This window comes from Lynx canadensis, chromosome C1 (genome assembly GCF_007474595.2).
Source record: "Lynx canadensis isolate LIC74 chromosome C1, mLynCan4.pri.v2, whole genome shotgun sequence".
Classification (NCBI taxonomy): domain Eukaryota; kingdom Metazoa; phylum Chordata; class Mammalia; order Carnivora; family Felidae; genus Lynx; species Lynx canadensis.
In genome coordinates, this window is record NC_044310.1 from 189,416,120 (window position 1) to 189,488,208 (window position 72,089).

At 39.0% G+C, this 72,089-nt stretch overlaps 1 protein-coding gene across 2 annotated transcripts; it reads left to right on the forward strand.

Annotated features, from left to right (window-relative positions):
* The first annotated feature begins 15,946 nt into the window (after window positions 1-15,946).
* On the forward strand, window positions 15,947-37,539 carry ICOS (inducible T cell costimulator). 2 transcript variants are annotated; one of them, XM_030325793.2, is made up of 5 exons: window positions 15,947-16,072; window positions 32,010-32,348; window positions 33,413-33,519; window positions 34,479-34,563; window positions 36,777-37,539. In XM_030325793.2, the coding sequence occupies exons 1-5, from the start codon at window positions 16,015-16,017 to the stop codon at window positions 36,815-36,817; spliced, it is 630 nt and encodes a 209-aa protein (XP_030181653.1). In that variant the 5' UTR covers window positions 15,947-16,014; the 3' UTR covers window positions 36,818-37,539. The 2 variants fall into 2 exon arrangements, with proteins under 2 accessions (XP_030181653.1, XP_030181654.1); XM_030325794.1 differs by lacking the exon at window positions 15,947-16,072 and adding an exon at window positions 19,469-20,037.
* Window positions 37,540-72,089: the final 34,550 nt, after the last annotated feature.

Below are 72,089 nucleotides of genomic sequence, written 5' to 3' on the forward strand. Positions count from 1 at the left end.
TGGCAGGAGGTAAGCCCAGAGTTCTTTAAGGTCAGGATGAAGCCAATACAGAAAAGAGCAGAAAGGAGATACAATGAAGACAGAGCCCTGGATCTAGCTGTACCCGAAGTTCTCTTAAACTTACTTTTAATTTCATGAACCGTTATTCCTTTTCTTTCCTTAGGCCAATTTGGGTTTCTGTCACTTGTAATAGAAATGCCTGACTAATACCTTCTCCGTGATCTTAAAAATCAATATTGCTTTATGTTGGTTTCTATACATATTGTTTATCATCCAATGGTCTGGGTTTAGTCCTGTGCTTCACTGTTATATTACAGGGATCGTGGATAAGCACTGTTGAAAGTACTTCCAGCAGCAGAAAAGTAAAATGCTGTGCAAGCTGTCAGCTGGCATGTTTTGTGGGAATAGAGCCACCTACCCATTGTGAAGAATATCACTTGTTTGATGAAATACTGCAAAATGAAGACATGGGCCATCCACAGGAATATGTAACATTAATTTTTAGTTTTTTAAAAAAAATTTTTAATGTTTTTATTTAATTTTGGGAGAGAGAGAGAGAGAGACAGAGACAGAGACAGAGCATGAGCAGAAGAGGGGCAGAGAGAGAGGGAGACACAGAATCTGAAGCAGGGTCCAGGCTCTCAGGTATCAGCACAGAGCCCGACGTGGGGCTCGAACTCACAAACTGTGAGATCATGACCTGAGTTCAAGTCGGATGCTTAACCGACTGAGCCACTCAGGCACCCCAATTTTCAGTTTTTTTTAATACGATAGCAACCAGTCTACTGAAGCAATGAACATATAGCACATTTAGAAGTTGCTTATTTCTTGTTGATCTTCAAGTTACATTAACCTTATTCCAAAGCCTCCTTCCCTCAGTCTGGGAAGGAGCAGAATAGTTCCTATTATGCTTTCTATTTGTTTGATATTATTTTCTTTCTGACCATACATATGTTTCAGCTATTTCCAGAGCAAGTTTTCTTTTTCTGTTCTTTCTTTCTTTTTTTTAGAGAGAGAGCGCAAGTGGGGTAGATGGGCAGAGGGAGAGAGAGACAGAATCTCAAGCAGGTTCCACACTCAGCGTGGAGCCGGCTGCAGGGCTTGATCCTACGACCCTGGATCATGACCTGAGACAAAATCAAGAGTTGGATGCTCAACCACCTGAGCCACCCAGGCGTCCCTCCGGGGCAAGTTTTCAAAGCTGAATAGGTATGTACTCTGTCTGTACTCCTCACATTACTGTTTAGGCTTTATCTGTTCAACACTAAACAATTAAAATAACAAAATCCAATCTTTCGTATGATTCTAATGGCTATAAAGAAGATAAAACAACATCTAGATGGTTGGAGTTTGTGTAGACATAGCTTCCCTGATAATGGTGGATACACATCTGCGTATGGGTTTGGGGTCTACTGGAGCTTCAACAGGGGCCCTGGTCTGTTTGGAAATATCTGAAAAAAGTGGAGCAGGAGCAGGCTTCCTGGGAAGATACCACTTGATTGGGAGACTGTGTGATGTGCTGTAAGAGTTCTGGTATTTATTATCAAATTGCCCTGATACTGATACAGTGAATACTGTATCACAGTGAATACTGTATCAGTATTCACTCCTACCAGCTGTGGATAACAGTGCCCGTTACTTATTTCCTGCACTAAAGCTGAATATTAGGTTCTGTTTAAAATCTTTTAGATATCATTTAATATCCTTTATTTTTATTTATTTATGTTTTAATTATTGAACGTTTATTTATTTTTGAGACAGAGAGAGACAGAGCATGAATGGGGGAGGGTCAGAGAGAGAGGGAGATGCAGAATCCGAAACAGGCTCCAGGCTCTGAGCAGTCAGCACAGAGCCCGACGCGGGGCTCGAACTCACGGACCGCGAGACCATGACCTGAGCTGAAGTCGGACGCTTAACCAACTGAGCCACCCAGGCGCCCCCATTTAATATCCTTTAAATATCACTTAAATATCTTTGCCAACTTGGTAGGACAAAAATGAATGTCATGCTTTCCGTTTCATTTCTGTCTGCTTACTAGTAAGCTTGAACTTTTTCTTTCTTTTTAAAAAATTTTTTTTAAGTTTATTTTTGAGAGAGAGAGAGAGAGAGAGCGAGCGCATGAGCAGGAGAGGGGCAGAGAGAGAGAGGGAGACAAAGAATCTGAAGCAGGCTCCAGGCTCTGAGCTGTCAGCACAGAGCCCAATGCAGGGCTGAAACTCACAAACTGTCAGGTCATGACCTGAGCCAAAGTCGGACACTTAATCAATTGAGCACCCCTTGAACTTTTTTTTCTTAATGTGGGTTTGAACTTTTGACTTTCTTCTTTTGTGAATTGCCTACTCGGGCCCTTTATCTACTTTTTAAAGTTAGAGTGTTCTTATAACGACATGTAAGAAGTTTTATATATTGATCATATTGGCCATTTGCTGTCAGAGTTACAAATATCTTTTCTGCTTTCACCATTTGATCTTTATTTTTAGATTTTTGATGCATGAAAATTTGTGAATTTTTATAAATTGTATTTATCAAGGTTTTTCCTTTATGTCATTTTCCCTTTGTTTTTAGGCTTAAAATACTTTCTTCACCCTGAGATTAAGCACATAATCATGTATATATGTTTCCAAAAATATCTTTGTTTTTTTTCTAACACAGTTGTTGATTTAAAAAAAAGATATAAAAGATAATACACATGAGGACAATATCCAAGAAATAACCATGAAGGAATTTATTCTTCTATCTAAGCAGTTAAAATATACTTTTCTCATCCAAATTTTCTCCAAATTCTTTTTATGATTTTTTAAAATTTAATTTTGACTCAGGAATTTTGCCATTTTATATGAGGTTAGAGCCCTGCTCTAATTTTTAAAAATAGTTGGCTAATTATTCCTATGTAATAAAAATACATATTTCCTCCACTGCCTTGAAATTTATGTGTCTATCATTTTTTAAATTCCTGTGTTGTGTGGATTTGCTTCTGGATTTTATATTCAGTTTAGCTAATTCTTATACCCGTTTTTGGGGCTCAACCACTTTGACACTTCACATTATAGTCCGTTAATTGTTTTGGTTATTTTCAACTTTTTTCCCCCCAAAAGAATTCTAAAATCATTTGGTAAAAAATTTGAAACTTGAAAAATCCAGTGGGTTTTTTTGTTGGAAAAACATTATAAATTTATTTAGAGAAACGGATACTTTAAATCAGATGGAGTCTTCCCAATCAGAAACATTGTGTGCCTCTCCATGTGTTCACACCTTTTGTTATGTCCCTTGGTAAGTTTCATAGCTTTGATATAGACATATATACTTGTTATTTTCCCCTTATAGTTTTCTAACTACTCATTTTTTCCCTGTCATAGAGAAAGTTACTGGCTTTTCTTGGATTTATTTTGTTTGTTGTACCTGACTAAACTTATTAATCATAAGACCTTTTCGGTTCATTCTCTTGGATTTTCTTGGTAATCAACTACATAAAAACAAATATCTGATAACTGTTTCTCCTCTTGTAAAAAAATGTATAGCACTTGCTTCTTTTAAATATCTTTCTGAATAATGAAAAACAGTGGGGGTAGTACCTTCCTCCAACCCTTAGAGGATCCCTTCATAATTAAGCATGATTCTGTCTAGTGATATGAGGTAGAAACTTTATCAGGTTAAGAAGTACCCTTCTAGTTATGATACATTAGTAGAGTTTTTAAAATCATGCACGGATTCTGCATTTATTGAAGGTCTTTTCAGCATCCATTGAGATGATTGTATATTTTTTCCCTTCAAGTTTGTGAGAGATAGATTTCTTAATATTATGCAATTCTTGCATTTTTGGGAGTAAATCCTATTTGGTACATTATTCCCTTAATAAGCCATTGAATTGGATCTAAAAAATGTTTTATTTATTTTTGAAGGAGGGAGGGAGAGAGAGAGGGAGAGAGAGAAAGGGAAAGAGAAAGAGGGAGAGGGAGAGAGAGAAAGGGAGTGAGGGAGAAGGAGAGCGAGAGAGGGAGAGGGATAGAGAGAGAGAGATGGAGAGAGAGATAAAGAATGGGGAGGGGCAGGAGGAGAGGGAGATACAGAATCTGAAACAGGCTCCAGGCTATGAGCTGTCAGCACATGAGCAGGGAGATCATGACCGGAGCCAAAGTCAGACGCCTAACCTACTGAGCCACCCAGGCATCCCCAAATTAGATTTTTTAGCTTAATTAATATATTCATAAATGAGACTGGTCTGTGGATCTTCTTTGGGTTAACTTTATTATTTTTTAGCATTGTCAGTTTTGCAAAATAAGCTAACATGTTTTCAGTCTTTACTTCTAGTGGTCCAGATTGAAGCACTCACTTGTAGAATATTTTGGGTTTAGCCCTTTTGTATGGGCTAGTTTCTTGGTTCCATTTTTATTTTCTTCCAAGGTTATTAGTCTGTTCAGTTTCCTATTTGTTTCAATTTTCTAGATCTCAGAAAATTAGCAATTACAACCATATTGTGAAAACGGTACATGGTACTGGATGTTCTATTTTCTTTAAAATTAAAAAAAAAAATCTTGGTGTTTGGGTGGCTCAGTCTGTTAAGTGTCTGACTCTTGATCTTGGCTCAGGTCATGATCTCATGGTTTGTCAGTATGAACCCCATGTCAGGCCCTGTGCTGGCAGCGTGGGGCCTGCTTGGGATATTGTCTCTCCCTCTCTCTGCCCCTTGCTGTGCTCGTGCGTGGTCACATTCTCTCTCTCCCAAAATAAATAAAGAAACTTAAAAAAATCTCATCAGGATCTGTGTTTTCTTCGAACATTGTGCTTATATACTATCTTTCCCTCAAAGATAGTCTTTCTCCAGTTAATGATTTTTAAAATAAAAACATATCTTTTATTATGTATAATTTGTTTCCTAATTCAGTATTTTTTGTTTGTAAATATATATTAATTCTATGTCTCTACTTTTTAAAGGCTTAGTTTTTCTTTTGTATCTCTTGATCTAAATGATTAACTCATTAGTATTATTTCATTTTTACTTAATAAAATACTAAAGTTATATGATTATATTTTTGTCAGGTATAGCTTTGGTCATATCTAATATGTTTTGGCAAGTTGTGTTTTGTCATGTTTCCTAAGTTGTCTACAATTGCATTTTACTATTTACTCTTTGACCAAAGAGTTATTGTAGAGAGTGATTTTTGAAATTTTTAAGCAGACATCGTTTTAACACTTAAACTTTTCTTACTAATTTTTAATTTCATAGTGATCAAAGAAAGTGTACATCTTCTGCCTTTGAATTATATTGAGGGTTTCTTTGAGTGAATCAATAACAATAATTTTTTGTAAATATTCCAGATGTGTTGGAAAAGCAGATATATTCTCTAATAGACTAAAAGTTTAATATATATCTAATAAAACAACCTTTATAATTTGTTACTCAACTTTTGTCTTTAAACTTTTTGCTTATTTGAGCTCTCAAAGACTAAGAATAATCTCTTAGCTATTCTGTTTCTATTAATTTTCCATATATTTCTGGCAGTTTTCATTTCTATATTTCAATGATAAGTCTTTATATTTGTATAAGAGTACTAAAGCTTTATTGTGATTTTACTTTTTAATAAATATAAAACAACTTCTTTGTCCTGAGTTTTTCTTTGATGATATTTTGACTCCATTTTTTATTTGTTACTGTTTATCATACTTAGACACATCTTTTTACATTTTCCCTCATTTGTCAATTTTATATTCAAGTGCTTTGCCTAACCTATCTGTGGCGGCTTAGTGTTTTCCTGCCAATTTGCATGAGCATTTTACATATGAAAAATATTAATTCTTTGCCTCTTTCTTATGGATATTGTTTCTAATCTGTTTGAATTATAATCCTTAATTTCTATGTGGAGAATTCTTTTTGAATCCAATCTATTAGTGTTTATGCGATTTCTTTTGTTGCTTTTATCCTTAGAATATACTTCTCCATAGTTTTTGTTTTTTATGTAAATTTTATAACTTCGCGATTTATATGCAGTTTATTTTGATGTATGCTAAGCTATAGATCTAAACAGATTTTTTCCAACTAGGTATCTAAATATTTTGGTGGCATCATTTATTAAATAACTGTTTCCTTTGAGCTGATATGAAATGCTGTTTTTGGTGAATACTAAGGATTGGCTTGCTCAAATCCCAGTCCATCCTCCAAGTGTGCTTTCCTATAATGCAGAAGTGGGAAATCTGGGCTTTCTTGGGCTTTCTGGGCTTTCTTGCAGCTAAGGTTCAGATGTGCCATCACAGGACTTGTGGAATTGCATCAATAGAAAGACATCTGTTTTGCTAGCACAAATTATGGCAGAGGCAGGATAGGCTTAAGTGAGTAGATTCCTGAGCTGATAGCCTCCAACAGTGTCCATGGAAGCTTTTATGATCATGATTGGAACTGTGTAAGGTAGGGTCAGGGAATTGTTTTTAGAAGTCAAAATCTGCTTCTCCAACCCTTCTAAAGATTTTGTAATACCTGGTGACAAATCATTTTCTGGTCAAACTAGAGAGAATGGTTTCTGTTATCTGCAGCTGAACCCTACCTAGTATATTGATTTTATCAAACATTAAATTTTTATATATCCAAGGGCCTCATTCTAGATACATATTCCTTTCCACTGAATTTTTTATCTTTGGACTGGTATAAAATGATCTAATTATTTTAACCTTATAATATGTTTTAATATATGGCAGGTCTAGTATAAAAAATATTTATTCTTCTGGATGAACTTTTGTATCACTGACAATTTCCTCATAGTCCTCAGCCCTGTTCCTTGGGGATATTGATTCAATAAGCCGTTTGAAGAAACTGCTCATCTTCTGGTCTGAGGTTCCGGGCTGGGCTCACAGTTTCTTGATAACTCTACTATAATGGTTACAAAATAATTCTAAGATTTAAGGTGAAGATTTTGATAATAAAGTGGAACTTAATTTTCTTTTGGGGGGCATTAACTTTCATTAGTTTATAACTGCACCCAACAAAACTTTGTTTATATTTTTATATCAAATAACTTATGAAAAGCTAACATCAAAGAGTTATGGGGGCACCTGGGTGGCTCAGTTAGTTAAGTGTCCAACTTCAGCTCAGGTCATGATCTCGCAGTTCTGTGAGTTCGAGCCTCACATTGGGCTGTGGGCTGTCAGCGAATAGCCCGCTTCAGATCCTCTGTTCACCCCTCTCTTTCTGCCCCTCTCCCGCTGGTTCTCTCTCTCTCTGAAAATAAATAAACTTAAAAAAAAAAGTCTCAACACTTCAACACATCTATAATCCGGAAAATGATCAAAGATTATGTGAGGAGAGGCTGGGTCTAAGATTCTTTGTAATTGCAATCTTTAGGCATAGGAAAATGTAAACTCTCAGAGAATGACATAAAACAAAGCCTCCAAGATAATTTTCTACAAGCCTTTGTTCGTTTGTTTCTTTCTAGACACTTATAAGAGCACTAATCTAGAAGCATATATGAGTTCTGATTTTGACTCTGGCATAGCTACTTTGAACAAAATACTCCACTTCTCTGGGACTTACTTAGGTTTCCATCCCTAAAATATGAGAATGATAACTCTTCTGGGCAAATCATTGGTTTTCAACCTACCATGTAGGCATAGGCATCGTCTAACCTGTACCGTGCCGTACAAATGTGAATTAACACATTATCTGTCTTTTACCTACCTTAGTTATCAAGACCTTCTGCTCTTCTTCATCTAACTTTTCAGCCATCTCTGATTTTTCTTGACCTATCATGAATCTAAAACAGTCACTCATTTGCCTTAGTTATCATCACTCATTTAATTTCCTGGTGAACACCACTAACCTTTGCAAGATCATTGCCCTTCTTTTCTTAAGTGGTTCAGCACTCAAGACTGGGGAAAACTCCTGTTATATGTAAATTTTCTGTAGCCATTAAAGTCTCCTCAGGATACAACATAGTGATTAAGAAATAAAAATGGACACTGATTAAAAAATATGAGATTAATTTTATATGTCTTAAACTTTCACTGGACTTTTAAAATAAAATGGTTAATGAAAGCTATGAATTACTAGGCTGTCAAATGCTCCTGGGATTAGAAGTATTAACAGAGGTCTGGGCACTCAATACTGTATTGACTCCAAATCCCAGTGGAATTTGAGGCATGGGGATGTTGAACAGAAAGAACTTGTGAAAATTTGACAATGATTCTCAGGTTCATTTGGAAAAACAATTAGGTACCAATGGATATTTTTTAAAAAGAAAAACAAATCAGAAGCATTGCCTGGCCAAAATTTCAAGTTTATTATTAAACTATTTAATCACTTTTGTCCTTTGTGCTTTAGGTATTTTGCTTCGTCATGCATAAGATAATTTCATAAAACCTTTGCTAAAGAAAAAATGTATTTTACATGCGCGCGCGCACACACACACACACACACACACACACACAGTATTTAGTTATTCCAGTGAGGAGAATGATACATGGTCATAGGAAGAGACTTCAAAAGTGCAGAAAAATACAAAGGAAAACAATGCATCCTTTTAATTTTTTAGATATAGTTTTATATATATATATATAAAACTATTTTTATTTATTTATTTATTTATTTATTTATTTATTTATTTATTTATTTCAAGAGAGGGAGAGGGTGATCGGGGTAGGAACAGGGAGATAGGGGAGAGAGAATCCCAAGCAGGCTCTGCACTTGTCAGCGCAGAGCCCAGTGCAGGGCTTGAACCCACAAACTGTGAGATCATGACCTGAGCGGAGAGAACAAGAGTTGGGCGCTTAACTGACTGAGCCACCCAGTGGCCCCAAAGTTTCTATATATTTTTTATTTATACATTAAAAAATTTTTTATGTTTATTTATTTGAGAGAGAGAGAGAGAGAGAGAGAGAGAGAGAGAGAAAATCCAAAGCAGGCTCCAGGCTCTGAGCTGTCAGCACAGAGCCCGATGAGGGGCTCAAACCCACCAACTGTGATATCATGACCTGACCTGAAGTTGGGTGCTTAACTGACTGAGTCACCCAGGTGCCCCTTATACATTTTTATATAAATATTTAAACATTAATCTCATATACGTGTAATACATATAACTTGCCTTTTGCACTAATTATATCCTAAACATTTTCTCGTGATTCCATAGAATCTTTGACTTGTACCTCTAGCAATTGCACTTTGATAGTGCTAGGCTCTACTAGAAGTGGTTTTTTTTTTTTTTTTTTTTTTTTTTTTTTTTTTTTTTGGCTTAAAAGATGAACATTTATTTTTCTTCTTAAAAACAAAACGCAGATTTTTGTTTTATGCCAGTAGGTGTCATCCGTTCACACAAAGCACAACCCAAGAAACCTAATATAATCTGACTTAACCTCCATAATTTCTAGCAAATTCCAGTGTTGTGTTTTAGCTTATCTGAGCCTTTTGCATGAAAGGCATTAGGTTCTAAATAGAAACTGGAGAAGACGCTACCTTTGCCCTTAGGGTGCTTGCAGAAAAGGAAAGAAGGAAAGAAAGAACAGTTTTAAAATGGAATAAATTTCATAAGCTTGAAGTTATTTTACATCCTAAAAAATATATCAATTACTGGGAGACGGGATTAAAACCTTACTCTGAGTAGCCGCCCAAAAAAGGTCAATGATATTGTCATGTTTTTCTGAAAGAGGGTCACCAATCTTGATCCCGTGTGTAAAATTTGAGATGTGTCAAATATAATGAACTATTTTTAAAATATCAGAAATTTATGGAAAATGTTGTGAAATTTAAACATTATAATTACTAGATTTTTTGGCAACATGTAATAATTTTTAAGCGCTTTCGTATCCATTAGATTTTGGTCCTCACACAAATCCTCTGAGGTTATAAATAAGTAAACTTCTGTTCAGAGAAGGTAAACATCTTGCTTAGGGCCACACAGCTGGTAAACAATGAAGTGAGGTCTAGAACAAGAGTCTTCTGACTTTATATGGATATTTATATGTATTTATTGCCAAGTAAAAGTTGTCCTTTAAAGCAGAGGTTAAAAATTGATAGCCCCTGGGCCAAACTAGATCTTTAAGTGTTTTGTCTGCCTCCTATAGTACAGGATGAAAAAACTTAAGTTTTTAAAATAAGTTGAAAAATTTAAAAATTGGAATATTTTTCATCCAGATGGAGCTTTAAATCTATCTGGAGAAATTCAGAAGATATTGTTCAATTGGACTCCTATTCCATTGTAGCACTGTACAGCTGGATCTAGTCAGCTGCTTCTCCTGTGTGCTGTCCAGTTTGTCCCAGTTTCCACGACTCCCTGTTGCCTTATACCAGGTCCGCTTCATTCATTTGTTCCATCTGCCGGGCCCCTGTATGCATATGGGCTTGAGAGTCTTTTGAGTTTCAGTCTTTTGGGAAAGATTATGTACTCATTACAGCAGTGCTATTATGCTTCAAACATTTGTTTTGATAGCTTTCACAATCAGGTTAAGAGTCACATAAGAGAAATTGGGGTGGGTATTTCAACCCACATAATATTTTAATTGACTGGGTATTATCTGCTTTATCATTTGGGTAGTAGAGTGTATAGAATGAGGGAAGCAAGAGACTGAAGCTTCAATTCTGGGGAGTATCAACATCAACATTTAGGAGGAGAGAGACATGAGAAGAACTGGCAAAGAAGCCCAAGCTGGAAGGGGTCTGAGAGATGGGTGTTAAGAAGAAGATAGCAATGTTTCTGACCATATATGGGGACCGTAGAGGGGCCTTGATGAAATGTTTGAATTAGGAGGCTAAATGTTTCCTTCTGAGAGTTAGACTTTATTCAAGACAGAATAGATCAGAGTAAAGGTATACAAAGTTGTAGCCTAAAAGAACATAATGGCCCTTGGTTCCGATAACTTAATCAGGAATGGGTGGTACTGTTTCAAGATAACATATGTATAATATCAACATAAAATACTGTAGCACCAAATGATTCAGAGAGGTCACAGAAGGGAAGGATAGAGCATGTTGGTTGGAGTGGCATTGTGGAGCTCATAGGTGGGAAAAACAGTTTCAATGGAATGATAAAGACAGAAATCAATCTACAGTAGATTCAAGAAGATCTGGAAAGAAGTGAAGGGTAGAGACTGAGTGTGGACATCTCCTTCCTAAGCAAGAGAGTAAGAGATGGCAGAGGTTACAGGGTCTGAGGAAATGTGTTTGTATTTGTGAATGAAGAGATCCTAGCATGTTTATCAACCATAGGCGCCATAGGAAGGTGGTCCAGGGGCAAAGGATGGGACTGGGGACTGGAACCCTGGAAAGACTGAAAGGAAGGAGATACAGGGAGGTGCTTTATGGATGTTTTGAGCAATTACACCATCATCAGAATGAAGGCCTTGTTTGCCAAGGTGACTAAGTTGGGGTATTTTTGTTAAAAATATCAATAATAACACTTTATAGTCACATCTCACACTGACTGTTTTCACCCTTCCTGGAAATGTGCAGTTAGTTTGCTGGGCTTCATGAATTAGTAACTCTTAAATGAGAAATTATTTGGCTGTTAAAATGGAATGTTCTTTTGTTTGCTAGTTAGAGATGGACAAATGATTGGATGAGAGATATATCAGGATAATTATTATATGTATTGAATCAATTTCAGGGTGAAATACAAACATCTTGATACTTTTCTGCCCTCAAATTATGACTCAAAGAGCAAAGTGTTAATTGATGATTCTTCCTGAGGTCATATTATCCCTTCAAAAGTCCAGAACTATTCACTCATTCATTCAACAAATAGTAATGGAGCTTCTACTATGCCCCAGGCAATCTGTTCAACATTGCAGATATGGATGCAAAGAAGACATCTTCTTTGGAATCTATTTATGGAACTGGTTGGTAGCGAATGGATCAGGAAAGGCTTCTTTGATGAACTGATGAGTGTGTAAGCAAAGGCCTGAAGAATGGTAGGATGATTTCTTCAGGAGAAGGGAGGTTGGGGTGGTGGGGAGGGGAAGTAGAGACGTGAAAAGAGCTCCTGGCAGTTGAAGGAAGAGTAGCTTGAGAAATTTGAGAAACACCATGTTATTCAATAAGGCTGAAGTGTTCAATGCAGAAGGAAGAAAGAGCAAATATGGCATGAGAGGAGGCTGAACTGGTGCCCTATTGCAACGGGTCTTGTAAGGAGTTTGGGCCGGATCTCAGACTAACAGGAAGCCAGTGGAGAGTGCCAAGCAGAGGAGCAAGATGAATTAGATTTACATTTTACAAAGATTATTTAGCGCTTGTAATGTGGAGACAGATTGATGTGGGGCCAGTGTGGGGACAGGAAGGTGCAGAGAGAGATGCTGGAGGCCTGACCTAAGGCAGTGACCCTGGCAAGAAAAGAAGAAAAACAACACGGCAGACAGCCAGGAAGTAGAACGTGGGGCTCATTGGTGAATTCACGAGGAGCAGAGGGGGCTGACACACAGGCTTCTGGCTAAATAAGTGCCAGGATGGTGGTGCCACTCGGAGGAGAAACCATCTTGATTAGGGACAACACTTCTCTTTCACTGCTTTTCTACTTTAGATTGGCACACCCAGTTTAGGTGTAGCACAGATAACCTTGCAGGTGCTTTTTAACCCCGTTGTTTGAACTCAAAGGTTCTGGTGTGTGGGCTCCTGTGCACATGCAAATTTTGCCTTCAGTAAGTTTCAAGCAAAGCAAAAGAAAGACATTCACCTGTGGAACTTCAAAAAAGTAAGCACACAGACAGCATTACCAACCCTGGTGCCCACAAGTTGAGTAATAATAAACATTCCACTTTTAATGCAACAGACTTTCCACTCCCCACCCTCACTGCTGGCATCTGCACACACAAATCAAAACCGTCTTAAGTCATGGAATAAAAAATGAAAAAAAAAAAAAAAGCAAACAAAAAGTGCTTCCTGTGGGGTGAAGGGAAATTTTTGCCCAGTTTATTTCCAGGCACATGAAAAGTAGTTCTGTATATTTAAAACCACAAGTAATTGTATTCTTAACTGAGATTTTTGAGAAGAGGCAGCACGGACAGGATCTCTCACAGCGGTCTCTGACATAAGGCACATTTACATCGAGGCAAGGCCTGCTCACCTTTAACGTCAGTTACCTCCAAGTGTCTTACAGAGATTGTGTTGGTTGGGAAAAAGCAGATTTAGAATAAAAGTGTGCATATCCAGTTGAAATGAGCTGAGCCACACCATGACGTGTTAACTTTTCTCCCCTTGAGCTATAGAAACATTGCACCTGATTTTTTTTTTTTTTTTTTTTAGGAAACCTCTTTTGCGTTAAAATATTTTCGAACTTCATCTAGGACCTAAGCACCCTACTCCTGCCAAAATATGAGGCCCCCAAATCATGTTATCAGTGATTTATGGGCAGATAAATGAAGACTGGCATGTGATTAGGGTGTGGTAATTAAGAGTGTGGGATTCAGTTTCGTTGGCTGGGTTTGATTGGACTCCATTACTTACTGGCTGTGTGAGCCTGCACTAATTACTTACTAACCCTCAGTTTCCTCATCTGAGAAATGGGAATAATAATGAGATCTACGTCACAAAGAGGCTGTGAGCACTGAATGAGATCATTCATGTGAAGTGCAATGTCTGGCACATGGGTAGGTACTCAGTTAAGGTTCATTATTAGATTTCTGCCCTGCTTCCCTCTGCGTAACTGCAGCTGAGTGCTAGAATTTGTGACAGCTTTCATCAGATGAAGCAAGAGCTTTCCAAACTCAGTTCCAGAGCTAGGCCACAACAAGGTTAGAAAAAGTCAATTATTCTCCACTGCCTCCTTTTTGCTGGAAAAGGACTCCAGTACAATGACGGCGGGTCTGGAGGCATTTCCACTTGATGCGTCAGGGAGCACATGGAAGGGAAAGGAAGGAAATCAGGGTAACAGGTTCCCAGTTGCCCAGTGTTTCCCGCTCAGGCTGGCTCAACACCTCAAATAGCCTCTTTCACACCCGCTACTGAAGCTGAGGAGCCCTAGAAAAAAGTCTCTCGGGAAATCAGAGATTTAGGTGTGTCACTGTAGGATCAGCCTCGTACCTTACCCTTGGAATCCCTTGGGTCTGGCTGGGTATCCCTAGTTGCTCCTCTGTAGCACCAAACCTGGGTTCTGCTTCAAAGCCTGGACATTGGACTGAAATCTTGGTTGCCCTGACCTACTGACTTCAGCCTCTCACCTGGCTGTCACCTCTGCAGGCTGAGAGTGGATCCTGCCCCGTTACTCCCCAGAAACCCAGCCTGGATCCAGCATCTTGGAAGCTGATTCAGACTTCTGGATGGTTCAGCAGGCTGTGGCCTGGATGGCTCTACCTGCACTGGTTAAGAGTGAGGAGTCTGGAGCCAGACTCTCCGAATCCTAGCACTGCCACTTCCTACCTGACTTGTGCCGGTACTTTGTAACTCTGTGCCTCAGTTTTTCTCATCTGTAAAATGGCAGATTAGTAGTCCCCATCTCACAGAAGGATTAGGAGAATTAAATGAACTAATACACGTATAAAACATAATATAGGGGCGCCTGGGTGGCTCAGTTAGTTAAGCACCTAACTCTTGATTTCAGCTCAGGTCTTGATCTCATGGTTCGTGAAATCAAGCCCTGCATCAGGCTCTGCGCTGTTGGGATAGTCTCTTTCTCCCTCTGCCCCTTCCCCCTGCTTGTGCTTTCTCTCTCTCTCAAAATAAACAAACATTAAAAACACATAATATAGGGGCGCCTGGGTGGCGCAGTCGGTTAAGCGTCCGACTTCAGCCAGGTCACGATCTCGCGGTCCGTGAGTTCGAGCCCCGCGTCAGGCTCTGGACTGATGGCTCGGAGCCTGGAGCCTGTTTCCGATTCTGTGTCTCCCTCTCTCTCTGCCCCTCGCCCGTTCGTGCTCTGTCTCTCTCTGTCCCAAAAATAAATAAAAACATTGAAAAAAAAATTTTCAAAAAAAAACCCACATAATATAAACACACATACATAAATAATCCAGATTAATGTAATGTTAGCTATATTCTATGTTTTATACATATTACATCTGTATTATTTTACATTTAGTTTTGTACACGTTTTGTGTTAAGAGGAGTATTCCATATAAACACTTACATACATAAAAATCTCCTTATTTATATAATAATAATTGTTGTTGTTATTATCTGTTCTATCTCCCCACAGGGATGGAGAGACTATGGGTGGGCTTTTCAACTTTCTTGCTTTCATTTGGGGCTATCGATACAGAATTTCTGGTTTCTACAGATTGCTGTAATACGCAGAGCAGGGTTTAAGTTGGATTAACATGTGATCCATCATTTGGGGAATTACACTCTACAGTGAATGTGATATAAGTATTTGTCAGACCCTTCTGTCGCTCCTCTTCCAGATATATCTTCTATTTCAATTTCTGTAATAATTTCCTTTATTGTTTGTCGTGTTTCAAAGGCTTTCTATCTCTGGAGCAAATAACACAAGACAGAAAGGTGTCAAAAAATAGGCTATTTATCATGTGGCTATTTTCACATCCTGTTATCCCTAATAACTATTTAAAAAAAAATTTTTTTTAACGTTTATTTATTTTTGAGACAGAGAGAGACAGAGCATGAACAGGGGAGGGGCAGAGAGAGAGGGAGACACAGAATCCGAAACAGGCTCCAGGCTCTGAGCAGTCAGCACAGAGCCCGACGCGGGGCTCGAACTCACGGACTGCGGGATCACGACCTGAGCGGAAGTGGGACGCTTAACCGACCGAGCCACCCAGGCGCCCCGCCTAATAACTATTGATCAGTGGAGTAGGGTGGTTCTGAGAATAAGCATGGTCTCTGTCTCTGGTTTTATTGGAGCCAGGATGAGGGGAAAGTCTGTTCTCAAAATTATCAGCAATCCATGGATTAAGCTGAACCCCATAAGCAGTAATGCCTCTCAAATAGCCATTGACATCAATCGAGAGAGACACCTCCTTGCCTTGATGGTAAGTGTGACACTACATAAACCCTCACCAAACCCACTTCCTTTCCAGCAAATAGAAAACAGTTGAGAACATGAATTCACTGTCAGCTTTGAACACCGGGGAGGATTGTATCTGTTTCTGGCAAACATGAAGTTAGACCTCTGCTATTTCCTTCTCTTCTGCTTTCAAGTTGAAGTCCTAACAGGTAAGTGGCCCATTTAATATTTCTCACTAAGTTATGATTCAAATGAACATGAAGAGAAACCAAAGGTAGGAAAAGTCAGGCGCCAAATAGAAGGGGTTTCTGTTTGTTTTTTGTGTTTTTGTGTTGTGTTGTGTTGTTTTTGTTTTGAAAGCAGCAACAATTACAGAAGAGCCCCAAGCACTTGGGCTCAGGGTGTCTGTGGCGGTGCAGCTGCTGAGAGCGTGGAGTTTGTACCGCTTCCTTTGATACTGTGTTTTAAGATGAAGAAAAAGGTTTCATCCGACCATTAAAATTTTAAATTACCTGCTTGGAGTTACCTGTGAGTGGATCAAGTCGAAGAGTGGCTTACTGTTCTCAGAGAAACATGAAAGGCAAAATGACTTGTGTCAACTGAATGAAAATAAAATAGTCTTGGCATTTGGACTGGGAATTCTTTTTGAAGGAGAAAATAAAATGGAAGGGCTTTGAAAAAAAAAAAAAAAGGATTTTGATTTTCATCTTATCTGGGTGATCTTGTGTCAGATATGCCACAGGCTGCCACAGAGGTTTTATTTGACGCTAAGTGTCAGGGTCCCTCGAAAAGGCCAAGGAGTAGTGGATGATGTAAAAAGACTCCCTAGCCTCTGGAGACATTAAGGAAAAACAAGCGACCATTCTAAAGTCCTCAATTCTCTCTCTTAGATGGCATATGTCAGACTGTTCGAACGATTTAAATAATGCTACCCATAACTAAATTAATAAACGGGTTTCTGCTGCTTTTAACTTGGTACATTTTTGTAATACTTTTATCCTTCACTCTGATCCATGTTCTTGAGGTTGGCAAAAGCAAAGTGAAATTACATTAAGTTGGAAAGTTCTATTAACACTGAAAGTGAAGGCAGAAATTTAGTAGGTATAATCTTATCTAGCTAGACATAAATTTTGCAGTTGTACAAAGAAATAGATTTTACTTTTCTCTCCAAAAAACTAAAAAGCAAAAGCGGATTGGTCAAATGTTTCATCCTGTGGTAGTTCAAGGTGGCCCAAATGCTCTTAAGTAACGAGGACTGAGGAGTGAACAATCAGAGTCTACTTACAAGTTCCGAAGCCAGCTTGGGACTACTTGCTTGTTTTTAAGGCCTTTTCCACAACCCAGTGAAATCTTTTATTGAACAACAAATGAATAGCTTTGGAATGGATATTTATCCATTCATTCACTCACTCATCTATTCATTCATGCAGCATCAAGCACTTGCCAGGCAGGAGGTACTGTGCAAGCTGCTGTGTGAACAATGATGAGCAAACCCTCATCAGCCCCTGCTCTCATGACGCTAACTGAATGACTGAGACGTTAATCCAGTAATCCCATGAATTAGTGATCACTATAGCCAGAATTCAGAGGATGTCACAAAGAATCCTCTCTAGACTGAGTAGATATGGAGGTGGGGTTTGGAAGCGATATTCAAGTCTTTTCTGTGGACGTGGCACTTGAATTAAGATTGGAAGGGTAAGAATAAATGGGGAGGATCGTATGAGAGTGAGGAAGAAGATTCCATACCAGGAAAAGAAGAAGTGCAAGAGGAAATGAATTAAGGTCAGGAAACTGGAATAAGGTAGATGTGCCTGAAGGAGAGGGGTTTGGGAAGGTAGAAGATGATGCTGGAAAGGAGAGCAGAGAGCAGACCATTGAGACTATATGGGCCATTTAAAGAATTTTGGATTCTTTCCAAGAACATTGGCTCAAGTCACTGAAAGGGTTGTACTGCCCAAATGAACCCCAGTATGTTAAACCCACTTGGGCACTTAGAGTTGTTGATAATGTGCTTATTATCAGTCTGATACTTGAATTAATAATCGTGTTATTTCTATGGAAGGATGAATCGAGTTGTTAGACTAAGCTGGTAAAGAAATTGTGCTTCTAGAACGATGTTCGTTTTAAGCTCTAGTGGAATAATACCAGAATTCACTCTTACCACACAGAACACTATGCCATGTGACAAGCCATTTTTTGGTTTGACAGGCGGCAAAACAGGCGTGAATGACTAAATGGAGATTCTAAGTTGTTACCAGTCTCCACGTTCAAAATACCATCACGCTGCATATATCTAGCACCAAACGGTTCTTAAGAGCCTAAAAGAAGTATGCCAAGCACTCGCAGGTCTTTTCTTTTGGCATATTTTTAATCCTCCCAACTAAGTAGGCTCTCTCATCCCACAAAAAGGGGGAGTATTCTTATCTTCAGGTGATGTTTGAAGAATCTCAGACCAGGAAAGGCTGAGTGATTTGTTACATAGTAATTAGTGGCAGAACCAAGATTACAACACAAAATATACCTGACTCCAGATTTCACATTCTTTCCTCATTGTGTTGAGGTAGCAAGAGCTATAACAAATTTTAAAAGGAGAGAAATTCTCAGGTTTGCATTTGGTTGATGAGTTAATAGGTTGGAAACCTTGGTGATTTCTAGTCTTTAAAAAAATATTTTTTTAATATTTATTTTTGAGAGAGAGAGAAAGAGACAGAGAGAGAGACAGAGTACGAGCCAGGGAGGGGCAGAAAGAGAAGACGACACAGAATTCCAAACAGACTCCAGGCTCCAAGCTGTCAGCACAGAGCCTGACGTGGGGCTCGAACCCATGAACCGCAAGATCATGACCTGGGCCAAAGTTGGACGCTCCACCGACGGAACCACCCAGGTGCCCCAGTGATTTCTAGTCTTAACCATTGATCTCAGTGTAAAATTTAACAAAGTCATCATCTTGTGACTCCGGAGTAATAGGAAGCTCCTCGTTATAAAAGGGTCTGGAAAAAACGTGAACCTCTACCTGGGTTTGGAAGACCCTCTTTCTACACCTTATGAGCAGTGAGAACCATGTGGGTGAGCTTATGAATTCTGATTTCAGAAAGACCACTCTGAAAGCAGCGTGGATGCTGTACCTGAGTGGGAATGATGGACGTGAGACGGTGCCTAACAAATGTGCATGTCTCACAATGTGTTCTGGGAAGTGGCTGGGAGGATAACCCTCAGGTGCAAGTTGAGCCTTGCTGTTGATTCCAAGGCATCCAATCTGTGACCCCTGAATTCCATCACCTCAGGAAAAACAGCCCTTTGCTGCCTGCAGACGGGCTCCCCCCTGAGATTAGAGAGAAGCCTGCTGATCCGAGCTGACCTTCAGCCCCTCCCACAACCCCCTCAATAGTCATGTTGGAGTGTTAAAAACCCAGATTGTTGACTTTTTTCCCCATTGATGAATTCAGGCCATTCCCAGTCAGTGTGATGAGCCTGAAAATCTGATACACTTGATTTTATCCCTTCATTGTCGTGTTTATTTCTATTTCTTTTCCTTTGCTGTTGTATCCTTTTAACTAAGTTCCTTTTAACTTCCTTCTTTGCTTCTGTAATTTGGAAGGTTCACTACAGTTCTTAACTGAGTAGTCATTATGTTTAGAGCATCTTGAGTGCCTATTATTGGATTAAAATAATGACAATGGCCTTGCCTGATGTGCTGACTCCACACTCCCCATTGATCTGAGAACTCCTGAAGGTTCTTCCCGTCCCACTCTCACGCTGTCCAGTTAGCACAACCCCGCCCCAATCTTGGGCTTTGAAATAATAATTGCAGATCATTGCCAGGTTTCCTCTTACAGTATTTCTTGTCTGTTTTAAGGATCTCTTCTTCACACTTCCTTCACCTATTTTCAGTGCCAGCACCCCTCTTGCCATCTGCTCCTGTCTTGTGATCTCTGTTTTGATACAGTGATTAGAAGACTTCTATCATTTTCTGCAGATACCTCGAACTCTGTGAATTCCAGCACGGGTAAAGAAGGCTTTCTTTAACTCTGATGGGTGACCAATATCTTTTCTGGGAATAGGATTCCTGGACTGAAGTCTTTTCTCTGAATTCTCTGTGGATCCCCATCCACTGTCCGCTGGCTTCTAGGGTTACAGGTGAACAGTTCCATGCTACTCTGATTCTCGCTCATTTGTAAGTAACTTTAAAAAAATCTCTTGTATGCTATTTATTTCAATATTGGAATTCAGGAATTCTGCCAGGGCATGCCTAGCTCTGAGTATTTTCATTAATATCGCTTGGGACTGAGTGAGCCTTTTCAATCTGTAGACTTGAGGGTTTTGTTTTGTTTTTTTGTTTTTTTCTTTAATTTTCAGGGCTATTTTTCTCCCCATAGTTTAATCATATCTTTTTCTTTGTCTTTTTCTCTTCTTTCTAGGAATATCTATTATTCTCATGTACGATCTTGAGTGCCGTTTTTTCAGCCATAGTGAACACAGTGGCTTTCCTAATTTCTCATTGTTATTGGCAACCCCCTCAGATGAAGTGGAATAGCATAGTTTTTAAATAGATTTTTTTTTTATTTTTTTTTCAACGTTTTTTATTATTTTTGGGACAGAGAGAGACAGAGCATGAACGGGGGAGGGGCAGAGAGAGAGGGAGACACAGAATCGGAAACAGGCTCCAGGCTGCGAGCCATCAGCCCAGAGCCTGACGCGGGGCTCGAACTCACGGACCGCGAGATCGTGACCTGGCTGAAGTCGGACGCTTAACCGACTGCGCCACCCAGGCACCCCCGGAATAGCATAGTTTTTAAATTGCTAACAGCATATTCCCATTTCTTGGTAGAAACAGAATGTAGGTGTGTAGACAGGGCCTGATTCTCATTTTGGTTTTGCTCACCGTAAGGTGTATAAACTTGTTTGACTTAAAAAAAAAAATGGCCTCAATATTCACAGTTGTAAACTGAGCAAAACCCACAACTTATGCTCCCTTCCTAGCTTAAGGATAGGAAATTTCTATGTAAAAGGATTTATTAAACTTTGTAAATAAAAATCATCTGTGGCCTTTTAATACCCAAGGAAAGGGCCACATTTACTCATTAAAGGCTCATCTGTGCTATTGCTATTCTAATAAATTGAGTCCTTCAAATGGCACTTTTTGGTCATCCTAAGTAAAATAGGACCTTTGGCATTTGAAGACTTCTTATGAAAATTCAAAACTAGGGGCACCTGGGTGGCTCAGGCGGTTAAGCATCTGACTTTGGTTCAGGTCATGATCTTGCAGTTCGAGAGTTCAAGCCCCACATTGGGCTCTGTGTTGCCAGTTCAGAGCCCTCTGAGCCTGGAGCCTGCTTCTTTGTCTCCCACTCTCTTTGCCCCTCCCCTGTTCTCTCTCTCAAAATCTGAACATTAAAAAATTAAAAAAAAATTCAAAACTATATTTTGGAAAGTAGAACTTAAGTATTTAGAAAGTATACAACACAAATGAAAACTGTTAGTCAAAACATGATTTTTTTCATTGCTTTAGCCTGTAAGGTTGATCAAAACAGACCAAGATTTCCAAGTTTAAAGAGAGTCAGATGCTGGGGATATGGTCCTCCTCTGGGTCACGTATAACGTATTGATGCCTGTTTCTACTTTGCGTGAGGCAATGCTAAGAAAAATCGAGTTGACTCTAGGGACAGTGACAGACTCACGAAGTTTGGTTCTGTCAACCACTAGTTCTGATAGTAGCTTTTGTTTGTCGGAGCTGTGTTGACATAGGCATGGCACTTTCAACAAGCAATTAGAGATCATTTTAATATAGCTGTTTTGAATTTGAGAAATCAAACTTTTTACAGCCAACGTTTATATTTCCCTAGGACTCATCACCAAAATGTCCATTCATGGAAAACAACAACAAACAAACAAATCCTCTAGTTCACTCACAAGAAAAGTTGTGTTTATGTTGTACTATGTCTAAAACAAAAATATCACATTATTTCCTGTTTGTACCTGTTGAATGATAACGAAAGTTTGTATGTGTGAATCCATGTTTTTACATGTCTACAGGCAGAGAAGTTACAGAATAAAAGAATTTTGTCAGAGCAAAGAGCTAGACTTTGTTGCAGATTCAAATACACAGGGTAGCTCATAGCTTAACACGTGGTTGTTGAATGAGCATATCTAAAGAAATGCGTTCAGCACAAAGTAATTTTATATCTAAGAAATTATTTTATGTGTTTTTGGTATATGATAACTTTTTAAATCACAGAATACATATGTGGCATCAATGTAAATAGTACTTAAAGTACTTGGGATGATAATATACCCAATACATCTGGAAGGAAAAGAAATATCCAAACATAACTTGCCAATCAAGTTTAATGTTAAAAGCTTCTTTTTTTGTTTCTTTTTTTTTTTTTCCAGCAAGTCTCTTTAGCTTCTGGGCTTCGGGTTCTGTAGCATTAGGGGGTTGGACTAGGTTAGTGGATTGAGAGTCTCCTTAAGAATGCGGGCTCTGGTCTCAGATTGTCTAGGTTCATATTATGGTTCCACCACATACTGGCTCAATAACTTAGGGCCAGTGATTCAAGCCTCTGTTTCCTCAAAATATGAAAGTTTCCTTAAAATAGAAAATCCAACATAAAAGACTGTTATGAACATCAAATTATGTATTGCATGTAATGCATTTAACAGTATTCAAGAAACTCTCAATGCTTATAAATTGCTGTTGTATTATTATTTGGAAACTTTTGAAAGCTGAAATATTTATTTAACTTCCAGACCTATTAGGCTTCAGAGAGTTGGCCAGGTAGCATTCAGTTTGAGTCTTTGTCTTTGGACTGGGAAACAAGTATTCTCCAGTAAACAGAATCCCTTGCTCTGCTTTTCTCGTTCTTCTCCTCAGTCCATTGCAGGACATTTGCCAAACATGCTCAGCCTCCATGTTTTTCTATGCATTCATTTATTTTATTGAGCTTATAAAATGTTCTAGCTCCTTGGATGGTTTAGGTGACCATACTACAGTTCTTATCCTTGTGAAGCTCATGGTTAAATGAGGAAGACAGACAAAATAATTATGATCTAAGATGATATGCATTGTAAATACGTTGGTGTAAACAAAGTATTATTGAGAGCATAGAGATAGGTGTCTTTGTCTGGGGTCTCAGGGACCAATTTAAAATGGTTCTTAAAGAATGCATGGGGGTTTCTAAGAAGACAAAGAAGTACTGGGATATTCTAGTTTATGGGAATAGTTTAAGGATGTGAGAAGAATGGCCAAAAATTTAGTATAGGTGGACCATATATGGTCCACAGATTGTGAAAAGAGCTGGTGTCATGCTAAGAAAATGGATTTTTTACCTCATAAGTAACAATATAATAGAGACTTCAGGCTGGGGAGTGAAATGCTTTTTAGGAACACAAATTTGGAAGCAGCATGGAGGATGGATTTGGAAACGGAAAGACTGCTGCTGAGGCCAGTCAAGAAGCTTCCACAGAGGAGGGAAGACACAAAAATGCCTTGGATTGGCAACAGAAATAGAGAAAAGCAACTGAATTCAAGAGATATCCTTGAGCTAAAGTCAACGGGACTTAGTGGCCAATTGGATCAGGAGAACCAGAGAGAGGGAGGTATGAGGAAGGGGGTCAGACTAGTGACTCCCTTAAATGACAAGGTTTGGGTTTGGGAGTGAATATTGAGTTCAGGTTGGAAATGTTATTCTTGATCTATCAGAGGAAACCAGATAGAGATGTTGAAAGGAAACTGGTGATAAAGGACTGGAGCCAAGGGAAGGGGTGGCTGAGATAAAGGTGAGTGTTACTAGAGTAGAGAGGAGAGCTGGAGCCTTCAGTGTAACAAGCTCACCCAGCCAATGCCTTGTCTATGTGCCCAAAGGAGGGATGGGAAGTAATGTGGATATTCTTGGGTGCCAATAAAATTCTTTCTCCCTCCCCTTCTGTGTAAGAGACGTGGGCTCATTTAATCTCATGTAATTTCCCTGGTGGGGCAATTTTAAATCACTGACAATGAATTAACTAGGAAAGTAACTTGTTTGCAACTTAACTGTTACTTCATGAATATTGCGACAAAGCTTTATAGCATATTTGATATTCTTCTGTTTTTATGAAGAAAGTTTTTACCAGAAGAAAATCATTTTTCCATATTTTTCTTATTCTGTAATAGGATACACACTTTAGAGGACCGAGGGTTGTTTTATCCCCCCAACAAATTTCCTTGGAGAGTAAAAACAATACACATATTTGTGTGTGTGTGTGCGTGCGCATATACACACACACGCATGAGCTCTTTTGGCTTTTTGATTTTCTTCTCACTTCTTCACATCTTTTGTCTTTGTTAGGAAGTTAGATCAGATTGGGTTTATTTTGTTTATCCTCCCTACTCACTTCAATCACTTCTTTGGAGTATGGATGCCTTTGAATAGTAATGTAAGTATAGAAATGATGCATGTATAAAAATATGTAATCAGGATTCTAAAAGTTTTAGCCAGTAGACTCATAAAAAATGACAATACTTTAATTAAAGGTGAAAAAAAGTGGTAAATGCACATTTTTTTAAATGCCAACATTTCTTAGTAAAAGATAAAATGTAACAAATCCTAAATAAACGTTGCAGTTTTTAGGACTTCACCTCTTATGTCACACTCATGTGCCGTGCTAAGCTAAAGTTTATTGTTTGATTACAGAAAACATGTTTAATAAGCACTATCAATAATTGCATACTCAGGAGATCTTATCTTTCTATCGCTCTGAGACCTTTGTGGAGGTTTGTGGTTAGAAGTCTGAGTTAAGGAGAATGAAATAAAATTACTGTTTTGTCTCACACCCCCTGCAGTTGTGTGGGTTTTCTAAAGTGTTTTTGTCAAAAGATTTCAACAGGGGATAATACAACTGCTTACAAGGAGTCCTGGCAGGATGGGTTCCAGTAAGGCCATCTTATACTATAGAAATGGAATGGTTTAGATATTTAAAAAAAAAAAAAACAACAACGTACAAATAAACTCTTCTGAGCCACAGTACAATTCTCAGGAGAATGATCTTTTCTTCTGATTTTTTTTAACAACCTCCACAGTTCCCACGCCCAGGGGATACCAATGTTCTTATCCCTTAAATAACTTGAAAACCTAAAGAAATCACCTAATATAAAGACCGTGATTTTACTCTTGGAAACATTAGTCTACTGATGTCAAGAGTAAAGTTATAACAATCATAGTTAGCAGCAGTTAACAGGTTTGAACCTCTATTGGGAAGGTTGTACCCTTTAGACATGGTAGTCTATGTGATTAAGAAGACACAATACCTGTTCTCCAGAGTACTTATAATCCAGGAGTACTAACAAGTAAACAGATATGGTAGCAAAACAAAAACTAATACTTAATATTTAGATTTTAAGACCCATTACTCGGAGTCAAGAGGACATTATTTAAAACACAATAGAAATATGTATTAAGTGCTGAAAGATATAGCATGGTGTTTATCCTAAGTCACTAACATGCTGTAGTTATGAAACATCTGAGTGTATTAGAAGAATCATTGGTCCAGGGGCCCCTGTCTTGGCCATACATTGGGCAATTTTAAAGACTGTGCACTCTGGAGGATCTAAATAATCAACCAGGTTTAAACTTGTCCTCTCCTCTGTAGAGAATCATCAATCATCTAAACAAGTCTTTATGAACCTAGTAGATATTTAAAGAGAAAGAATCTGTTTCTTTAGAGCTCAGAGAGAATTTTCTTTAGAATCTGACATTCCATTTCAGGAGATACCCTTCATGCTTGATTATACATTTGCATGTACTTGCTTCTAGAAGAAAGACAACATGGCATAGCTAATCATGAGATCATGTTCCAGCAATGAGCTATGGAATCCTGAGCAAGATACTCACTTTTCTGCCCCAAGTCTAGCTTGATAAATGTAAATATAAAATGAAAGGCTTAACTGGATCATTTCTGAGAGCCTTTTGGTTCTTACATTGTATATTCTATTCATCGCCCCAGATTTATAACATCACCGAAATCTACATATTCATTAGTTCATCTCTGTGTCTAATAAATATTTATTATGACTTACTACATACTACAGATGCTATTGTAGATAGTTGGGATGGATTGGTGAAGGAGATCAACAAGGTACCTGATTTTAAATAGTGGGGTAAACCTGATGTAACAGTGGGGTAGCCAGACAATAAATAAGTAAATAAATAAACCAGATTATTTCAGGCAATGATGAATATTTTCTCTCAGTAATAGCACAGAAATGACTTGGGGGTGTACTTTGGATTGAGTGGTCAGTGGTCGCTAAAGAAGTAGTAGTTATGTGAAGACTGGAGAGAACATTCTAGATGAAAAACCAACAAATTCGAAGCCCAGGGGACCAGCTTCTTATATTTGAGGAATAGAAAGAAATGCTGTATGACTGCAGCGTAGTGAGTGACTGGTATAAAATGGTGTTGGAGAGCTATGTAGGTCATGCAGGTCATGGAAACTAGGCTGAGGAGTTGAATTTAATTCTAAGTGAGATTTATGTTTCATAAGCAGGGCAATGACACAATCTGTGAATGTTAGAAGATCATTCTGGCTTCCCTGAAGAGAATAGATGGTAAAAGGGCAGAAGTGAGAGCAGCAAGTTAGGAGACTCTTGCAGTCCTAAAGAGAGATGATATGGTTTGGCCCAGTTGAAGTTTAGATGCAGGAGCAGTGGATGGACTCAACCAGACATAAAACAGAAGTACAGGAAGTTAGGCCTTCTTCCCGTAGACAGACTTTAACATGATCCTGTAAGCTCAGTCTGTAGTGATCACTGTCTCGCTTCATGTGGTTGCCTGCTTCCATTACCCGTCCCTTGGTTGTTGCTAGTGGCACTTCAACCGTAGATTAAACCCAGAATCTTTTCTGCACCCAAGAAGTTGTATTCCCTGTGGACAAATAATCTAACCTGTCTGGGTCTTCAGAAAGAATTGGACTTGTATAATTTCTAAGTTTACCAGGTCTAATTGTTTATGATGCTGAGTGGGGGTTGAACCATGTTACAAGAAACACAAATGTGAAGGAGAAGGTGTTTTGGGGAGTCTGAAACACGGACAGACCGTGTCTATGAGAACTTAGATGGAGATGATATGTTAGGGAGGAAGGTGAGGAACTTATCAAAGACTGTGGGAAGGGAGATTTTGGAAGATGATTTTATAAGAAGTGGTATGTAAAAAAAAAAGTAAGCTGAGATAAAGGAAGAAAGAACAGAAGAAAGATTGGTGAGGGGAACTCTCACAATTTTTAACTTCTGGTACAGCAGAGGAACTGATCAAACAGATCTGACACTCAACCAAAATGAACACTGGCTATAAAAATTGGTGTTATGACACCAGCACTCCCAGTTGAATATTAGATCTGGAGATGAGAAGATCCAGGAAGGGTGAAGAAAAGATTCTAGTTGTTTCTGCAGTTATAAGAAACCAATACATTCTGATTTTCCTTAAATTATCTGCCTACCCGCTAAATGCTTTAGCCATGGTAATAGGAATGATCTCCTTTTGATAGTGTTTTTTCACATGTCTCCAAAGGCTAAAGAGCATTTTTAATCAGGTACTGAAGCATATCTGTTCTACAAGTGCCAAAGTAATTATGAAGCACTTGATTAAATGTCATACCTGCTTCTTTTAATTGAAAACATTCAAATTGCAGACTTAGAGTTGTCAAATGGTTTTCCAGATGAAAAGCTTAAGCATTGGTTACGTAGAAACATAAGTCAGGCTTCTTATCACTATCTTTAATAATAAAAAGCCCACCTAGATTAAATATGATTAAGTGAACAAGTCAGAGTGCCCAGCAGAAATGACACTTTGGAATCCCCAGCTACTCCTCTGATGTCAATGGCACACATCCTTGGCATTATCACTCAAGAAAAACTTAGGTAGTCTTCTTAGCCCTACCTAAACACTTTCACAGGCAAGGAAGATAGTCTCATTCAATTTATTTCTCCTGACCCCCCTGGAATATCCCAGTAAGATTCTGGAACAGAGAAGACTATTGGAACAACAACAAAGTAATAGCCTATCTTGCAATCTTCTTTGGATAGGTTTTGATGCTGGATCCCTAGTGAGCAAGTGTTGGAAAGAACTTGAAGATGTTTTGGTACTTCCTTATTTCACAGATGAAGAGACCAAAGTCAGAGGGGTACCAGAGTCACAGACTTGCTATGGCAAGGCCAGAATTTTCCTCTCATTTCCTTGGGAATCACTGCGTTGCATCTTCCACTACTCTGCACTGCTGATCATTACCTTTCATCTTGTGTTGGGTTGTGGGTCATAGTGTGGGCATGGGGCAGAGAAGAGAAGCTTATGACAAAACACCTTCAGAAATACAAGATAGGGCATCTATGTCTATGTGTTTACATGGTGGCCACAGACACTTTGGCCCCAAGATCTCTGTGGTTTACTTGCTGCCATTCTAAAGTCCTGGGAAAATTTGCTCTGGACATTTTAAAAAAATTTTTTAAATATTTAGTTTTGAGAGAGAGAGGGAGAGGGGAGAAGGGAGGGGGGAGGGACGGAGGGAGGGAGAGAGAGAGAGAGAGAGAGAGAATGAATGAGCAGGCGAGGGGCAGAGAGAGGGAGACACAGAATCCAAAGTAGGTCCCAGGCTCCGAGCTGTCAGCACAGAGCCCGACATGGGGCTCAAACTTGCAAACCGTGAGATCATGATCTGAGCCAAAGTTGGATGCTTAAATAACTGAGCCACCCCCCTCCCCCTTCCCCCGCCGGTGCCCTGGACATTTCTAAAGAAACTGAGAACCAGCCCACTGATTTTATTCTCTGCAGGAGAATACAGAGCCCTAAACATCAGAGCAATAGTCATGCAGCATAATTTATTTTCACATAAATAAGTCCCCAAGAAAATATCTTTCATTTTAATCTAATGTAGACTGCATATATATCCATGCTATCAGTTGTTTCCTTTTGCCTTTTGCTTACATTGTTTCCTCTATTTTTAAAATGAAGACAAGCATTATTTTCCTTCTGTATAGTTACAAATTTTTGTTCTAGAACAAGACATCTATACAGAAGACTGAACATCAGTGCACAATAATTATAAAGCATACTACCTTGCCTGCATAATCACCACATCTCAAGAAATAAAACACTGTCAACACACAGAAGCCTTTCTACCCCCTGGGTTTTGCTTCCTGATCCAACATTTCCTTCCCTTTATGTAAAACCATTAGACTGAACTTTGTGATATCCATTTAGGTTATATTTTCTATTTAAAATTTTCTAAGTGTTTGCTTATTTTTGAGAGAGAGAGACAGAGACGGAAACAGAGCATGAGCAGGGGAGGGGCAGAGAGAGAGGGAGACACAGAATCCGAAGCAGGCTCCAGGCTCTGAGTTGTCAGCACAGAGCCCTACACGGGGCTCGAACTCACGAACCAGGAGATTATGACGTGAGCAGAAGTTGGACACTTAACTGACTGAGCCACCCTGGCTCCCTGTTTCTATTTTCTTAGTCATTAGGCAAGAAATCACAACATGCATACTTCACTTACCAAAGTTTCTCATTATACATACCTTTACTATTTCACTTTGTTTTTTATTGTTGATGTTGAGACATCACCTGCCAGTCTAATAGTTCCTTCTCTGAAGGTAAAGTGTCTCTTTTCTATGGCTGCTTTTAGGATTTGCATTACGATGTATCTAGATGTGCACATTAAAAAAAAAAAATCTGCTAGGGATTTGTTGGGATTCTTGAATCTGGATGATGACTGCACTTCAAATAATTTTTCTAACCTAATTTTCTAGTTCATCAATTCTCTCTTTAGCTCTAATATGCTTTGAAAATATCCATGGAATTTTTAATCATAGTCTGGATTTTGCCAGTTTTATTTGATTATTTTTCAAATTAGGTTTTTTGTTTGTTTCTTTTAGTTTCCTTTGCTTTGCAGAGGTTATTAGAAGTTTGTCTTTTACTGCCTTAAATGCAGTAAGCCCCGTTGTTTGTTTTGGGATCTGACAATTCAAATATAGGACTTTAAGGGGGCTTTGTTTCTGTAGTCCATTGTTTGTTTTGTTTCCTTGCATGTCTGATTAATTTTTTTTGGTGTGCTTGTCATTGTTTTTAAATATTATTTGTGGATAGGATTTGAGGCCTACAATGTAAATCTTTCTTCCTAGAATAGTTGCATTTTTACTCTCAGTAGCCTAAGGGTAATAATGATCCAAAATGACCCTGAACAAAATTCAAGGATTTAGGTTTTCTGGACCATTGAAGTGATTTGAGCTGGTTTCCTTCTGGTTTAACCGGAGTCCAAGAAGGGAACCGTTTGAGATCCCAACTTACTGAGGAGAGGATGGCCTTCTAGGTTTCTCACTTTGAAGACTCTGGGAGTTGAGGCATGAAAACAAAAATTTGAACCTGGGAGAACAGCAAACACTCAGAGTAAAAGCAACTTCTAAACTCTGCTCATCTCTCTGAGTTCTGGTTCTTCAGATTTAACCCACCAATTTCTTCTCTTTGCTAAACCTTCTTAAGCCTTTTAATAATATTTTTTAGACCTTTTGTTCAGCAATTTTGGTTGTTTGGGTGTGGGAATTTGTTGGAATCTGGGTGGTCATAACCAAAACACTAGAACACTTAGGCATATTTTCACAGTCAAATCTCCAAGTTGAAAACCTATCCCCTTGTAATATGGAATCTAAATTAAAGAGATCTAAATTAAAGCCTGTAGATATTAAGAAAAATAAGTAACTGTGCTAAATCTTAAATAAAATTAGGGCAATTAGTGCAAGCAGAGTTGTGGCAGGTGAACCAACCTGCATCATGTTTAGTCATATCATAAATTAAAGTTCTTTCAGAAAGCAACATGGCAATACGTAGTGCCATAACATGTTTAAACAGTTTGACTAGGTCATAAAAGCAAAGTGCTAAAAATCACCCTAATATTCAACACTGGAATGCTTTAACAAATTATATATTAACATTATGTCCTAATATACAGTCATTAAAAAGGATGACTGTGACAACTATGTAAGAAATGGAACTTTTATGATATATCATTAAGTGACAATAGCAGAACACAAAGAAATATGTCTATAAAACAAGTGTATATCTGGAAGATAGAGGAGAAATATACACAGATAGTATGTCTATTTCACAATAGGGCTGGACAACTTTTTTTCCTTCAACTTTCTTTTTTTACTTGCTATATTCTCTTTAAGAATAAAGACAGATTTCAAAACTTAAGCAAAAAACTTTCATGCTAATAATTTTCCCAATTTTAGTGAGAAACTTTCGTATAAAAAAAAAGGAAAAAGGAACAGAAGAGAACAGTTACTTATAACCCAGTAACTCAGAATCTGCAACCAGACTAAAACCATTTTGGCTCCTTCCTTGTGTGACCTCTGTGTAGCTTTCAAAAATACCCTTGGCTTCCTAGAAAGCTTAAAATGTATTGGGAAAAAAAAAAAAGAAAAAGAAATTGACAAAAATCTGGTGCCTTACCATTGTCATCAGACCTTGATTCAATTCTCAATGGATCATGTTCAGAGAAGACACATTTCTATCATTTGAAAATGATTCATCTGTTGTTTTACTCTCTGACAGGAGGGTATAGTGTAAATATATATTTATATATAATTGTTCATTTTTTAGTTTAAGCTATTTTTCACTTTTTAAAGTTTTTTTGTAAGTTACATCATTCCCCAAATTTCATCCCAAATCTTCCTTTGTTTGACAAAGTGCTAATCCTCCTTCAATTTCAATTTTAAAAATCAAAAGGGCATTATTTGATTCTATAAACAAAATTAGAACCCAACCCCCCACCTTTATTTGAACAGTACTCCCTTCCTAGCATTAATTCAGATGTTTTACTACATATTTGTTTATCATCTGTCTCCAATATAAAAGCATAATCAGATAATATGGTGCCTGCCCTGTATAAATATATTATTTAATATATTACATATTATATGTTCATATGTAACAAGCAAATTTCTGGTCAGGTTATTTTCGAGGGCAGAGTTTTATTTGTTGTCCTGTTCTTCTTTTGGTTGTGAAATTCTTTCATTTTGGTGCAATAGAGGTGACTTTATGAAAAGAGATAAATTTTGTGCTCAACTAATAGAGTAACATCTTCATAAAATGTCACTTTTGCTTTGTTTTCTTCCTTTTTATCCAGGAGAAACCAATGATTCTGCCAAGTCCGAGATGTTTACCTTTCACGATGGAGGCATACAAATTTCATGCAAATTCAGTGAGATTGCCTTGCAATTTAAAATGAAGTTGCTAAAAGGGACGGAAGTACTCTGTGATCTCACTAAGACAAAAGAAAGTGGTAACACGGTGTCCATTAAGAATCTGAAATTCTGTCAAACTCAGTTATTCAATGACAGTGTCTCCTTTTTCCTGTATAATTTGGACAATTCTCATGCCAGCTATTACACCTGCGAACTGTCAATTTTTGATCCTCCTCCTTTTCAGAAGAAGAATATTAGCAGAGAATATTTGAATATTTATGGTAAGACACGGTTTTCATCTTTCAGACTTAAGAGTACATTCCCATTTAACAGCTTTTCTCACTAATGAAAACAACTAAGCAAATGACTACTTTTTAAAGTTTATTTATTTATTTTATTTTGAGAGAGAGAGAGAAAGAATCCTAAGGAGGCTCCACACTGTCAGTGCAGAGCCTGACATGGGGCTCGAACTCACGAACTGTGAGATCATGACCTGAGTGAGCCAAAACCAAGAGTTGGATGTTTAACCCACTGAGCCACTCAGGTGCCCCTAAGCAAATAAGTATCGTTTGTGGAGCTCATTTTGGTGCAATTGATGGCAATAATTTATCATAAAAATATGCAAGGGATAATTTATTATTATTAATAATTAGTATTAATCAGTAATATGCAATTTGATCACGTAGACTATTGAGGAAGAAATAGGTTACGTTGGGGCGCCTGGATGGCTCAGTCGGTTAAGTGTTTGACTCTTGATTTCGGCTCAGGTCATGATCTCATAGTCCACCTTTTAGAGATTCTCTCTCTCCCTCTTCTGCCCCTCCTCCTCCCACTCTCTTTCTCCCTCTCCAAAAAACAAAAAAGAAAAGAAAAAAATAGGTCATGTTGTCTTTAAAACGCATAGGCCATTAAAAATCAGGAAAAAATTTAAGACAATTACCCAAATCTGTGGCCTAATGGCCATTGGCTCTAGTCATGTAAAACTTAAGGTTTTGGTTAGTGCTGGTTTTGTGGAATCAAGTGAGGGGATTGAAAGCCATAGTTTTATACCATTACTTTTCCTACTTAGTCTTCTACAAAAATATAGACAGAAAAAGTCCTTCCTAGTAACCACATTTGTAATCATTTATGTGCATAGAATCTTTCAGGTTTTAGTTTTTAAATGCTTGCTATAATACTGAGATGGTGTTATATACTGTGCATTGGATTCCATGATTGTAATGAAGGCAAACTGCGTTTGATTAAATCACTTTTTTGAATTTGGTAAAAGAACTTGTGATTCGGCACCCAAAAAGGAGATTTGTTTCTCACAGTTTTTCCTTAACATGTATCCTTTCCAATCCAGAATCACAGATTTGCTGCCAGCTGAAGTTCTGGTTACCCATAGGGTGTTCAGCTTTTGTTGTAGTCTACATTTTTGGATGCGTATTTCTTTGTTGGCTTACAAAAAAGGTGAGCAATGTCTCTATTTTTCTCACCTCTGCTTTCCTGAAGAATATCAGTAGTTATTTACTCAAAGCACCTACTGTTCTTGCCAGAGTGATTTGATTAACAGACATTTTCTTTTCCATAAGATAGGTCTACTAACTACTAACTTGGAACAGAAGCTTATTCTATAGCTGCTTCATTCTAAAAAAGGATTTGAGGGCTTATGGAAAGAGCTGTTATTATTATTATTCCAAAAAGATAAGGGAATTGGGGCCAAGAAAACATAAAAAGTCAGGACGAAGATTGAAACATAAAAATAGATGCTTCTGACTTCTGAGAATCATTAAATATGGGCTGCAAATTTGATTCTAAGCTTCCAGAGTCAGGACAAAGATGAAACAGTTTCGTTTCACTCAACTTGTCAGTTAAACAATCAGTGAGAAAGTCTTATAAGGTGTCAGTCTTAGCTGAGAAGTGAATGGCCAACTTCTTTCCATGGCTAAGTTGTTAGGACTGTTTTTGAAGAAGACCATAGAAAAACTAGGAAGAGAATTCAACAATGACAAAACAATCTCTCTGTGCTGGGGGGTGTTATTTCCAGTCTTTCATAATATAGGTTCTCAATGAGAGAACTTACACCATTCTGCATTTTACACAGGTATCAGTGGCCAGACCATGGGTGTATCTGTGCCAGAATGGAATTCAAAAAGAGAGATAAAGAATAGAGTGAGATAGGGCTCACTATCTACAAAAGAAGGGAACAATAAAAACAAAAATGAGGGAGGAAATTCAGCAGAAGGGTCTTTTTATTTAAAGCCCTTTTCATATTGGTCTCCTACTTAGCTGGAAGTCAGGAGCCTACACCACATGCTAACGCTTTTGTCGCATATCACTTCAACCAAGAATAGAAAACAGTGAAAAAAGACCAGGGATGGAGATGAGGAAGAGCAGCTGACAAACCATGTTTCTGACTTCTCTTTCAGAAGTATCGATCCAGTGGGCATGACCCTAACAGTGAATACATGTTTATGGCAGCAGTGAACACAGCCAAGAAACCTGGCCTCACAGGTATGGCTCCATCTGGGGGTTTGGGTAGAGCAGAGTGTTCTTCACATTATGCTTGGAATTTTGATTTTTTATTTTATTTATTTTTAAAGTTTATTTATTTTGACAGAGACGGAGAGAGAGAGAGCAAGTGAGCATGTGTATGAACACAAATAGGGGAGGGGCAGAGAGAATCGCAAGCAGGCTCTGCACTGTCAGCTCAGAGCCTGACGCGGGGCTCCATCCCATAGAACTATGAGATCATGACCTGAGCTGAAATCCAAGAGTCAGGTGCTCAACTGACTGAGCCACCCATGTGCCCTTAATTTCTTATTTTAAAGGAAGGCCAAATGTCTCTCTGGCCTCATTTTAGTCTTTTCTGTGGAAATTTGAATTTTTCACTTCAAGTTTATCCTTTTCTGCAGTACACTGCAGACAAACAATGTATTTGTAAACCACTATTAAAAAATAAACGAGCAAAGGATCCATAAAACCACTATTGTATCACTGCAGTTTTCTAATTGGTATTTCAAAAGCTAGCATGATTCTAGGTCTTCCTTGGTAAAAAGTTCTCTAATTCACCTGATAAGCAGTTATTAGAGATCAGTGAGGTACAAATTGCTGAGTAAGGAGCTGTGGGAGATGCAGGGGTATATGAAGGGTTTTGGACAGAGATTTGGAAGAGAGATCTGGGCTGGTGCTACCAGGGGAAGGAGGAGGAGCTGGTGAGGCTCTTGCTATTCTGGTGGAAAGAAGGTGGAGGGAGAGAGGGCCCGGATGGCTGCACAAGGCCAGTTAGGTGCGACCTTTGACTTTTCCCATTCAGAGCGAACATTGTCAGTTTGAGGTTCATCAAGCTGAGGAGCATCTAGAAAGTTTGAAGCATCCCTTGTGCAAAATTTGTAAGTCTTATGCCTTTGAGGTTGCGACGAGAGGACATATGTGATGAGACAGAAGGCCCCGAAGTTCTGCCACCATTCAGTGGTAAAGGACTTGTATAAAAAGGATGCAAATAGCACCTGTAATCATGGAATTAAAGCATGGGAAGGGATCTAAATGCTCCTTCAGTCTATCTCCTCATTTTTTGGATGAGAGAAGTTGATGCCCAGAATGTTCAGTGACTCTTTTGGTTCCCTAGAGATTTCCCACCATAGCTTTGTCACTAACAAAGAGCATGCATTTCATTACTTGCCTATTAAAAAAATCTTTTCTTTTAATGCCTGTGCTTGTTATAATGTGTCTGTTTTAGTTTGGATCCCTGAAAAAGCAGACCCCGAGACAGAGACTTGGGTAGAAGTAGTTTATTTAGAAGGTGACCCCAGGGAAAACGGGTGAGGGAGCAGGGAGAGTAAGACAGGCAAGAAGGAAAAGCAAATGGAGATTGCATTACTGAGATCTCAGCTGGAGGCCACAGAATCTCTGAGGAGTGTACAGGTGTCTCCCAGAATTGTTCTTCTGAAGGATGGCAAGTGGGGTATTTATCCAGTGGATCCCATCCCCACTGGGTTGGAGTTGCCTGTAGGGTCCACGAACTTTCTCTCCTCCATCCTGGAGCCATGCTCTATGCTTGGCTCCCAAGTCTACAGAGAAATCCCTGAGACAGAAAGCAGAGTAATGCATGGTGGGCCTCTTGTGCTAGAATGGACAGCATGTACAGAAGTGTCTACCCCGGCTGTGGCTGGGATCAGAGTCGGGCTATTTCACATCCCACCTACGAACTGTAATCACTGAAAACGGCCATAGTGTAAGCTTCTTGAAGGTAGGTGGGTCTCTCCTCTGTATTCTGAAAGCAATATGCATACACAAGTTCAAGCAGAGCATGTCTCAGCACCTCTGTCAAGTATTTATTGCATGATTATGTAAGTAGTACCAGGCCAAGTGATCTGTGTTGGGTAGAGAGAGGGGAGACTCAAGCAAGTCCTGGTCTTCAGTCTGTAATGTCATTGGGAGAGCTGATGTGTTTACATAGAAGGTAGAATCATACGATAGTGTCAAAAGTCCTCAGTTGTGAAGTCGAGAGTTCAGGTCATGTTTATTACAGGAGTTAAGAGGAGGCTGGGTAAAACTTCACGGCAAATATGGAGCTGGTGCTGAGTCTTGAAGCATAGAGTTTGGATGGGGTGTGTGTGTGTGTGTGTGCGCATGTGTGTGTACAAGAGTCAGATGAAAGGGACAAACTTGTTGAAGGGAATTGGAACAGAGTGCCTTTAAAAATGTTGTGCTACATTTTGTTATAGGTGTGACTCATAATTTGGAACTTTGTGGCACCCAGGCATGAACCACGTGGGCCAGGTCCCCTCTGACTTGAAGCGCAAGATTCCCACGTCCCCTGGACAACAGAGAGTCAGACTTGATTTGAGTACATGCATCTTCTGCTGGTGTTCTGTTCAATCTGGACTAGTGACTATCGGTCAACAGGGGTTTTAAAAGGCTGCTTCGGTACTGTTGGGTTATCAAAAACACCCTCTTGCAACTAGTTTTACAGAAAGCCCAGCTCGTGTGTGCTCAACAAATAGACCTCACTGGGATGGAATTCCTATCTTTATATCTGCTTCTAGCAATGCACCAGCCAGGAGAACAAACACATCTCCAGATATTTTTAAAAGATGCCATGGGTACCGAATCTGCAAAGCAAATGGGCCGCCAACGGCCAGTATCTCTCTGCACTTCACCTATAGACTACCTCTTCTTCCTCTAGGGCTGAGCATTCCTTTTTAGCCACACAGTAGGGGAAGGTGCTTCAAAATTATAGCTATTTTATTTCTGAGGTATCAACATGTAATTGTACTATTATAATAGGTTAGTACACAGTACTCTTTTCCAACATCTGAACCCCAGTCCTCTATTCCCAAGAGTTTAGATGCCTTCTTCTGCCTTCAGTTTTCCTTTTTAAAATACTCTACATGACTACTTGACAGGCATTCTGTTAAAAAACAATTTTTTGTAATGTTTATTCACTCTTGAGAGAAAAAGAGCATGAGCGTGGAGGGGCAGAGAGAGAGGGAGACACAGAATCTGAAGCAGGCGCTAAGCTCTGTGTTGTCAGCACAGAGCCCTACACAGGGCTGGAACTCACAGACCGTGAGATCATGACCTGAGCCAAAGTCGGCGCTTAACTGACTGAGCCACCCAGGTGCTCCGACAGACATTCTTGAGTAGGGAGCTTTATCTACATTTTCCCCCTCTGCTGCTCAATAAAACACATATTATATATATTTAATTGTAGCCCAATGAATATAATTTGCCTATATTTTCCCTACAAGAATATTTTTGTTCCAGAAAGACCTCTTATTTTCCCAAATTCAGTTAAAATGATTTACTTTGTTGACTTGTTTCTACCACATTAGTGGTAGAAAACATTGCCTAGAATCAGAAGTGACTTTATTGTATGAGTCTGTTTTCTATCATTATCTATGTTTTCATGGTGCTATTAATTCCAAGCGAGGCTGTTTCTATAGGTCATCTTAAAATTGCAAACAAACAAACCCACAAAACCGTCTTTCACTGCCCAACATTGTCCCGGGGGGTAGAGCCAATGATCCATTTAGTGGAAAGCGGTAGTTCCTGGAGGTCACTGACAGACTATAACCCAGATGACCTCCTGGCTTGACAGGTTGAAATGGCCCCATCAGCCTGGGGCAGCCGTCCAGACCTGGGTGAAATTGCAAGGCTCGAGAGACTCCTGTGAGCCAAGGACAACCAGCTGCTCTTGCCCCCCAGAAGCTGACGTCACCCTGGGGACCATGGTGAATCTGCCTACATTTGTACCTCCAGGGTCTTGGGAGGAGGCACAGATGTGCCAGGGAACATCAGCAGGATTCCTTCTCCTAGAAACTGGCCCTGGCCCTTCTAGATAGTCTTCCTTTGAATGCAATTTGGCTGGAAAGATTCTTAAATACATATAATATGTGATTGGTCTTAGCTGGAATATTTTCTCTGCTTCCTGTTTGCATGCCCAATGCTTCTGAAGCAGCCAATGTATGTGCAACAACATTTTTAACCTTAGGTAAAGTTGGGCTATTCAGTAGTTTTAAAATTGGTAGGTGCCTGTGTCTAGGTTACTTTAAAAGTGAGACCAGATATGTCATTACGCATACTTATATTCTTGTAAGCGTGCGTAATGATGGATACGTACAGTACAGTACTGCATTTGTAATTTGAATCAAGTTTGGTGGTGTTTTTCCAGCTGACTTGGACAACCTTGTTGGCTCTGCAGAGCTGTTCCCTGAGTTGTTTGCAGATTTGGGGGTGGGGGGTTGGCGTGGGGAGTACAGCCTTCATGGGGGTCCACCTGGCCTGGTTTCCATACTGTGCTCTAAAGCATCCTCATCCTCAGCACTGGACATTTCAAAGTGGATTATCAAATGATACAATTTCTATGAAATAAAGACTTGTTTTAAGAGGAGCTACTCATGAAATAGAGTTTAGCAGTAGTAGGAAATTAAGGAATAAACATTTGATATTCAGCAACTGAAAATACTCAGTGTTTTCTTGGGGGAAGGAAACGGTTCCCTTAGGTGTAGCTAGCACTTGCAAATTTGACCTTATCCTTGAAGGTGGTTACACGGCTCGGAACAGTCGCTCATCATTTTTTTTTTTTTTTTTTTTGTAAATATTGGAACAACCACAAACTTACATAAAAAAGTTGGAAGTACAGCAGAAGAAGTCTTCTTTTCCTCATTAAGTTTCTAGCCTGATGCCCTATCACCTCTGGACATAAGTATTTTCTACAAAGAACAACACTCTTTTATCCAGAACCACAATGCAACCATCAACATCGGAAAATTAACACTGATACTTGGCGGCCATCTCACCCTCGAGCTGTATTCGGGTTTGTCCAGGGGTCCTCCTAATGTATTTTATAGCAAAAGATTATGTTCACAATCCCCGTTTGTATTTGGTTGTCACGTCTTTGCAGTGTCTTTCAGTCTAGGCAGTTTCTCAGTCTAGACTTTCACGGCCCTGGCTCTTTTGAATATTACAAGCAGTTATTTTATAGAATGCCCCTTGCTTTGGGTCAGTCTGACGTTTCTTTTTAATTAAAAATTTTTTTAATGTTTATTTAGTTTTGAGAGATAGAGAGGGAGGGAGAGAGAGGGAGGGAGGGTGGGCGCGTGACGGGGGAGGGGCAGAGAGAAAAAGGGAGACACAGAATCCCAAGCAGGCTCCAGGCTCTGTGCTGTCAGCATAGAGTCCTATGCAGGGCTCAAACCCACGAGTTGTGAGATCATGACCTGAGCCAAAGTTAGATACCCAACCGACTGAGCCACCCAGGTGCCCCCGATGTTTCTTGATAATTAAAATCGGATTATCGACCTTTGGCAAAAAATAACCCGAAAGAGTTACTGTGTTTCTTTTAACTGCATCCGGTCAGGTGGCTTACAATCTTGATTTCTTACATTACTGATAATGTTCATTTTGATCCCTTAATTAAGGTGGTGCCTGTCAAGTGTCTCCACTGTAAGATACTCTTTTCCTCTTTATAGTTAGTAAGTAGTTTATGGGGAGGTGCTTTGAAAGCTTATAAATCTTCCTTTTCTTGTCAAATTTTCTATTTATTCATTCATTTTTTTTTTATCTGTATGGTTTCTTGTTGTATTCAATGGGTAAACATTTGTTACCATCATTTTATTTTGATGCTTAAACCGTCCCATTCTTGTCCAGAAAAAGCCTCTTTAAACGCCTTTTGTGTCTTTCTACCACATCCTCATCATTCTTAGCACTTTTGTGCTTTGGGGCAGGACAAGATACTCCGGGCCCAGCTAGTGTTTTCCCATCCCAGGGCTAGCATCAGCTGTGTCTCCAAAGAGCCCTTGTTTCTTTGAGTAGGCAATGGTTATTCGAAGCCAAGATCTAGGCATTAGTAAATGCTCATGACTATTGGGATTTCACTGTTCCCAGGCCCTTCAGTGGACAGAACCATGATACAGACGCAAATATAAATGTAAATGTGTATGCGTATATATTTACATTTATTATTTGAGTATAGTTGACAATGTTACGTTAGTTTCAGGTGTACAACATAGTGATTCAACAAGTTTATACATCATGCTATGTTCACTACAAGTGTAGCTACAATCTGTATCCAAACATCGCAATTACAAGATCATTGACTGTACTCCTTATGCTGTGCCTTTTATTCCCATGACTTATTCATTCCATTGCTGGAAGCCTATATTTCCTATTCTCCTTCACCCATTTTGCCTCCCCTCTCCCCGCACTCCCCTCTGGTGACCATCAGTTGTTCTCTGTATTTTATAATATATATTTTAAACATAGATGTAACTGTACATACAATACATATAATATATAGAAAGAAGTGTATGTATATATACATCTGCACATACATATACCCATTTATATCTATATTTATTTAACAATCTATATATGTTGAAACACATGGGTTCATACCTGTGCCTTTAATTCCAATATAACAGTATAGCATTTATTCCAGATTTATTCTTTTCTAATTTTTGGCCCTCTGAGTACACTGAGAAACCTGACTCTTATCATCTTTTAGTATTTTACTTATTTGTTCAGTCTCACAGCATGAAACTAATCTCCCATTTCGGCTGTGCCCCCTGCCCAACATAGTAGCTTCCTCCCTCTGCCTGGACTCTGACTCCTCGTTCCAGGTTGCACAAGCCTAGAATCAGCCAGTTTGGGTTCTGACTCCTTGAACTGGGTTTTCCCACTTCATGGATGCCCTTCTTACCTTTTTGGGTTCTACCATTCCAAAGTGGGTCATTCCTCCAAACTCAGCTTGGGTCCATGGTGGCTCCCTTGCACTGGGGTGACTCCCCCAATGGCCTGTGTTTTACCCTGGCTGGCAGAATTTACCCATTGTGTTAAGTTCCAATTACCCGCAGTGATTGCTGGTTGATCTTTATTGGCATCAATTCCTTCCCTGTCTTACATCCTTACATCCCTATTTGTGTTTCCTTTACTTGTCACATAAACTGCTTCCTCTGGAATTCTTATCTCAGCCTCTGCTTCTGGGAGAATTCTAACTCAGACACTTCTTTGCCCCTCCACGCCTAGGGGAAACGGTGGTTTTCCACTGACACTAGTCCCAGATGCTTCATCCTTCCTTATTTGTTCATTGATCCCATCTAACCTTTTGGAAACAATCCACTCATTGCTCTCTTCCTTTAACCTTTAAGTTATCACCTATTCTGTGGAGACTGACTGAACCACACCCAAATAGGGCTTGCACCTCCTGCTGTATCCCCTGTCTGTGGCCAGTGCCTAAGGACACACAGTTTTCCTAGGATCTGGCCTCCTTGTTTAGGAATATCAGTTTGAATTCTGAGGAAAATTCTCCACCTTGTCACATGTTTTTCTTTATTAAATTAACAAGAGGGGACCACTTTTTCTGGGTGTGATCCAAGTCCTCTTCCTACTTTCAACACATTCCATTTTGCTTTTCTTCTGTACTGGGTGAGTAAGATTTCCTAAGGTGCCATGGGGGATAGGTTGTGCTCAGGCTAGTTGTTAGTCGACTTGGTTTTATGGCAGTGAGGAACTGGGGAATTTGAAAGTTTCCAGGAGAGTGAATGCATCAGTCTCAACATTTAACTTCCTCCAGGGTCTGTGTTCCAGTAAAATGAAGATGGTGAATTCACCAACTCCCTCCTACATGAAGGCAAGCTACCCCTTGGATGTCTTTCACTCTATACCATTTTATTTTCTATCTTGTTGATTAGTGTTTATGAATTCAAAATATGAATCTTAGCTATTCTCCACCTTGCCATATAACCCATCTAAGGCAGCGAGACAGCCTGTCATCAAATATAGAATTAATCCCTAATACCAACCCTTGTAAATTCTTATTTTCTTGGTCTTCCAAGTCTACCCATTCTTGTGTCATTTCAGTGACATGCTCTGACCATCACTAAAAAATCATAACTTCTCCCTTAGTTTTCATAGCATAGTGCTTATGAATTTTTCCATTTTCAACAAGCTAATAGAGATGGTTAGGCAGGTTCACTGGGAATCTGATCTCTGCAGGTAGAGTCAGACAAAAGCCTCCAACTAAACTATGGGCATCCACCACTGACCCCTCTCCTTAAGAAAAGGCATCCACTGAATATATACAATGGAGTATTACTCAGCAATCAAAAAGAATGAAATCTTGCCATTTGCAACAACATGACTGGAACTAGAAGGTATTAGGCTAAGCAAAATAAGTCGGTCAGAGAAAGACAAGTATCATGTGACTTCACTCATGTATGGAATTTAAGATACAAAACAAATGAACATAAGGGAAGGGAAGCAAAAGTAATATAAAAACAGGGAGGGGATCAAAACCTAAGAGCCTCTTAAATATAGAGAACTGAGGGTTGCTGGAGGGGTTGTGGGGGGGAGGGGCTAAATGGATAAGGGGCATTAAGGAAGACACTTGTTGGGATGTGTACTGGGTTTTTTTTTAATTTGTTTTTTATTTATTTTTTGAGAGACAGAGCAAGCTGGGGAGGGGCAGACACACACACACACACACACACACACACACACACACACGTGTGCGCACACACAGAATCTGAAGCAGGCTCCAGGCTCTGAGCTGTCAGCACAGAGCCGGACGTGTGGCTTGAACCCACGAACTGTGAGATCATGACCTGAGCAAAGTTGGACGCTTAACCAACTGAGCCACCCAGGCACCCCTGAGTACATAGGATTTTTGTACATAGGGTTTTGTACATAGGGGATGAATCACTGGAATCTACTCCTGAAATCATTATTTCATTAGTGCTAACTTGGATGTAAATTACAAAATAAAAAAATTAAAAAAAGAGAAAAAAAAGAAAGGGCGTCCATTGAGGCAGGATTAAAAATGAATCTCTGGTTTCACAGAGTTTTTAGTCTTCATGTTAATGAACAGTATAATGGCATCTCAGTATGGTTCTTTGACAAAAATACTGAATTCTACATGTGACTTCTCCTTTGTATGGTCTCTCTCTACTCTTTTCTTCTGGCTTAATGGTGATAGTTCAAAATGCCTGCAGCTTGTCTCATGGACATGGCACTCTTCCATCAGTATTCCAATAATTTGGAAGTCATGATGAAACGTTCTCCTTGAATTCAAGCTGAATTCAACTTGAATTCAAAATGCCACCAAATACTCCTTTTCTTGTATCTAAAACATCAGGCAAGCTCCCCTGAAACCCTGGTATAAAAGCAAGATACCTCTGGGCCAACTCGCGGTTACTCTGAAAGAAATGACACTTCACCACAAATAAATTTTAACTGAAAATATAGCTCTTCCCAGTCTTTTGAGAATATACCAAAATTCTCTCAAATTTGAGAGTGTCATTCTCAAAGCACAGCAAAACTTCATTAACAAAAATGCTTTTCCCCATTCTCAGTGCCCCTTACATGCCTGCAGGCAGCTCCTAAAGCAGCTCCTCCCTCCTTTTCTTCTCCTAAATATAGTCTTCCACCAGCCACCAATACAACTCTTCCATCCCCTCCCCACATTGTCCCTTTCAAAGCACCTGATAAAATAGCTCTAATTCACGTTGTCCTTGTATAGGTTTCCTAGGGCTGCTGTAACCAAGTACCACAAACTCAGCGACTTAAAACAACACAAATTTATTCTCTCATGGTTCTGAAGGCCAGACGTCTAAAATCAGTTTCACCAGCCTAAAGTCAACCTGTTGGCAGGACTAGTTCTTTTGGAGACTCAAGGGGATAATTTTTTTTTTTCCTTTTCTTTTCCAAAGCTTCTCGTGGCTGCCAGCACTTTTTGGCTTGTCATCACTCCAATCTCTGCTTCTGTAGTCACACCGACCTTGCCATTTCTGTTGTGTATCTCCCTCTGCCTATCCTATAAGAACACTTGTGATTGCATTTAGGTCCCACGTAGATAATATGGGATAATTCTCCATCTCAAGATCCTTAACTAATCCCATCTACAAAGTCCTTTTTGCCATATCAGGTAATTCACTGGTTCCAGGGATTAGGACTAGGATATCTTTCATAGACTTACTTAGCTGACTCAAGTCCCCTTAACCACCAGGGTTTTTTGGGGTGGGAATCCCCTATGAACCTTTCTTTCCACTCCCAACACGGGTCTCTATACTTAGGGCTCCCCATTCTTCCTCTACATTCTCTTTTGGAAACTCCATACCCTTCCTTGTCAAAGCACCAGAGATCACTTCCTTTAGACTCTCTTTATACAGCGGGCCATGTTCCAACTCTGAGTCCTGTGGTTGTAACTAGTTTTAGACTTCAACCCAATGGATGGCTGATGCTCACTACTCTTAAGAGTGTAAGTGCTGGGATGGAGAGGGGCCAGGCCAGTATGGCCTTTAGTCCTTTAGCCAATGGTAAACTCAACTTTGTCAATTCTAGTTTCCTTTCCATTACACCCACCAAAAGGAGCTGAGAACCATTGTTTATTTTTTGTTTGTTTTTTTTTGGCTAGTTGGTCCATTATAGTAAGCACATCCCTGAAGAACAAACTACAGTCTGAATCCATGTTAAGAAAGGACTCAATTGTCCCACGTGAGCAAGAGCCCACCCTATCCTTTATGTCATTGGGTCCAAATCACTGTAAAATAAAATTTTTTTCTTGCTTTATTGGGCAGGGCCTTCCAGAGTTCCTAAAAGAAATTGAAATTAGCTTTTAATGGCTGTTCACTTTATTATTGTGGGAAATGGGCTAGACTTAATGAAATTATTTTGGGTCAGAGTTTCCCCTCTAATGGAAACCAGGATTGGGATCCTCTATTTGCCTCCATTCCATAGTATCTACTAAATGCTGTGGGGTTTGAATTTATTTCCTAGCAACAGTCAAGAAAGATGGCTATTTCTGGGAAACACTCCTCTTGTAATATAAAGAAGCCCAAGTGAGTGAACATGAGAAATTTGGGAACCATTGTCAGCCTTCCAGTTGAAGCTTGGATCCGGTCTAACATTTCTCAAACAGTGCTTTGAGAATAAATCCTATCGGTATGTGAGGACCCAAGGAGTGACTTAAAATAATCAAAGTGCTTCTCTATCCCTCTCTTCCCTGCCTAATCCCACTCTCTTACCTTAAAGAAACAATTACTTTATGTTAAATTCTGGATTTCATGCAAATGTTACAGAAATCCAACTGCCTGCATTTCCAAATGTCTAGAAAAACCAGTTTTATATGAGTGAAAGCAAGGTCTGAGATTTCAAACCTGATCACAAAGGAAAAGCATTTATAAAGCTCAGCAGAACAACCACAGAATCTCCATAGTCTAATGATAGAATTTCCAAGGATCCACAGTCCAACTTCATAGATGGTCCAAAGAAGTAAAATGATTTCTCATGGTCACATTCTCAGTGGGTATCAGAAGCAGACTAGAAACTGTACATTTTATTTCTGACACATTGCTTATCTCATTTTCCACTTGCTTTATCTCACCTAACTCAACTTTCCATACCCATTTTCCTTTCCCTAAACATTCATTCTCCCCTCTTAGCTCCTGTTTGCTGTCACCCACCAAGACAAGACTGAAGAGGTTAAAGAAGGAAGATGCGTGGGCAGCAAACGGAGGAAAGCCTCTATGAAGAAAGATGGGTCAATTCCAGTTTCCTTTTCAGTCCTCTTCCTCTTCAAGACTAGTCGCCATCTCCAAGCCCCCTGTCTGCCCTGCAGGGCCAGTGTTCTCCCAACACCCCACTGTGTCCCTGACACAAGAGACACTGGTGTAACCTCCTTCCTCATCCAAGTTCTAACCACACACGAGAAGCTCTGGCCAAAAATTGGTTTTGAATGAAAGGATCAGTGAAGATGAGGGCTAGATCCCCAATTTCTGGGACTCAGACCCTATCCCTTTCATCCCCCGGTAAATCCTTTCAGTTTATTGGCATCTCTGCTGCTCACCATCTTTGCTAAAACTTGAGAGTTATGCAATTACTTCATCTTCACTTCAGCAAGAAGTAACTTGCCAGCACTAACCTTGGTCTCTGAGCATTCTGAGTAAGGGAAGTGGTTCCTGTCAGTCATTAAACTTTCGGAGCCCTAACCTTATCAGAATCTATAGTTTGGTACCCCAACTCCCACCTGTGTAATCCACTTACCTAACTACTAACCTTCAGGCTCTGGGCCGGCCACTGGTTTGGATGTAAGGAATACATATAATAAGAATGATTGAAAAGATGTTCAGCAACACATTTACCAGGCTAATGCAAATTAAAAATATGATAATGCTACCCACACCTTGATATGGCTAAAATTAAAGTATGGAGATAGATATGGAACAACTGGAACTCTTATTCATGGCTAGTGGGAGTGCAAACTGGTAAAACCACTTTAAAAAAGTTTGTCAATTTTGTATAAAGTTAAGCATACCCTTACTGTATGATCCACCTTCCAGTAGTAGGAATCTTCCCCCAAAGAAATGAAAATACATGCCTTCACAAAAACCGGTATGAAAGTGTTCATAGCAGCATTTATTCATAATAGGTGAAAGTTGAAAACAACCAAAATATCTGTTAACTGGTGGTATTCAGGTCCAAAAATCATGGTAGCTTTACACTTGCGATAAATAAGGAAATGATCCATTTAGGCATTAGATTTAATTGTTAGGATCTCAACTGAGACTTTCAGAAAGAATTTACAGAAAAGAAAAATGAACTCCTCTAGACATACCCCAGGATTGAATTACAAAAAAAAAAAAAAAAAAAATGGAGAATGAAATTCTACTCAAAGCCTGGAACATCCAAAAGCTGAGCGAAGACAATAGTCTTTGAGGATATGAGGCAGAGAAATAACCTTTCACTAGATTCATAGAAAGAAAATATTCTGAAACATTCATAGGAGCTTCAGTTTAGAGGTCTACTGAGGCTAAGACTCTGGTAGTCAAAACCAAATGTAGAGAGTAGGGTAATATCTTTTCTAGGAAATGGGTTTCATAGGCTCAAGCAATTCTACTTCAAGAGATAGGGGTAGCAGCCATTATATCATAGGACTGAACATTCTTGCTCAGAAATGGGTGTGGAAACGATGGTCTAAATAGATACCATGCTAGGTATGGCACCACAGCCCCAGAAACAAAAGACTTGAAGGGGAAAAGGAAGTAAGATCTTGTGACAGGTACAGTAACCACTGTAAATTTCTACACTTTCTAAGAAGGCTACGATGTCTTCAACACCTCTCTCTGAGAAAAGCTCTTGGATGCTCTTAGATTTTCCCCTCAGATAGGAGATTAACCTCTTGGGAGAAATTAACCTCTTATGAGAAATATCTCCCAATTGGGTTTAAATTTATAGTTACGAATTTTAGATAACTGACGTCAGCTGACTGGCATCGTGGAAAATCTAAAACTGAGAATTTCTCCAGTACCACTGATTTGCTGCCATGATCTTTGGACACATTAATGTGGATCTAGACTAAAGTTGTATTCAGAAGACAGTTTCACCTGAGATGAGCTTTCTAGGGGCCGGGTTTTGTCTTATTTTAAATTTCGTGAGTGTAGTGCTGCTGCTGTGATAATCTATGTGTGTCTTTGGCTCTTTAAATGTTAGGGAACACAAGAAGTATGCTAATTTTAGTGATTAAAAACTGAGGCAGCAGTGGTTCAAAAAACCCAGACTCTACCAGATATCTGAGCCTAAGTCCTTTTGCTGAGCCTAAGTAAAATAAGGACTTGAGAAAGAATTAAGGATGTTAATCTTTTCACACGTTAAATTATTTGGACTCTAATTTGCAAGAGAATTTAATCTTTGGACTTCAATTTCTTCTGGGAATTTCACAATGGGAGAGAGTTTATATGCAAATTTCAGGCACCTTTAGGTTGCTGTAAATTTATTAGTGGAATATGTTAGTGTTGCCATTTTAATCATATTGTCTAACCTCTGGTGAGCTATATTGGGCAGCGTAGTTGGGTATAATTTGGGATGGGAAATAGAAGAGGGAGAAAATTCTCAGCCTTGGATTCAGTGTAGATTTGGAGTTGATCTAATGAATGTACTGTCTGTTGGGAGCATTTTTATGCTTCTCACTAATAGTCACAGGAGGATAACATAGGAACAGTAGGTGGTATTGAGGAAGCACCTTTTCCATGAAGGTGGAAACAAGATTGCCTTGATGAATGGATGATCTCCTCTCTTTCAGAGGATTGTCACTCCCTTGGTTGTTATAATTCATGGTGAATCTCAAAGACTAAGAGAAAAAAAATAAAGAAAATGATGTGGGGAACTCCCCCTTCCTCAATCTTTTTTTTTTTTTTTTATAGGAGGGTCTTTAACTAACATCCATGTCTTTTACCCATCTTATTTCTTATTCCACCCCTTCTGATGGTAAGAGACATCTGTTAGTCCACGTTGCTCCATTTGACAGAACTGATTTATTACAAAATTCCAAAAACTGGTTGCTAAGTTATATTATTTTCTCCCCAACCTGGCTCAGTATGAGGCAGAGATCCTAGACAGGTTTTTCTTTAGCAGATCCAAGTTTTTCCCTTGGGTGAGCTTTCTTAAGGTCTAACTGGGGTATGATTTAGAGGTAGTGTAGTAGAGAGTATCAGTACAACTTTTCTATTATGTAAATTAACCACACACTCCACTCCAGCTTTCATAATAATGTTTAACATTTTGATCTCCAGTTTTTCTGACTGCAACTGAGAGTCTATTTCTCAACTGGTTTTCAAGGCAGGTGGGGAGTAGAGGTGTTATTTTTTTGGGTTCTCTCAAACTAGAAGCATCAGTGCAAAATCGCAAAGATGGTAAAGAGTAGGGTTTGCTAGAGACAAGTCAGGGATCTGAGTTTGCATGACAGTAGTGGGAAATAGTTAGGAAATATATCTGCCCAAACATGGGTAATGGGTTTAATTTTTTCTTTTTCTTTTTTTTTTAAACAAATGTGGGAAGCATTGAAGGTATTCCAGCAGAGCAGAAATATTCCCGCAATGTGTTTTCCAAAGATTAATTTGGTAGCAGTATGTAAGTAGACTGAAGACAGGTGAAAGGAGATGACCAAGAGGAGAGGTTATGGCTGAGGAAACAGGCAAGAAGGAATGGTAGTTTTATAGAGGTGTAACTTGGCAGGTAACTCTCTGTTGAGGGTGAAGGGAGTGCAGTTGTCAAAATAGTGGAGTTGTTCAGCTTTGGAAGTTCAGAGCAGGGGTTGGCAAACTTTTTCTGTAAAGGGCTAGAGACATGTTGTAGGCTTTGTGAACCACAGTGTCTTCATGGCAACCATTCAACTCTGCCACTGCAGCATGAAAGCATAGCCAATACATAAATGAATGAGCAAGGCCGTGTTCCAATAAAACTTTATTACTAAAACCTCCAGCCCACAAGCCCTGGTTTACTGATCCCTGATTTACAAGGATATAACATCAGTGCTGGTTGTTAAACTATCACCTTTGAGCTCTAAACTCACCCTCTGTTCCCTGCCCTGGGATGCTGGGGCTGGGGACTCTGCAGAGCACATTTCTATTTTTCCAGCTGCTCCCTATGAAGTCTGCAGCAGGGAGAAGGGATACACTCTTCCTGTTTGGCTTGCTGTTTCCTGTCAGGTCATCGTCACAATGGTTCTTCACCTTGGCAGCTGCAGTTGGTTCTAATTTCCAGTTTGTTCCCATACTCCTAGAACCAGACTATAATAGAGCTGCCTCTGCACCAGCCTCCCAGCAGCCCCTCCACAGGAGTTTGAATCTGGCATTATGAGGCACCTCTTCTGAGCTCCTAAGGCATCAGTACCGGCCTTGCAGAGCTCTCTCCCCAGATCCAAGATTCTAGGTCATAACAACCCTAACCTCTTCCCTCTGTCCCACCAGCACTATGAGTGGTAGATGCTTCCTACAGTTACTATTTTTGTGTTACCTGAGAATTGCCTTTTGCCTTCTCTTTGAAATTTCCCAATGCCTGTTTAACTTATTTCTTGCATTAAATCCTTTCTATTGGAATAACTGGTATGGTTATATAACTCTGATGGCATGCTGATCAATACAGAAATACATTCTGTATAACATAGGAATATACATAGGGACATAGATAGGAAATAGGAGAGATGTAGCCTTGAAGGGGTATATGTTGAGCCTACTTGTAGAAACAATGAGCTTGAAGTATTGACAAGTAAATCACTTTTAAATTTCTAGCTGGTAATTGGATATTGAAAAAAGACATGGATGTATTATTCATATGAAGGTGCTGTTTCTATGAGTGACATCAACAACTAGGAAAGTATAGGTAGAGTGGAAAAGATAGAAAAGGGAAACCTCTTCATTTTTGAGAGAAATGGAGAGGAAGGAAAGACAATGAACATGACAAATAAATAATTGCTCTGGAGGCAGAAGAGAAACCTCCAGAATACAAGACAAGAAGAGTGAGTTTTAAGAGAAAGGTTGCAAATAGAGGTAAATCATGTAAATATCAAGGGAGATAACTGGAGACTTCCCAAGGGTAGTTTCAGTACAACAGCCAAGTTAGAATAGAAAGAACTTTAAGTGAAGACATTTGATGATGAAAGGAAGATGGGCTATTATATAGAGATCTACAAGCCTAAATATATCAAAATTAATTGATTAATCAATCGAGTAATTAAACTAGGAAAACTTGAAGTTTTTATGTAGAGATGTTATTGGTGATGAGAGGTAGTGGGATATGCGTAGGATAAGGGAATAATAAATACGTGGGATACATATATGGAGAAAGGTGGGAGAGGATAGGTGGCATAGAGAACCCAACTGATAGGAGATATATCTGGCCCAAACGTAAGTAATCTCCTTCTCAGACATTGAGATACATTTCCTATCAGGAGGAAAGAAGCTGAACTTGTTTTTGAAAATGGACAGTGTCCTAATTCCTTGTTCCTGTGTTAAATAATGGGACCAGACACATTTTCCTATTCCTATGCTAAACAGTGCCCAGACCAAGCAATAACCGAGGCTGCTTGTTCAGGGAATACCTGGTCATGGATGAGGAGACTGTGGACCACCCTGTCCAGATCCCTCTGCTCTGGCTGCCGAGGAATGCTGTTGGCAGAAAGCCTTTATCTGTCATTCCCTTCAGAGTTTGCCTCAGCTGCAGAAAGCTGCCTTGCCCATTACTTCCTTCCAGAGGTAGCCCATGACCAGTGATGTGGCCCAATGGGGGACATTTCTGATGCATCATTTTAAGCACATAGAGCTTCCTATGGGGATTGACGGAGACTAGAGATCACAAACTTGACTTCTCCCCCTAGCCAATCTGGCTTCTTCTCCCTTTACTGCACAGGTGTTGATTTTAAGGATACTCCCTAGTAACCATCCTGAATATTAAACTATGCGCCAAAGTCTGCTTCACAGAAAACCCAACCCATAATGCCAGCCAAACAGCTTACTTCAGGACTTGCTTTAACTTCTATGCCCTACTAGGGGCGCCTGGGTGGCGCAGTCGGTTAAGCGTCCGACTTCAGCCAGGTCACGATCTCGCGGTCCGGGAGTTCGAGCCCCGCGTCGGGCTCTGGGCTGATGATGGCTCAGAGCCTGGAGCCTGTTTCCGATTCTGTGTCTCCCTCTCTCTCTGCCCCTCCCCCGTTCATGCTCTGTCTCTCTCTGTCCCAAAAATAAATAAACGTTGAAAAAAAAAAAAACTTTATAACTTCTATGCCCTACTGTACCCATCAAATCAAGTTATTTTTGTCATAAATTCTGCCCAGCCTCAACCGGTTTCCTGCCTTGGGACCCTTACCTTAAAGTCATCCAGCCTGAGCCCTAAAACTCCATAGATAACTTCTTTCAGTTTTCTATTTTGAGATAGTCAAGGTAATATCTTCCCTTATTTCCGTAAGTTTAACAAGCTTAGCTTTGTTTGATTAACAGGTTTTTCCAGGTCTTCTGGAGAATTGATAGCTGAAAATTTTCATCAGATGTCATTATTATTCCCAAGTTTTAGAAAGCCTGGTTGCTTCAGGGAAAGAGGAAAAGTTTGGAAAATATGTTTTGCCTAATATAATAAAGAATCAATCAAAAAGTCCCACATTTTCTGTCTTGACTTGGGATTTTGCAAGGAAGAATGATCTTCTTGGGGTGGAGAGATGGTGGGAGTTCTATAAACTTAGGCTCAGATATCATGGAATAGGACAGTTAGAGTCAATAGTTACCATCTTTCTTTTAGAATTGGTGTTCCTAGAAGTTCTTATCCCTCTGATGGATCAATTTGGGCTCTCGTGGAAGTGGAGTCCATGATATCTGCTTTGACTCGGTAGGCATGTTTTCCCTTGGGTTTGGGATGGCCCCAATTCTGAGCATTTTCATCTCTCAAGGGCTTCTCATCCCACCTCCACCATCCTACGCTGCTTGCAGGCTCAGCAAAAGACGCTTATAGCCAGAACAAGTTTCTCTGTCTTCCTTCTATAAAATATATTAGGAATTTGGGAACACAGAGGCAAATACAATAATTTTTCTTTCAAATAATCCCAGAGATATCACAAAGGTGATTTTATGTGAGATTAACTTTGATGTGTTCAGATAGGACATGCCATAGAAAAACATTATTCTCTTGCCTTCCACTCTAAAAGTATTCAGAGAAGGATCTTCCTATATAGGTGTTTTTCAGTAACTATCACGAGACTGTGCTTATTTTTTGAAATTTAAGCCAATTTCTTCCTGCCACTAATGAAGATAATGCACACTATTACTGAATTCCTGCTAGGTCAAGTCTACCACCCCTCATGATACCATGGATGCCTGTTATATCCTTGTTATATGATACCATGATATATCCTTGAAGACGGTGTGTAAAACTCTTCTCCAGTTCCCTTCTTTAGGCCAAATGGACCTAGTTTTTTCCTTTACTTGATATCCAAAAGATCATTTCTATTTCTCTTTTTTTGAATACATTACTGATAAAGACAGAGGTGGGGCATTAAGTCAAGTTCAGCCCACAAAAGATCCTTAACTCAAATTACCAGCCTCTGAGTTTTGAAACTTTTGAAGTTTAGGCTTATTTGAAGTCATTTGGGTTTTCCCCTCTTTTATTATCTTCTTTATCAACAGCAAACTCTGGTACCTAGAGGCACTAAGTATTACCAGTGCAAGCACTCTGCCTAGCTCAAACTCAAGCCTGCTGTGCTCATGAAAAGCACCTTGAATCACAATTGGGTATGGGGCCACTTGGTAGCCATTTTGACAGAGAGGTATTTTGACATAGAGGAGACTGGGTTCTGGTGCCCATAATCTAGAAACTCTGCCGCCCCACAAGGAATAAAACAGAAGTTTTTGCTATGTATTCTTTTCCATTGTATAATGTGCTTTTCTAAAGAAGTGTTCCTTAGTGCTGCTGTAGATCAAATTAACATATGAATCTTTAAAAATGACAAACTTGAATTAAAAAATGACAAAAATAGATTAAGACACATTTTAAATTACATACTTGAAAGAAAGTTTATAAAGTGGTTATACAATTTTCACTAATAATTTTTCTAAAATTAGTCAATTTTCTATTCTCATAATTATCATGAGTTTTGGCTTTTGTACCTTACATCTCTTCATTTCCCCCAAGTTATCACTAGCTGCGAATTTTCAAGTTTTTTCGTATTACCACCTTCACTGTCATCTACTTCTCTGTACTTAGGGAGAGGAAGCCAGGAGTGTACCATGGGGAAGCCTGGACTGAAGCTTGAGGTGTTTGTGGATGAGACCATTGCCTCCCATAGAAATAGGATTACACACAATCCCCTTTAGTGCTAACCTTTGCACATCATTTTCCTATTATTTGAAGCATGTTGCCTTTTGCTTGTGCACACTCAGCAAATCAGATACACTTGAGGGCTCATTTTCCTCACTTACCAAATAGTTTCTCAAATCTCTTCTATCTCTACAATTTTACTATTCTAGCATTTAAAAATCTTTAACTCCATCCCCAGGACTTGAATTTCAATGTTTATGTCTTTATTTATTTGTTTGAGAGAGAGAGAGAGAGAGAGAGAGAGAGAGACAGAGAGAGAGACAGAGAGACAGAGACAGAGAGAGACAGAGACAGAGACAGAGAGAGAGGGAATCCCAAGCAAGCTCTACACTGTTAGTGCAGAGTCCGACATGGGACTCAATCTCATGAACTGTGAGATCATGACTTGAGCTGAAATCAAGAGTTGGATGCTTAACGAAGTGAGCCACCAAGGCACCCTGAATTTCAGGATTTCTTAAAATCTTTCCTGGTGACCATTTTAGGGGGTATCAATCTGTGTTGTTTTAGTTCAGGGCCACAAAATTGTCCTCCCAAGGAGCTCTTTGTATGCAAAAGAACCACAAATTACATTGGCAAGATGAATTCCAATTAAAAAATATTCTTTATAAGGTTTTATACTTCTTGAAGTTGCACAGTCAGGCTTTTTACAATTTACTTCTTTAATTTCTGGAAAGTCCTAAGGCTCCCAAAAAGTCACTGAGGAAATCACCCAGATCATAAGATATTTTCTACTTCCATCTTCTACCCTTTGTTGACTTGCTTAGGAAAAAGGCAGTCTGTTCAGATTTTACTTCATTCCGGAAGTTCCCATTTTCCCATTTTTAGTATTTTTATATTGTGACTTTTATGGGTCCCTCCCCCCCACCCTCCCTGCCTTGAAAGTTAGATGGCTAGAAGGGGGTTATCCCAAAGAGAATACATAGAAGGGAAGGACTTTGCAAATTAAATAAGCAATATTATTTGTGGCCAACCTACATGGGAAATATGTTTGAATTAGCAACCTCCTAATTCTTAGGTTTATAGAGTAAGAATATATGTGATACCAGCTTTGAAAAAGTGATTTCAAAGGAGAAAGAATCTTTTAAAATGTTACAGATGATAGTTAAAATGCTTCCTGGACTTAAATAGCAATTACAAGTGAGCAGTTTCAAAATCAGAAACATTTGGATGAGATTTCTCACAAAACATAGTAGAGATTTTAAAAAGAGTATTTCAATGTAATCACTGTCTTTTGTCACCAGCTGTCAGTCTTTTGAGAATTTTTGTGATTTTAAGTTAAGCCTCACTGGGGAAAAAAAAAAGAAAAAAGAAAAACTAAGTTTTTGAATTTTCTCAAAAGGAAGCCTATGTTGCTTTGGTTTAAGAAACAAAGAGCATTTTAATCTCTGACTCTGTCAGAGCCAAAGAGATCAGGGCTGGAAATGGGGAAAGAGGGGAGAGTTTCTGAGCCATGTAACTGTCCAGGGAATTAGAAGAGCACATTAGTAGAGCAAGGTGAGGCTACCTAGGACTGTATAGACAGACTCACAGGTGACATCCTGGGATATGAGTAAGTCAGAAAGGCCTAGGCAGATGCAGAAATCAAATGGGATCTGGAAGGAATGTGTATTCTCCAAAGAGTGAACAATCAGGGTGGGTAAATGTAGATTTAAAAAAAGTTGTTTCTGAGAGCTCTTGAGTCTGGAGGAACAGGTGGCCAGAAATGGATTAAAGCCGACAGAAACATAAATATATCAAATAGTATGAAGAAGTGTTTGCCTGGAGGCCAAACTAAATCTGAAGACAAGAAAGTTCTTTACCCTGCTGTGCTCCTGACTTGGAGCTTTAAAGTTTTTCTGCCCAACTTCTGACATGAATATTTTTATTTAGCACTTATATGAAGGGCATAGGGAATAGAAAACAGATCATATCAAGAAGAACTTGTGTCTCTTGAATGTTCATAACATTGACTCACTACTCTCCCTGTTTTCCCTACCTCCTCCTTACTATTCCTTTCCATCCAACACTCTCTTTATTCTCTTTCACTGGCTCCTTTGTCCATTTGTTTTATTTCCAAGTTTTCTTTCTTGATATTTAATGTATTCCCAAAGATTAATCTGTTTTCCCCAAAGAATATGAATACATTTCCAAGTATTTGGATATTTCTCTCTGAATTTCTGTCCATCACTTCATACATTACATGTAAGTTATTCAGTACTGGGAGAGGGGTATAAAGAGGACGATGATATCCATTGAAACATTCATTTACTCATTTATCCAGTAACCGTTTATTAAGTCTTTAGCAAATGCTAGACATTATTTGGACACTAGTGGCAGAGAAATGATTAAGATGAGTTTGTCATTAACAACTCCGTCTAGAGGAGGAGTAAGACATGTAAACACTTAAGGAGCCTCAGAGACTTACATGAATACTATGAAGCTCTAGAAAATGTGTACAATTGTTTGAGAAGCACTTCATGGCCTAATATCACTCCTATCTTTATCTTACTTTTCTATCATTTGCTAAGTTTTAGAATCTATTTCAACTTGCTATATAGTGTGTTTCTTTGTATGTGACATTATATCTTATTTTATGTCGTGGTGTATGCTATAAATAAATAACATTCATAGAAGTCTGTATTCAAGGAAGGTGATTTTTGAGGTGGGCACTGAAATATGGAGTTCAGGTGGCAGGAAGGAGAAGAAGAGGCAGAATATACAGTATGTGCCAAAGCATGGGGAGATGAAAATCTTGAGGTATCCAGAAGAGGTGTTCAGATAATGGTGGGTGGTTTTTTTTTGTGGGATCATAGAATACCTGGAAAGAAATGGCAAGGAATTTCTGGAAGAAAAAGAACTGGTTACACTGTTATAAGGAGTGGTTACTATAACCACTGGTTACTGGTTATAAGGAGATTGGCTCTTATCTTACAGACAATGAAGAAACAAATGGTTTCAAAGGAGAGGAGGGACATGCTTGGCTCTGTGGTGGCAGAGTAAAAAAGGTGGGTTGGAATGAGGGGGGCAAAAACTTAAGAGATAACTGAAGTGAAGGCCTGGACTAAAGCAATAGCAGGGGCAGTATGAATGAAATGACCAATTTGAGCAATATTGAAGGAACAGAGTGATAAGACTTCAGGGATGTTTGGGTATAGCCAGTGAGGGAGAGGAGAGGCAGGTTTTCATGGATGGCAGATGAGGTCCTTATTCTCACAGACAATGATTACATGGTTCTTTGAAGTAACTTAGAATCTTTTGGGGACAAGAAGGCATCCACACATGAGAAGTGAGTTAGCAGTAGTTTGCCTTTTCTCACAGTTGGCAGTTTGTGATAGCCTTCCATTCCCTTGTTTGACAACCTGTGAAAAAGGTCTCAAGGCAATGCATGATTGAGTGTCAAAAATATGGTTTCAACAGTGAGGGAGATGTGTGGGGAAATGGTGGCATGATAGGACAAAGAAATCGGAGCTATCCAATATGAGGACAAATATTTACAAATATTTATTCACCCAACATGCAAGCACTGAAATACGTAAAGCAAATATTAACAGACCTAAATGTAGAAATAGATAGTAATACGATAATAGTAGGTAAGGGACTTCAATACTTCACTTTCATCATCGTATAGATCATCCAGACAGAAAATCAGTAAGGAAACCCTAGACTTAAAAGGACGTGTTAGACCAGATGGACTTAGACATTTGCAGAACATTCCATCCAAAAGCAGAATACACATTCTTCTCAAATGCGTATGAACCATTCTCCAGTAGAGATCATGTGTTATGCCACAAAACAAGTTTTAACAACCTTAAGAAGATTGACATAATATCAAACATCATTTCTGATCACCAATGGTATGAAACTAAAACAATCAACTACAAAAAAAAAAACCTGGGAAAATTCAAATACGTGTTTGAACAATATACCACTGAACAACCAATGGGTCAAAGAAGAAATCAAAAGAAATAAATATATTCAGACAAATGAAAGTGGAAATAACATACCAAAACTTACAGGATATAGCAAAAGTAGTTCAAGAGGAAACTTCATAATGATAGATGCTGACATGAGGAAACAAGAAAGATCTCAAACAAATAACCTACCTATACACCTCAAAAAAACTAGAAAAAAACCTAAGCTCAAAGTTAATGAAAGGAAGGAAATAACAAAGAGCAGAGTGAAAAAAATGAAATAGAAACTAAAAAGACAATAGGAAAGATCAAGGAAGCTAAGAGCTGAACTTTGAAAAACAAAATAGACAAAACTTTAGCTAGACTCACCAAGAAAAAAAAGGACTCAAAGAAAATCAGAAATGATGTTACAACTGATATTTCTATAGAAATAGAGGATCATGAGACTACTATAAACAAATGTACAAAGAAAAAAAATTGGACAACCTAGAAAAATGGATGAATTTGTAGAAACATAATCTTCCAAGAGTGAACCATGAAGAAATAGAAAATCTGAACAGACTGATTACTAGTAAGATTAAATTAGTAATGGAAAACTTCAGAACATAAAACAGCCCAGGACCAAATGGTTTCATTGGTAATTCTACTCAACATATAAAGAAGAATAAATAATAGTCTTTCTCAACTCTTCCAGAAAAAAGAACACTACTGAACTCATTTTATGAGGCCAGCATTAGTCTGATACCAAAACCAGACAAGGACACTACAAGAAAATTATAGGCCAATGTCCCTGATGAGCACAGAAGCAAAAGTCCTCAACAAAATATTAGCAAACCAAATTCAACAACACATTAAAAAGATCATACATCATGATCAAGTGGGATTTAATCCAGGGATGCAAGGATGGTTCAACATCCACCAGTAAATCAATGTGATATACTGCATTAACAAAATGAAAAATAAAAATCATATGATCTCAATAGATGTAGAAAAAGAATTTGACAAGATTCAACATCCATTCATGATAAAAACTCTTTTTGTGAGTATAGGGGGAATATACCTCAACATAACAAGGCCATATGTGACACATTTGCTCATAGCAAACATCAATGGCTAAAAAGCTGAAAACTTTTCCTGTAGATCAGGAACATGATAAGAATGCCTACTTTCACCACTTTTATTCGACACAGTACTAGAAGTCCTAGCCAGTAATTAAGCAAGAAATAAAAGGCATACACATCAGAAAGGAAGAAAAGAAAATGTCTTTATTTGCAGATGACCTGATATTACATATAGAAAACCCTAAAGACTCCACCAAAAATCTGGTAGAATAAGTTAATTCAGTAAAGTTGGAGGATACAGCATCAATATATAGAAGTGGGATGCATTTCTATACACTAATAATCAAAGATAAATTAAGAAATAATCCCACTAAAAAATCCCATTTATAATTGCATCAAAAAGAATAAAATGCTAAGGAATGTATTTAACCAAGGAGATGAAAGACTTGTGCACTGAAAACTGTAAAACACTCATGAAAGAAATTGAAGAAGACACAAATAAATGGAAAGATGTTCCATGCTCATGGACTGGAAGAATTAATATTGTTAAAATGTCCATCCTACCCAGAGCAATCTACAATTTAATGCCTGTAAAACTTTCAAAGACATTTTTTCAGGGGCGCCTGCGTGGCTCAGTCGGTTGAGCGACCGACTTCAGCTCAGGTCACGATCTCACGGTCCGTGAGTTCGAGCCCCGCGTCGGGCTCTGGGCTGATGGCTCAGAGCCTGGAGCCTGCTTCTGATTCTGTGTCTCCCTCTCTCTCTGTCCCTCCCCCGTTCATACTCTGTCTCTCTCTGTCTCAAAAATAAATAAAAACGTTAAAAAAAATTTAAAAAAATAAAAAAATAAAATTAAAAAAAAGACATTTTTTCATAGAAATGGGACAGTCAAAGACAAATACCATGATTGCACTCATGTGTGGAATTTAAGGAAAAAAATATTCATAGGTGAGAAAGAGAGAGAGAGAGAGAGAGAGAGAGAGAGAAAGAAAAATCAAGAAACATACTCTTAGCTATAAAGAACAAGATGATGGTTATGAAAGGGTAGGTGAGTGGGGGAATGGGTTAAATAGGTGTTGACGATTAAGGAGGCCACTTGTGATGAGCACCAGGTGTTGTATGTAAATGTTGAATCACTAAATTGTGCACCTGAAATTAATACTACACTGTATGTTAACTAACTGGAACTTAAGTAAAAACAAAAAACAAAACAAAACAAAAATAGAAGACTCCTAAAATTTATATGGAAGTGCTAAAGACCTTGGATAACCAAAGCTATCTTGAGAAAGAAGAACAAAGAGGACCACTCTTTCTGATTTCAAACTCTATTACAAAAAGTTTAATGATGATAATAATAATAATACAGTATGGTATTGGCATAAAAACAGCCCACATAGATGAGTGTAACAGAATAGGTAGCCCAGAAATAAACTCACAGTATAAGGTCAATTCATTTATTGCAAAGTAGCCAAGAACATAGAATGGGGAAAGATCTTTTCAGTAAAGGGTATTGGAAACATTGGACAGCCATATACAAAAGGATGGACCACTATCTTGCACCATACACAAAAATCATCTCAAAATGGGTTAAAGACTCTAATGTAAGACTGGGAATCATAAAATTCCTTGAAGGAAGCATAGAGGATAAGCTCCTTGACATTGGTCTTGACAATGAGTTTTGGTATTTGACACCAAAAACAAAGCCAACAAAAAAGCAAAAGTAAACAAGTGGGACCACTTCAAACTGTAAACATTCTGTACATCAAAGAAAACCATCAATAAAATGAAATGGCAGCCTATGGGATGGGAGAAAATATTTGCAAATCATGTATCTGGTAAGAGGTTAATATCCAAAATAAGTAAGAACTCATAGAACTCATACAACTCAGTAGCAGAAAGAAAGGGAGAGAGAGAGAGAGAGAGAGAGAGAGAGAGAGAAAGAAAAAGAAAGAAAGAAAGAAAGAAAGAAAGAAAGAAAGAAAGAAAGAAAGAAAGAAAGAAGAAAATCTGATTCAGAGGGGCAGAGAGTCTGAACAGATATTTTTTTCCAAGAAGACATACAGATGGACAACAGGTGCATGAAAAGCTACTCAACATTAGGGAAATAACAGGGGAATCAAAACCGTAATGAAATCACCTCACATTTGTTAAAATGACGATTATCAAAAGATAAGAAATAGTAAGTGTTGGAGAGGATGTAGAGAAAAGGGAACCCTTGTGTACTACTGGTAGGAATATCAATTGGGGCAGCTACTATGAAAAACAGCATGGAGGTTCCACAAAAAATTAAAATTAGAACTACCTGATGATCCAGCAATTCCACTTCTGGGTATTTATCTGGAGGAAACAATATCTTTATTTTGAAAAGATTTCTGCACCCCTATGTTTGTTGCAGCATTATTTTCAATAGCCAAGATGTGGAAACATCTTAAATGTCCACTGATAAATGACACATACATGTAAATACATACACTAGCATATTATTCATCTAGAAAAAGGAAAGAAATCCTACCACTCCTTCCTGCTTCTGTAGGCCTGAATGCCAGCACACTAACTATAAGGATCAAATCAAATGACTTGTAGACCTCCCTCTGGTTCCAAAGTCTTTCAAAAAATTACTGGAAGGGGCCAACATTGGAGTTGCCATTTTATAGAAGGTAAGCTGAAGCCCAGCTGATAAAGTCAGTGGTCCCCACACACTCTGCTGGTGAGTGGGAGAGCCAAGGCCAAACTCTACATTTCCTGGCTTCACATTTGAAGCATACTTTTAGCAGCCTCAAAGCTGCCTGCAGAGGCCTGTGCTCTTACTGGCGGGGAGGTTTCTAACTCTGGGCTGAGGGTTAAAGATTCCTAGTCCTGGCTCATCTGAGTGATAGGGGCAAATCTGCTAAGATCTCTCATTCCTCTGGGCTCAGCCATCTATTTGCATTACTCTTTTCCAGATAAACTCTGCATCTACTGGTGCATCTAAACTGGCTCTTTATTCCTCAGATGGTCTGTAACCCTCCCCTAGCTCTCACAGCTGCTTAGGGTGAGAAAGTTAGAGGAAGTCACTGGGAAGCCTCACAACAAGTCTGCAAACACCTTTCTCCAGAGCCTGACTTATTATGAGGAAGTTTCTGGGAGAGTGGAGCTGGGGAAAAGGATCCCATGTACCACCCCTTTGACCCCCAAATATTCCATTCAAAGTTTGACACTTCCACAGGTCCATCTCAAGTCCAAGCTGAAGCCCAGCTGTCCTGCAGAATCACATGTGCTTGAAGGTCACCTGCTAGATTATTCCTCCACCTTCCCACTTCCTTTCACCAATTAACTCCCCTTCAAAAAAAAAAAAAAAAAAAAAAAAAAAAAAAAAAAACACCAAAAGAATTCTGGCCTCACATTCTGGGCTAGGTCTGACAGTAACTAGAGGTGTGAATTTTACTCTCTTTGGACTTCAGTTTTCTTTATAGTTTGTTTCAGGTGAGGAGTACTCTAGATGACATTTAAGTTTTTTCAGATCTATCAGCTTGCGAGTAAATATTCATCTTTCTTCCCCAGGCTAGGTTCCGTTTCTGACAAGACTGTGACTTCCTGGAAGGCAGGGACTGCTGTGTTCATCTTTGGATCCCAATGACCTGGCGCAGGGTCTGCTGTAGACTGTGAGGGATTCGTATTTTTGAACACATGACTGAATCAATGACCTTCATCTTTTATTAATGATACTATGCCCCAGTCTTACTGCCTCCTGCGATTAAAACCTTAGAGTGCTCCATGTGTCCCACCCCCCACTCTACTCTTTCCTTGCGCATTAAGTCAGAAAACAGCTCTTTCCTCTAAATGTCTTTCAGATCTAGCTTCCCTTCCCACCTCCAGACAGTCACCCACATCTCTGCACTTCACTTTAAACTTAGGTGATTTTAGCAACGTGTACACTTTCTGTTGCTGTAGGTCCTTCCCAAACTCACCCTATATACCACCACTGTATTAAGCTTCCACAGTTTTGTGCCTTAAACCTCAAATGCCCATAGTGTACGGTTATACTCAGTGCTTAACTTAATCTGGCTCCAACCTACATTGGCATGATTCTCCACTTAAGTTGTCGTTCATGGCCTTCTAACCATCTGCACGTTCCTAATTTTGAATATTGCTTAGTAGGGCTTCTCCTACTGAGAATGCTATTCCGCCCTCACTACCCACCTAAATGCACTTCATCCATCAAGGTCCAGATCATTTTTCCTCTATCAACCTGAAGTCTTTCCAGGTTTTATTCTAGCCCACACTACTCTGCCCTTCACTCATCTAACAAATAGTAGCATTGCATACTTTATTAGGATATCTCTAATGCTGTTGTCACACCTTTACGTCTTGTTATCCCAAGTTGCTTGTAAACTCCTTGAGGGTGGGGAATAGGTCTTACGTATCTTTATGTTCCCTATTGTCTAATGATAACAACACTAGCCAACATTAGTTGGTTAATTATATACGCCAGACACTACACTAAGCCCTTTATATTCGTTATCGCTTATTACCAAAATCACCCTGTGTGATGAATTCTATCACTGTCTCCCTTCTTCAGAGGGGGAAACCAAAGCTTTGATTGTTGAGTGGTTTGCATTAGGTCACTTATAAAGTGACAGAATTATGTTTCGTTTTTACACATAGTAGGCTCTCCCAAAGTTGAGTAATTGTCAGGGCATATGTCCTGTTTTTTTCCCAAGTGGCCAAAGCAAAAGTGTTGAGAAGGTGCATTGTTTTGGGGTGGGCTCCAGAAAAGGTTTGAAGAGATTTAGGGGGAGTTAGGAATAGAATAGTAGGCCTGCTAGTGAGAAGTAGAAAGTTACAAGATGAGAAAAATATGTTTCAGAATCAGATCCATATCTGGGAAAGTAGCAAAGTGTAAAAATACACTGGGTCAATAATCCATGAAAAAGGAGGAAGTTTGGGACAAGCATTACTGCAAGACAGAACTTATAGGTTTGTTTAGTTAGAACATTTGGGTAGCATGGAAAGTTTTCAGTTAGATTTTGAGGAGGAGTGAGGATTCTCCTTAAAACTAAGACACTATTTTGTAGGGGGAAAACTATGACTAAGTAATAAAAGTCAGTTATAACTAATGCTTTGTATTTGATGGTATAATGTTTTTAGGGCCTAACGGGGAGTTCAGACTACATTCTGGGTTCATGCTTACCCTTGAAAACTATAAAGTTGGAACAATAAATTTTTCTTTCTATCCAGAATACTTCCTAGCAATCTTCCAGATCTTCTTAGGGTAGGAGAGCCAAAACAGAGAGGGGGATGATGAATGGCTGCAGGACTTGAATAAAGCATCTTCTGGACTTGAAGGAAGCCCTCTACCTGTCAAAGGTGTAGTTCCCTACTCTGCTCTGGCATTGTGTTCACTGACACTCACCAAAGGGCACTGCCCTAGGTAGCCAGATGACCAAACAGTCTCCTTGCCCTGAAAGTGGAAGAGACCATTGAAAACTATGAACTTTGCTTACCTACCTGGGAAGGACCTCTCAAAGCCTAAAACCAAAGAGCCCTGACCTGGAAAGGATGGCAATTGACATTTATTAATAACAGACTACATACAAAGTTTGGTACTTGACATGTTATCTCATTTAGTGTTTACACATCTGTGAGGAAATGGCTTGGGGAGGATAAATAACTTCTGTAAGGTCCTTCAGCTAAGAGGGGGCAGAGTGGAGATTCACAGCTAGATCTTTTGAAGTACCTCCATGTTATATTTTGTTCTCCTTGGGCTCTAACCTCAGCTCTGCCAATAACGGGCTGTATGATTTTGGCAAGCCTCTTATACAGAAGATGATGACCAAGGTTGTTTCCAGTACTGTGATTCTCTCATTATATTATCTAATGGAGGAATGGGAAAATTCAAATGCTAGGTAGAAATGGTGTGTCCAATCCCATTCTGGTCACTGAACCTATATCTTTGTACTATTAAGATCAGATAATAGGTACAAAAGAATCAGAAGAGAGAATTCATGGGAAGCCCAAATCCTGGAGCAGTAAAACAGATAATTAGCTTGGTAATAAACATACAAGGGCTAGCAGACTTTAAACAATCTAATTTGTCCTCATCTGCTCTATATTCCCATATGAGCTGGGATAAGCCTGGGATCTTTGGATCATTTTGCCTTTGATTTATAAGTGGCTGGTATATTCCTAAGTCAACTGGCCTGAGAACTCAAAAAAAAAAAAAAAAAGTCAACGGGGGATGCACAATTCTATGTGTCTCTTCAAAAATACAATATGGGTTGCCTTCACTTGGGGGCTGCTGAGATTGTGTGGAAATCATTATCTACAGAGGAGCTAATAAGACTACAATAGGAGAGGATGTTCAATGGATGCAAAAGTTACCTTTCACAAGTTTGAGTAGTTTTATCTTAAGATAATACAAAAAGGGATAGTGTACTAACATAAGCTACAACATGGTGAACTTGAAAACCTTGAGAATGAGGTGATCTGTGTAACATACTTAGCATTCACGGACACAGGGAAGTTCTCAGTCAGTGGTGGCTATGCCAATAGAATTCTATCATTATCGTTACTATTTCTAAAAGTGAGAAGGTATATAAAAGAACCTCTCTCAGTGTCTAGCCCATGACGCACTCAATAAAATTGAGTGTCTAGCACTCTTTCCACTAGCGAGAATTGTGTTCTTTTCCTTAGAAAAATATAGTAAGTGGAAACCATTTATACTAGCAAAGCAGGCAATTCAAAACTCACTCCCCTCACCTCCATTCACCTATCTGAAATGGAGACATTATTAAAATATATCAGAGGGCTCAGTTTCAGTAGAGAATTTTTCTGATTCCAAGAAATCACTTGCCCCCTTTTCCTGGTGTGGCTGCAATTCGGGGACTTTACCCAGAACAGAAGACAAATGGAGTGCTTGTCCTGGTTATGAAGTTACAGAAATCATCTGTTTGCTTCATCTGGAAATTTATGTTGTTTTTCTTTAGAAGGTGTTCTGTTATAGACCACATGGTTTCTGACTTAGTCAAGTTCTAGTTTCTTAATCATTCAGAAACTCTCAACTCAATCAGACAGAGATAATCATGTGCAGGGCTTCTCCTTTTTCCTCAGTAAAATCCCAAAAAAGCCACCAATTTCTGTTGATTGTATTATATATTACTCATTCTGCCACTTAGTGGAATAAAGCTACAAAAGACCTCATCTGGGAAACATGGTAGTTAAGACTTTTGCTTCTCAAGTTTAGATTTCAGAATTATTTTACATTTACATTTCTAACTCAGAAACCATGAATTAAATACCTTTAAGTGCAAGAGAACTGCTTTCATAAATTTTTACGTGCGAGTTCAGACAAGTTAGATAAAAACATATGACATTTAAACACTCAATTATAGAATATAAAATAAATATATATACATGGGAGGGTATGGGGACTGACATGTGAACACTTATTTGTTATTGTTGCCAAAACTCTTGGAGGGAATTTGAAAGAGACCGAGCAAAGACTGGTGTAACTTGCAGAATCTTTGGAGATTTTATTGATTCATGGATATTTGGCTGGACAGCATGGTCACAAGAGTCACAAACAGCTCTATCCTAGCTCTAAAATGAACAGAGACAAATGTTTTCCCCCATCTTACCACACCAGCCTTCATCTTTCACTAGGCTCTGGATTCTGTGAAATCCCCCAGATTTTTTTTTTTACCTGTGATTTCTTGGCTCTCCTGTCATCCAGCTTGGTTTTTCTTCTGTGTCTAGCTTTAAAAGATTAAAGACATCAGACAGAGGAAAAATAAACTTTCAGGGTGGGTTTACCTATCTATGTTCTTCCCCTTTCACTTCCCTACTAACAGAGTAGTGATTAGCAGCACTCAACGATAAAGGTCTCCAGAATTCAGCAGCCAAAGGAAAAACACAACCCACAAAATTATGTAAACAGAGCCATAGAGCCATTTCACTTTCAAGAAAGCATCTTGCACAAAGAAGTATCAAGGAAGGAGGTTATGCCTGGGTGGCTCAGTCTGTTGAGTTTGACTCTCGATTTTGGCTTAGGTCATGATCCCAGGGTCATGGGATCGAGCCCATTGGGCTGTGTTAAATGTAGAGCCTGTTTAAGATTCTCTCCATCTCTCTCTCTCTCTCTCTCCCCCTGCTCCTCTTCCCCCCCCCCCCACTCTCTCTCTCTCTTAAAAAAAATTATCAGGGAAGGAAAAATTCTGAAACATCTCCTAGTTTTAAAACTGGTTAGTGTATCCTATTTGAGACAATTTTAATCTCAACACTACTGCTTATTCTCTGTGACTTGGAACTTTCTTTGTATTCCCAATGACAGCCTTGGTCAGAAACTTATTTTAGGACTACACATAGCTAAGTGTCATAGAGGGGTGCACAGGGAATGATTGAGTGTTCCAGAGACGGAGAAATTGGTGAGAAAAAGCTTTATAGAGGAGATAATGCTTGAACTGAGTCTTGGACTATGAGTAAGTGTTTGTCAGAGGGTGATGAGAAGGGCAGTCTATCTAGAGCGGATGTGGGGACTGATGGGGATTTATAAAAGATGAAGGTGTTGCAGCAAGTAGTGACCAGATCTCACCGGCCATCCTACATGTTACACTAAGAAGTTTGAATTTTATCTTGGGAACAGGAAACATTGATGGACTGATCTAGTAACTTCCATATTTCTGGCTTAGGCACTTATATGAATAATACTGTTATGCACAGAGAGGAAAACCAAAATATGGAACACATTTGGGAGGAATAATAGCTCTGTTTTGGATATGATGAATTTGGATAACTTGTGGAAATTCAGAAGGTGTCCTGTAGGAAATTAGGAGCTTGGGTCAAATATCTGGGCCAGGGACGTAAATCTGAGTGTAAATAACCCAGAGATAATCAAGAAAGTGGTAGGATTTCCCATGAAGAACTATAGAACGAGAAGAGAAGGTGATAACAAACTCCATCATGAGGTACTAGGAAGGAAGGTTCAGAATGGTAGGGGTGAATCAGGAGGGAGCAACTATAATAGAAACTAAAGGAAGAAAGAGTTTCAAGAAAGGAGGCATTGACCATTCCAAATGCTACCAAAGAATGGTCAAGTCACAGAGTCTTGAGCTCTGTTATTAATGACCTTGACAATAGCCATTTTGGAGGATGGGATTCCAGGGGGCTAGAGAGGAATTGGAAGATTAGTAAAGCAAGACACAGAAGTTGATCCTCCTCTCAGCCTTCCATAGTGGAAATGACTGGGAAGGTATGTGACTCGCAAAAAGGATAGCAAAGACCAGAGTAGAACAAAGGCTATGTTTGTGTAACCTTAGTTATGACATGTTTTGTTCTCCCTTTGCAAGCAAGAAACAGCTGGTTATGCTGGACCTTGGCTTTAGGCCAATGCCTCAGGAGTCAGAGCTGGACTGGGACTGGGTGTAGAGGTCTGGCCCTTGTACTGTAAGCATGGAGCTAAGAATGATCCAAGAAACTGTTTGCAAAAGGGAAGTTGCACTGGATTTTCTCTGAAGCCTCTTCCAGCTCTAAAATGTTATGATTCTGTGATTAATTTGCTAAATAAATTAATAGTGCAAACAGTATTTCAAGAGGAATGTTTAAATTACTTATGAGAACAAACTTTTTAAGTACCCTCAAGCATCATAAAAACATCCACTCCCATAGAAATAATTGATACACCAATTATAAATCTTTCTTAGCTATTCATTCAAGCAGATTTCCTAAGAACTGTGCTTGGCTACATTCTATTTACCTAGTTCGGGTTCTTGTTTGTATTTCAAAGCCATCAAACTGCATTTCTTTAAACAACATGTTTCAGATTGGCCAGCCCCTCAGTAGGGCCGAATTATTAAAGTTTTATGTTATGTGCAAGATGGGTTCTTTATGAATTAGTTCATCTCTGGAGAAATGCCCATCTTCTTCTTAATTTAGGACACAGCTGTTAAAATTGCAGACTTCATCAAAAAATGGCTACATATAACTCACAGAAACTCACAGAAACATTTCCTCTCAGTTGGCATGGTCTTTGAGGACAAACCACACTCTAAAATGTTTGTGTAACAGGAAAATGTGGTGTCAAGATGATCAAAACAAGATAGAAAATCATTTTCACAAAATTTACATATATTAAAAAATACCCAATGGTGCACCAACAAAATGAGAACACAATAGTTAAAGGAGATAGCCTGATAAAAATGCAGACAGATTAAATGTTCATGTGATCAACAGACCCATCATTAACAATGATTTTGTTTCATTTTAAGCTTGGGAGGACATCAGCAATGCTCCCTACCACAGCAAAAGCAGATGAACCCTCTGCTAGTCATCTGATGTTTTGGTTGTGTTATATTTGGATGAAATGTATAAACTACTTTACCGCTCTGAACCTCAGTTTCTTTAGCTGTAAAATGGAGAATATTGGGCAGGGTCCTGGAAGAAATCAGGACATGTGAACTGAGTGATTTAAGGAATGTTTAGTCAAAGGTTATCCACAGAAGTATGGGCAGGATTCAGGAAATGCAACAAGTAATGGGAAAATTCCTAGAAGTAGTAGGAGCAAGACCCTGCAAGCAAGCTGTATGCAGAAGTTATCTGACCTGATCGGTGATCTTAGGAGAGTGATGCAGTTAACAATAATAACCTTGGAGAAAGAGAGCTGGAGACCTCACTGCCCACCCACCCTCCATATCTCCTGCTTTTGCCTCCAACTGGCCAAACTTAACTAGAAGCAAGAGATCAAGGAAGCCAGTTGAGGCAGTCAGTATGGACCCACCTCCTAGGGCAGAGAAGGAAAGAGATGGATCTGGAGTACCATAGGACGGTATTGACCCTGATGAATAGATAGTAGAGGTACTAACCTTTTAAGGTTGTTGTAAAAATTAGGTAAGAATGGAGAATAAGTGGCTAGCACAGAACCTGACTCACAGTAAGCACTGGGCTTAATAAATATTAGCAGCTACTATTATTTTTATTAACAGGTGTTCAACTGTATCATGGTCAAAGAGGTAGACTGTTTGTTATAGTAATAAAAGGAAAATACCAGAAAGTTAGTGGCTTAATATAAATCTATTCTCTCAGGTTTATGGAAGTCAGAAGTCTGAGGCCAGTTTTACTCAGCTAAAATCACACTTCCTTCTGTAGACTATAGGGGAGAATCCATTTCCTTGCTTTTTCCAATTTCTGGTGGCTACTTGTATTCCTTGGCTTGTGGTGCCTTTCTCCATCTTCAAAGTGCCTTACTCTAATCTCTGTTTCCAACAGCACAGGACCTCTCCGACTCGGACTCTCCTGCCTCTCTTTTAGAAGGACTTGTGATTACATTTAGTAGCCACTTGGATAGTCCAAGATAATTTCCCTAGTTCAAGATCCTTATTTTAGTCACATCTGCAAAGTTCCTTTGGTAGTGTTAAGGTAACATATTCACAGGTTCTGGAGACTAGGACAGATTTGAGGGACCATTATTTAGTTTATATCACAGATGGATCCAGAATTTCTGGAGCAAAGTGGATTCATTTTCTGTGCGATTAAATAGCTTCCCCCACATGACTCCCTCAAAATACAATGTAATTGTCTTAGACTGAGCTCCCCACAGGATGAGAGCACAAGACAAGGGTTTACGTACATGTAGTTTATTTTGGAAGTGGTCCCAGAGAGCATTAGTGATGGATTAAGAGGATAAAAGGGAAAACCTATTCAGGGATACACTATTGGCTGGACCATCACCGTAAACAGCTAAAGTTTGATCCACCCAGGACCTTCTAAAGATGACTTAGAATGTATTTCCAGAATAGTCTGCTTAAGACAGTGGGACTGGTAGAACACTAGCAATATCAACCATTAACCAAGACTTGCCCTACAGAGTGCTAAATCCTTTGTACCTTAAAGCTGCACATACAGGAGTCCAGGAAGTTTTCCCCAGGTGTACCATGATACAATGGTCCCAGGGCTAAAAGCTAGAGTTATAGGAATAACTATGGTAAGGTTACACCAACTGGTTGCTGCCACAATGGCTAGAGTAAAGTGGTCCAGAAGAACACAAGATGGGTTATGAAAGTTGTGTAGTACAGTTAGCCAGGCTAATATTAGAGGCAGAAGGACTTTGTACTGGAATGTATAAATGTGGCTTATTGTGTGATGCTACAGTTAAGATGCCAGGATTGTTTGCAAATTTTGCCCAAGTCCACTATTTTCTTAGAGAGAGCATTAGCTCCATGACAAGTGGTTACAAAAAAAAAAAAAAAAAAGATCAAAAGTCTTTGGAACAGGCTAAAATGCAAGGTTCTTTTTGAACACCCACTCATGGTTTGCTTTATAGTCTGGTGGAGGCCAACATTAACATTAAGCAAAGGTAAAAAATAATTAAATATTCTCAAGTGTTCTGATGCTGCATACCTAGTCTTGGAGTCAGGGAATGTTTCTTTGAGAAACTGTGATTAAGGTGCGACTTGAAAATAAGTAGGCGATAGGTAAGGAAATAAAGGGAACAGCATTCCAGACAGAGGGAAGGGTCTGTGAAACAGACTGGAGCACAGCATACTCAAGACTAAGAATCCAGCATGGCAGAGTGAAGAGTAGGAGTGCCACAAGATGACATTTAAAAAATTGAAAATTTCTCTCGGGAAGTCATTGAAGGTTTATATATATATTGTATAAACAGGAGATTGACAAGATTAAGCTGCATGTTTAAAAGGCTAGTTGGTGGAGGAGAAGGGACAGAATGCAGGAAGATGAGCGAGTCCTAGTGAGAGATGATGTCACTGTATTAGTCAATCATTTAGACTTCAAGATATACTAGGGTGGAAGTGACCTGCGTCCATGAGATATTTCAAGTCTTCTGCAAAAACTGAAGAATCTCATTTCAGATTTTAGAAACTAGGTGAGTCAGCAAAGACAAAGGAGGAGGAGGAAGAAGAGGAAGAAGAGGGAGAAGGAGAGGAAGGAAAGAAGAAAGGTGGGGGGGGGAGAAAGAAAGTAA

What these genes read in the sequence shown, in the direction of transcription:
- ICOS (XM_030325793.2), top strand. Translation starts at nt 16,015, where the DNA reads ATGAAGTTAGACCTCTGCTATTTCCTTCTCTTCTGCTTTCAAGTTGAA. An exon ending in TCAAGTTGAAGTCCTAACAG is followed by an intron (nt 16,073 to 32,009) that starts GTAAGTGGCCCA and finishes CTTTTTATCCAG; the next exon opens with GAGAAACCAATGATTCTGCC. An exon ending in CAAGAAACCTGGCCTCACAG is followed by an intron (nt 34,564 to 36,776) that starts GTATGGCTCCAT and finishes ATTTTGTTATAG; the next exon opens with GTGTGACTCATAATTTGGAA.